The following is a 70335-nucleotide window of genomic DNA, read 5'->3' on the forward strand; positions in this document are numbered from 1 at the left end:
AGAATCGAGAAGGAAGCGGGAGTCTGGAGACTGCCCCAAGCGCCTCACCGCTTCACCCCCACCCAGCCCTCACTCCCCCTCCCCGCCGCTCCCTCCACCCTCTCCACCTCACCCCTGCAATGCAGGGTGACAGTTCCGGGCCTCCTCGCCGGCACTTAGGTCGGGCCTTTTGATGCTGCCACCCTGTCTGCGGTGTATGCTACGGTTTGAATTTGCACCTCCCTCGTGGCTGAAGAGGTTAGACACCTTCCCACGCGCTTCTCTGTCCGCCGCGTAGCTTCTTTGGTCCGTGTCTCTCTGAATCCTATGCTCCTTGGAAAGTCCCGCCTCGACTCCCGCTCCCAAACGCCGTTCCCGTTCGGACTCTCCCCCTCCCGTACTTCTGTTCTGATCCTCATTTCCTCTTCTCGGAACCCCCTGCCTGCCCCGCAGCCCCTCCCCTGCCCCCACTGCGACCCCAGAGCGATGGGGTCCTCCTGCGTCCTGCAGCAGCGGCCACGTGGGCACCTTCTTGCTCCGCTCCTCCTCCGTCTGTCTCATCCCGCCCCGCCCCCCAACGCCCCACTCCCTCTTCTCACTCTGTTGTCGCCCACACCGGCCTGGCCTAACCGGTGAGCCTCCTTGCTTCTCCACCCGTCTGGTCCTACAGGTCTGACTTGCGCCCAGGCTGTTTCTCCCAGAATCATACAAATACTGTCCTCTCTGAGCAGACTGGCGGGGCCCTCTGTCCTTTTAAGTTCCCATAATGCAAACATCAGGTTGTATTTTCATGGTACATGGGTCTCCACACCGGCCCACAGATCTCCTGAGGATGAAGCTGTATTTTGCCTTTGATCCACCTTGTGTCATGCAGAGCCCAGCACGGTGGGCCGCAGGCGGCTTCAGGGACCACAGACTGAGTGACCTGTCCCTGCCGTTCTCCCTTGGGCCCCAGGCCTCAGGGGATGTATATTTAACCTGTGAAACACCTCCCCACTCCCCTGCCCAACTCCCACCTCCCCAACTCCCCTGTTGAACCCCAAATTCTAACAACTAAGACAACAAAGCCATGTGGAAAACTCTGTCCGAGGGATACGGGGGCAGCCGCAGGCCTGCGTGGGGCTCTCCAGGGTCCTGCCTGCCTTGTTGCCCCACATCTCCATTCCGATATACATACCCTGGCTTCACTCTCCTCACTATCTGGGCTCCATGGCCCTTCTCTATGTTCTCTTTTTCAAAATTAAGAAATAAACAATACATAAAGCTACAAAGTATAACATCACCCCCAGTATAATAGTCACACCACATATCCCCCCAGTATAACTAGTCACATCACATAACCCTCCAGCATAACTAGTCACATCAGAAAAAGTAGATTTGATATATTTGCTTCGGATTTCTCAAACCAGCAGGAAAAATTGCCCATCACACAGCACTGCCGTCACCTAGACTCCCGCCTCAGCCCCCTCATCCTCGAAGATAATCACAGTCACGGGCTTAACGTGTGTCCGGTCCACATCTTCATACTTCTATTACACACATGCTCCCCACAGATAGTAAGTTTGTTTCGTTTCCTCTCAAACCGCTAACACTGTACTATTCCCTAGCGAACCACTCTGCCACTTGCTTCCTCCCTACACCAAAAGGGTACCCAGGTCTGGCGTTTCTTTGTCTCACGGGTCACTGTGAAGCAAACCTCCGATCAGCTTTTGTGGAGAAAGTGTCCAAAATCATCCCCATCACAGAAGTATGGAGAGAGCTTTTCTGTAACACCCACCGGCCAGACGTTGGACCTCTTAATTGATCTTGTGTTTTTTGGTTCCTGGCCTTCTGTTGTATTTTCTAGGATCGACTTGATTGTACCCTCTACCTCTTCTACCACGTTTTTGTTTTCTAATTTCCTAGATTCACCATTCTCGGGTAATTTTGTTTTCATGGCATCCTATTGCTGTACGGGTACGATAAACTCAGGTCTTTAAAACATTGAGGTGTGACGGACATTCAATGAGCTGCATATATTTACAGTATAATTTGAGGCAGACAGATGGGAAACCATCCCACTAGCAAGATAATGAGCATCAACCCCAAATGTTTCCTCTGGCCCTTCTGTAAACTGCCCCCTTGCCCCCGCCCACAGGCAAACACCTTACAGGGTAGTCTGTGCTCTCTTCTGCCTCGCTTCTTTCAGCCGGCATGGCGCTCCGAGATGCTGTCACTTTGGTACTCCCGCTGAGTGTCCCTCTCACGGCGTATTCCACTGTATGGACACAACCGGCAGACGGTTAGTCATTCACCTGCTGAAGGACAGCTGGATTGTTTCCGGTTTTGGGCTGTTGCAAATAAAGCTGCTATGAGCATTCATGTAAAAGTCTTTAATTAGATACCTGCTTTCACTTCTCCCGGGTAACTAATTACCTAGGAGTGACATACTTGCGTCCTATAGCAAGGGTGCGTTTCACTTTCCAAGAAACTGCCAGAATGCTTTCACCGCGGCGCTTCCCAGTGGCAGCGTGCGTGTCTCAGAGCCTCTGCGTCCTCGCCAAGCCTCTGTTGGTCATTTTCTTCAGCGGAAGTTATTCCGAGAGAGAGAGAGAGAGAGAGAGAGAGAGAGAGAGATAGCGGTGTCTCCCTGCGGTTTGATTGGCGCTTCCCTCATGACCAAACATGGCAAGCAGCTGCCTGTGCTTACTTGCCGTGTGTGTGTATTCTGTGCGGAAGGATCTGTTCCAATCTTTTGTCTGTTGAAAAGATTGTTTTAAAATTTTTATTGTGGGAATTTGAGAATTCCTTATGTATTCGGATGCAATTCGTCCATCTTATGAGGGGTCCGTTCCTGCCCATTGCGGAGTCCTGTTCTGGGGCACATGATGCTCTGTCCACGCACCTCCTGATGCCCAAGCTCCCCTATTTTTTTCCTAAAATATTTCCCTTTTGCTTCGGGAGTGATGTTTCTCCAGGGGCCTATGCTCTCCTTTCATGACGTAGACTTCACTACCTGGTGGTCCTTGCTCGTCAGTCCCGTATTTGAAAAGGCTCCAGGACAGCTGGGCGGAAACCTGTACCTGAGGAGACTCTGCCTCCCCGGGCCCTGGTGCGACATGAGGCAGAAGGGGACCAGCTCCTATACCGGTGGCTCCCCAGGAGCCAAATGTGGGGAATGTTTCTTTCTGGGATGCCAACTTTGGTTCTCCTCAAATAGCTCATTTTTTATTTATGAAAGGACCTGGCTCCCGCTGTGTGTTTCCCAGAAGTGGGTGTGTACATAGCTTCTGGGTTTTCTGCTGTTTCTGGGGTGCTTGAGTGGAGGGGGCGCTGTTGTCTGCTCTGACGATGAAGTCCAGCTGGCTTTCATCTTGGTCTGCGCGACACCTCCCTCTTCCATCAGCCCTGGCATTAGGACCTGCCATTTCCCCAGGGCACACTGTGGGCCGCTGTCGCCACGGCCCCTTCCCCGCCTGATCAGCGCCAGCCCTGTGCCCCTCAGTTCCCTCACAGTGATTCTAGCCGGTCGGGATCAGGAGGGGGAGTTCATCATAATGAATTGGGGACTTTTAAGTGTACTTCTAAAAAACATAAAAATCATTCCTAATGTGGCTTTTTTTAAAGAAAATACCTATCTAAATCACTGTAGAAAATGTAAAAAAGAAAGGAAGTTGCAAACAAATAATAAAAACAGAAAATATGATAAAAGGCATCTCAGAATACCAGTTAGTGGGAGAATTCAAGCCAGCATATTCAATGGCAAAGTCTGCTTATCGTGCTGTTAAAGATAACCACACAAATGACATCTGAAGGCTTGGAAGGGCCAGTAAATGCTGGATGAATTTGCCAATAAGAGCAGCAGAGTGGTAGTTCCCACATGAAAGCCGGATCCCAGGCAAGCAGCAGTCAGCAGGAAGATCACCTTACACTGTTAGCAGGGAGAGACAGAGAGTTTTGCAGAATGCCCGCATCAAAACACAAAGCACTGGGTGTTACACGCAACTGAGGAATTACTGAACACTACAGCTGAAACTACTGATGTACACTATGTAGGCTAATTGGATTTATTTATTTTTTTTTAAGATTTTATTTTATTTATTTGAGAGACAGGGATCACAAGTAGGCAGAGAGGCAGGCAGAGAGAGAGAGGAGAAAGCAGGCTCCCTGCGAAGCGGAGAGCCTGATGTGGGGCTCGAGCCCAGGACCCTGGGACCATGACCTGAGCCAAAGGCAGAGGCTTTAACCCCCGGAGCCACCCAGGTGCCCCTAGGCTAATTGGATTTAAATTAAAAAAAAATCAATAAGAGAGAAGAACCACATGGTCCTTTCAATTGATGCAGAAAAAGTATTTGACAAAATCCAGCATCCGTTCCTGGTTAAGACGCTTCAAAGTATAGGGATAGAGGGAACATTCCTGAACTTCATCAAATCTATCTATGAAAGACCCACAGCAAATATCATCCTCAATGGGAAAAAGCTTGCAGCCTTCCCGTTGAGATCAGGAACACGACAAGGATGCCCACTCTCACCACTCTTGTTCAACATAGTATTAGAAGTCCTAGCAACAGCAATCAGACAACAAAGAGAAATAAAAGGTATCCAAATTGGCAATGAAGAAGTCAAACTCTCTCTCTTCGCAGATGACATAATTCTTTATATGGAAAACCCAAAAGACTCCACCCCCAAACTTCTAGAACTCATACAGCAATTCAGTAACGTGGCAGGATACAAAGTCAATGTACAGAAATCAGTGGCTTTCTTATACACTAACAATGAAAATACAGAAAGGGAAATTAGAGAATCGATTCCATTTACTATAGGTCCAAGAACCATAAGATACCTCGGAATAAAACTAACCAAAGAGGTTAAGGATCTGTACTTGAGGAACTACAGAACACTCATGAAAGAAATTGAAGAAGACACAAAAAGATGGAAGACCATTCCATGCTCTCGGATCGGAAGAATAAACATTGTTAAAATGTCTATACTGCCTAGAGCAATCTATACTTTTAATGCCATTCCGATCAAAATTCCACCGGTATTTTTCAAAAAGCTGGAACAAATAATCCTAAAATTTGTATGGAATCAGAAGAGACCCCGAATTGCTAAGGAAATGTTGAAAAACAAAAACAAAACTGGCGGCATCATGTTACCTGATTTCAAGCTTTACTACAAAGCTGTGATCACCAAGACAGCGTGGTACTGGCATAAAAACAGACACATAGACCAGTGGAACAGAGTAGAGAGCCCAGATATGGACCCTCAACTCTATGGTCAAATAATCTTCGACAAAACAGGAAAAAATATCCAGTGGAAAAAAGACAGTCTCTTCAATAAATGGTGCTGGGAAAACTGGACAGCTATATGTAGAAAAATGAAACTCGACCATTCTCTTACACCATACACAAAGATAAACTCAAAATGGATAAAAGACCTCAACGTGAGACAGGAATCCATCAGAATCCTAGAGGAGAACATAGGCAGTAACCTCTTTGATATCAGCCACAGCAACTTCTTTCAAGATATGTCTCCAAAGGCGATGGAAACAAAAGCAAAAATGAACTTTTGGGATTTCATCAAGATCAAAAGCTTCTGCACAGCGAAAGAAACAGTCAACAAAACAAAGAGGCAACCCACGGAATGGGAGAAGATATTTGCAAATGACAGTACAGACAAAAGGTGATATCCAGGATCTATAAAGAACTCCTCAAACTCAACATACACAAAACAGACAATCATATTAAAAAATGGGCAGAAGATATGAACAGACACTTCTCCAATGAAGACATACAAATGGCTATCAGACACATGAAAAAATGTTCATCATCACTAGCCATCAGGGAGATTCAAATGAAAACCACATTGAGATACCACCTTACACCAGTTAGAATGGCCAAAATTAGCAAGACAACGTGTGTTGGAGAGGATGTGGAGAAAGGGGAACCCTCTTTCACTGTTGGTGGGAATGCACGTTGGTACAGCCACTTTGGAGAACAGTGTGGAGATTCCTCAAGAAATTAAAAATAGAGCTTCCCTATGACCCTGCAATTGCACTACTGGGTATTTACCCCAAGGATACAGATGTAGTGAAAAGAAGGGCCATCTGTACCCCAATGTTTATAGTAGTAATGGCCACGGTCGCCAAACTGTGGAAAGAACCAAAATGCCCTTCAACGGATGAATGGATAAGGAAGATGTGGTCCATATACACTATGGAGTATGATGCCTCCATCAGAAAGGACGAATACCCAACTTTTGTAGCAACATGGACGGGACTGGAAGAGATCATGCTGAGTGAAATAAGTCAAGCAGAGAGAGTCAAGTATCATATGGTTTCACTTATTTGTGGAGCATAACAAACAATATGGAGGACAAGGGTAGATGGAGGGGAGAAGGGAGTTGAGGGAAATTGGAAGGGGAGGTGAACCATGAGAGACTATGGACTCTGAAAAACAACCTGAGGGTTTCGAAGGGGCGGGGGGTGGGAGGTTGGGGGAACCAGGTGGTGGGTACTAGAGAGGGCACAGATTACATGGAGCACTGGGTGTGGTGAAAAAACAATGAATACTGTTATGCTGAAAAGAAATAAAACATTAAAAAAAACACAAAGCAAAAACTCTTAGAAATACAAGGAAAATCTGACACAGAAGAAAAATAAGGTTGCAGAGAATTTTAACAATATGATCAATATTCCTGAATGAACAAACTACAGAACAAACAGCAACAACTACAGAGAACGGCCTTGTTCTTGCTATAAAAGGCTCGAGGCTGCAAAAGGAAACCTAAGAATCTGCAAAGGAGAGACTTCATAGCAAACAATCTCTACCACATCCACAAGTGGGAAAAAGAACAAAGCCTTTCAATGAAATCTCCCACATGGCTGAAAAGAAAAAAAAACCACATCATTTCCAATAAACATTTCCTAGAAATACTGAGATCCAAGTAAACCTAGGAGGTAGAGCTGGAGACCGTTTAGGATCCTAATTCTAGGAAAATGTGGTTGGTGTCACTTCGCAAACACACAGGCTTCAAGGCTGAAAACATAGCGCTGGGAAAGCAGCTGAATGAGTCACTCGCCTAAGTAGTCACAAGCCCAATGACAAGAGAAAAGCAGATACGAAGTTAGGAGATACAGGGGAAATCACCATACCACAAATTAGTTTAGAGTAAAACAAGATAAACGGAGACTGACTCATGAAGAAAACCACCCACATATCAGTGTCCAAGTGGACATGTTCCCAGGTCTTGCCCCCTCACACCTGCTCGCAAGCCCTCCTCATTTCTGATCTACGGAGTACCTGTGAAAATCTCAAAAGAAAGCCCACAGATTTTTTAAGCAAAGAAATGATCCCATTGGCTAAAGTAGAAAACAGACCAATAAGTGTGCATGAAAATAAAAGAATGCTCCAAATAGTAATCTCAAAGAAAAACATTCCGTAAAATCACACGTGAATCCTAAAAAAAAAAAAAAAAAAAAAAAAAAAAAAAATCACACGTGAATCCTGATAATCCCCGCTTTTATTCAGTATTGTCTTCAAATGTCCTGCTACTGTAAGAAGCAGACAAGAAAAGCAACAGCTTCAAATACTCCCAAACAAGAACGCGACATGACTGCAAACGACATGACTACAAAGCGAGGGAACTGGGAGTAACCAAAGAAAATCGCCGGAACTCATAAAAAACTTCCAGCAGCATGGCTGGATGGGGCAAATATGCAACCGTTGATAGCTCCGACTTATCCTAGTTACAGAATGTATATGGGGATGCTCACAATGAACAAAACATCCAACACCTAGGAATGACCTTCCCAGAAATGCACGGGATTCACATGGAAACTGTCTGTTGCACAGGTCTGCCAAGGCCTGGGAGTACACGACACTGCGAAATTGTTAACATTAGTAGAAAGCAGGTTTCAGGGCTCAAGATGCTGTTCTTGTCTGAACTTCTAGAGTGCAGCCGTGTGGATACACTAGCGTCATACTGAAGACAAAATGACTCGACTTTATATAATTTTATTAATCTTCTTATTGTAATTAGCACAGCAATTGATGACAGTTTAGTAAGTTACAGTTTTTAGGAAATGGAGGGCAGGGAACCAAGATAGAACAGGGCACCTTCTTATTAATCGCAGACCCAGTGCGGGCTGGCGAAACCGGGAAGGGCGCACCAAATCCTGAGTGAACGCAGAGGTCCAGTGCCCCGGACTGCTCACATGAAGAAGGAACACTAATGGAAGCTTCCCAGCTCTCAGACCAGCATCTCGCTCCCGCCCCGGGCACCTTCCGGAACCTGATGTGCTCAGCATTTTGTGTTCCTGAGGAGATCCAGAATACTTATTGCTTCATGTTTTCAAGTAATTGGAAAATGGTCAGAAAAAGGAATGGTGTTCTTTTAATAACAAAAATTCTCTTCAAAAATGTGCTCTTTCCAGTGAAAACGAAGCACAGTGGCATTGGGCATCAGGCAAGTGAATTATGAAGCCACAAGAGACTCTAAAAATCACGAACCCCGAGAACACGGCTTCTACGTAAAACCTCATGAGGACAACGACCCTGGTTGGAAAGACCAGCCAGGAGAGGGTGCAGGGGGCCCAGCCCTCTGGGTGCTCGGGACACCCACTCCCGCAACCAGCGAACAGTGTCAGCGGGCCAGGGGGAACAGCCTGCTCCTTTCCCTGCTCTGCGGAGGTGGCCACCCCGGCACCGCTGTCCCAGGCCTGGAGGACACTACCGTGGGACCATCAGAGCTTCACAGAGTGTCTTCTAGGAGGTTTCTTTCTGGCAATGCGCAGTAAATATTATCACTGCCATTTATCTCCGTGGGCCTTTCAAGTACATCTAGAGTAAGAAATCCTGTTTCAAGGTACCATTTTGTAATATTGAGGGCACTTTAAAAAGAGTGCCTTATAACATCCTCATTCTACCCAGAAGGAAAAAAAATCATCTTAGACCACAGACTACTGATTGCCCCTCAGCATGAGGAGGAACATAATCACTGGGCCTCTAAGAAGTCATCTGAGTGGAGGACAGAGCGGCCTACCCCTTACGAGCACATCTGGCACTGTGCCCTGCAGTGCAGTCAGCTGGGGTGCCAGGCTGTAGAAAGTGCCAGATGCCTTTTGTTCAGGCATCAGCCATGTCTCCTGTGTCTCTTTCTCTGCCCCAAGTTCCCTGCCCAACAGCACGCACAGTGAGGGCCCAGGCATTTCCCTGGGTCTGTGACCCACCATGGGTGCCCCAGCCTCTCTGACCCAGCAGGATGAGAGGAACCAGAGAGGCAGTCCTGCCTCTATCAGGGGAGGGAGCAACGTCGCCTTTGGCCTTGAACTGATGGCTCGAATGGGTTGTATGAGGGGCAGTGATGGGTTTCAGCCCACAGAGGCCACCAGATATGGCTTGTCATTCTGGTCTTGTGCACACTGAGCTGTACGTAGTCAACAGGAGGCTCCGAAAGCAGATAAACGGTCCGCTGGGATGACCCGGAGTTCCGGATTCTCCACCTAGTAGGCAGCTCAGTCTGCTAACCTGCGTTTCAGTCCGATTAGTCTGTTATTAGGTAGCTTATAGACTCATAGGGAAAAATTCCTACAGCAAATCTTGAAAAAGATCCAGTAGAAGGAAAACGAGAGACATAATTCATTTATATAATCATGAAATGCTTCAAGTCAAAGATCATTCCACGGACAATGGACTTAAAACAAAAATGGGATTATAATTTTTCTGAACTTTGGATAATCTTCGAATTTCTCAAGATACCACCTAAAATAAGACAGAAAAGGAACAGTAAGAAAAAGAAATAATTTTGCTGCTTAAACATTTAATGGATGCTGACAAAACGGACAACACTTCATTATGCAAGAATACGGAGATTTTCGGGAGTAATACTAAAAACTGTGGCATTTCAGATATGTAGTTTGATTTTGTCTCTATGATGAATAACTAAATATATTTTATTCTAAAGCATGATTCATAGGAAGTAACCCATTTAATTCACTCAGGAGGAGTGTCTCGAAGGTCTTCTTCTCGACGTTTTCTGGTTTTCTGTAGTCCCCAGGAGAGCTATGGCTGCAGCCCCCGCTCTGTGGAACAGTCACCTAGTTGCGTGCCAGGGCGCTTCAGACAAATCTGGGAAGATGCGGCAGGGCCCGGCATTCAGAACAAACACACAGTTTCCACTTTGGTATAAATGACAAGTCCCCTCCATTCGTTTTGGGGTAGAGGCTAGCTGGGGAGGGAGGCAGCTACGTGGATGGAGTGAACACTTACATGACCTGACTAGATGGAGAAATAGCCAGAAACAAGGAGTTTCCGTCAGCACAGAAGATAAACAGACGAAACATCATGATGGGAAGCAACTACGAGCTCATATGGCAGAAACGCATCATGAAGGCAACCTGACAGGGAATTGACAAGATTTGTTGGTTTCCGCCGTGTTTCACCCTGCAGCTGGCAGACCCGACGGGGAACTGCAGCCCCTCAGATGGCCGCCGGTGCCTCCACGCACTGCCCTGTCCTGAGCCTCCAGAGAACCCACGCGCTGTCCTGCGCCCCCGGGGGGGCCACGCGCTCTGAAGCTGGGCTGCGGGCGTCCGGAGCAAGCGTCACTTCCGACGCGAGGCTGTTCTCTTCCAGACTGTGAGGAGCCCGGACACCGGAGCGCCCCCCTCGAGGTGGCTGCTGCACCAGCAGCGCGGAGCAGACTGGCAAGTGCCATACTCAGCTCCTCTCTGCTCACAGAAAGTTCTCGAAGGCCGGCCCTAGTGTTCCCCCTGCGTAACCGCCCCAGATTCCTAGGCTAAGAACTTGATGCCTGAGGCGGCGGCGCTAGGAGGCGAAGCTGCTGGGAGGGGACTGGGTCACGGAGCGAAGCCTTCGGGATGGCATCTGTGTCCCGATCCCCCAGAGCTCCACGGACCTTCATCGCTGAGGGCAGTGCGGGAGGGGACCGGACTGTACAGCCAGCAGGGGCTGTCACTGGAGCTCCACCACACTGGCCCCTGACCTCAGACCTCTGCCCGCCGCCCCCCATCTACAGTGTTTCTGTTACAGCCACCAGAAGGCACTCAGCCTGCTGGCACCGAGGACCTGGACGGCAAGCAGGTTTCTTGGAGGCCGGGCACCGGCCCGGAAGCCAGTGACACCTTCAGACCAGAAAGACCAGGCTGGTGATGCCCACACATGCCTCTGGGATGGTCAGAAGCAGCACGGGGCAGCACGGCTGGCCCCTCATGATGTCAGAGCGAGCCTGTATCAGATTGAAATGTTCTCACCCGATACAGAGATTTAACAAATACATTCGATTCATTTCACAGACACCATTCTATAGGAATAAAACTTACTTTGCTAAAATGATTAAACTACTTTTCTCATTCATGTACATCATGACGTTTGTGGATCCAGCTCAAGAAATCATATCTCAAAGTTTATAAATATGTGTGTGTATATTATACACACACACACACACACACATATTTTTAATAGGCAGGCAGCATATTTTTCTCACGTGTTGTTCTATCCCTAGAATCAAAGCTGTCACTTATGTGACACTGACCAGAGCTGGATACGGATTTTTTTTGTCTTGATTTTATCACTGTGGACCCCGAACTGAGGTCGAAACTAAGGAAACCTGTCACTGAAGGCTGCCCATGTCATTACACGCAGTTTAGGCTGAATCGGACAGAGTTCTTCGAATTCTTCTTCAAAGCACCAGTGGTCTTTCCGGCCCACGAGCAGGTTCAGTGCCCCGTGCTCCTCTCCTGCGAGTCTCGTTCCTTCCAAGCGCTCGCAGACCCTGCGCTCTGCTGTGAGAACAAGGACGTCCTTCACGGGCTCATTCTGGTGGGTCTTTATCTGTTTAGGTCACGACGCCATCTGTCATTGTGTCCTGAAGACACACGGACCTCAGTTTTCTAAGTGATATTACACACAATTTTTTATTTCAACAGAGCCCCTCCTCCAAGGCTGTCCCCGAAGGCTGGCCTCACCTGCGGGATCCTGGTGTGGACAAGCACGCACCTGGGCTCAGACAACCCCTCGGCCAGGTGCCGCAGGAGCACGTCCAAGCCAGGACAGGTCCCTTACGTGAGCACGCGACTCGGGGCTGGCAGGGGAGAGAACAGTCCAAAAACATTCCTCTTTCCCATTCCTTGACATTTTGCCCTCAAACCACTATATCTGTTAGCAACTTGGCACAGCTGACCTCATGTTTCTGACCTAGAGCTTCATTGTCAGTATAATTCTATACGAATTTAAACATTTCACATCCGATTATAGAAATAAACTCAGTATAATAAAACACTGGTTTGAGAACATCATAATACACCAAACAGAGGGCTAGGAATAGCCCCATGGATTGTTTTCTGTAATTGGCTGGGTTTGCGGGATTAGTTAAAAAAAAAAAAAAAGATAGCTTTTCCTTTGTCCTTAGCTGATAAATCAACATTTCCGAACATACTTCCACGAAGCTGCATTCATTAAATTTCCGGCAATTAAAATTGGTTTTGCAGTGACATCAGTATAAATAGCAAATGAATGAAAAAGAATCTTTTCAACTTGTGAAGCTTTCTGCAAAGAATACCTCTGGGTTTTCATTAACAGAGATGTTCATTCGGAAAATGAAATTATTTATTTCTATTTCCTGTTCAAATGATAGAATTTGAATATTTCCCATTAGAAATCTGAATATCTCCTATTCAAATGTTGAGAGAAATTTTCCATGCTCATTTGAGGAAGCGTCTTTACCACCGACTCGGCTCTTGTTCATCTTCCTGTGATCCAACTTCTTAGCTACCAGTACCGTCTCATTTCTCCATTATTAGAAACCAGCCAACATCCGCTTCCGACTCTCTCATGGAACTAACGCACAAGAGTAGCTTGTTCCTCAGAGGCGATGTGAGCGATGGGAAGGTGGTCTTGGTGGGGGGCCCTGCCTGGGGAGGAGGAGGGAAGGGAGGAGGGAAGGGAGAAATGGGGGCAGGAGGGGTCCCCAGGAACACAGGACTGCTGGGCTGGACCAACACTGGTATTGCTGTCACTGTTATTTTTCTCCAAAAGGCTTGGTTCCCACCTGGGCAGACGCATCCTGCAGCAGCACGAGCTCTGGGGACAGGCTGGCGTGGCGTCATCTGGCAGGAGGAAACGCAGGGCTCCAGAACTCACACACGTTGCCTCTGTCTTTCCTTACAGCCCAGTGGATTCTGGGTGGCTCAAAGGCTGGTGTCTTGGCTTCCTGGGGCTTCTGCAACAAAGGCCCACACACTAGGGGGCTTCCAAAGAGGCAGGAATTTATTCTCTCCCAGTTCCGGAGGTCAGAGGCCTGACCGCCTGACCGTGCCGCTTCCGAAGCTCTCAGCGAGGCTCCTTCTCTGCCTCTCTCAGCTGCTGGCAGCCTCGGGGGCGTGTGGCAGCATCTCCACGCGGTCTGCCTCCACACTTAACACGGCTGTCTTTGTGTGTGTGTCTGCACGTGGTCTTCTCGTCCTGGTGTGCACGTGTGCAATTTCCCTCCTGAGAAAGTCACCAGTCCTGCTGGGTCAGAGGCTTGCTTACTCTAGTGTGACCTCCCTAACTAATTACATCTGTGATGACCCTTATTGCCAAATAAGGTCACATTCCCAGGGTCAAGACTGCAACATCTTTTTTGGGGGGTGGGGGGAGAATGCAAGTCAACCCATCATAGGAAATTATTCCGTTTCCTGTCACCTTTGACGCTGTAACCTGTTTCCTGAGCCTTTCTTGGTGTGAGCTTTCCTTACCTCTGTACCCCTCCGCAGCTCTGGCATAGGGACAGGTCCCAGCTCTCAGATCCCCCACTGTCTGGAGCACAGTTGGGCACCTCAAAGCACAGAGCGCTGGAGGGTTCCTCTCCTGTGATCTCAATAATCTCGGGTTTTCGGCATATAGTCCACAAAACCTAGCTAAGGAGGCCTTCAGCTCTGCCCGTTCTCCGCAGCGTCTCTGTTAATAATCTTCTGCATCTTTAAAAACATGGTGAGCCCAGAAAGAAACCTAGGAATTCTGACTCTGAAAAGTCTGCGTGCGTCCCACGACGCCATGACATCAGTCTGTCCTTCTGGGGGCTTCTCTCTGCCCCATTTCAAGAGATGGCAGGCGCCATGGAGTCAGACGATGCTCTGTGTCTATGTATGCCTCCGAGAGTATGGGCGGCATCGGAGAGCTTCACGAAATGTGTTTGGGGCAATGAAGCCAGGGAAGGGGGGCAGCGCCCTTTCCAGCTCAGGGGACACAAACGATCCCCATGGGCACTGGCGTGAGCCGCCTACCCAGTTTCCATCATAGCTGTGGCCTCGGGGGACAGCCCGAGACCTCTCCCGTCTGAGCCTCAGTCCCTTCATGCGTCGGACTGGGAGGGCGCTATCCTAGGTTCGCTTCAGCTTTGACAGCCTTGGATTGGTTTTTATGAGTTTGTACTGGTCCCCGAGATCACAGGCTGTTTGGAGGATCTGACACAGGCTGGGGCCCCTCGCCTTGGGAAACAATGTGATTTCGACGGTGCGCACAGCCTCGGAGTCCAGACAGTGACCGCAGGTCTGCAGGGGTGCGGGGTGCTCACGTGCAGGGGCTGCGTGAGGGTCCAGCCGGGCTTCTTCCGCACATGGCGTGCGCCTCTGGGCCCAGCTGTGGGCACTCGGCATCCTGCAGATGGAGTGCTCCTGGCCAGACCGTGAGTCCCCGCCCGAAGCTTCGCTGGACCATGGGCTCCAGCCGCGAACGTCCGGAGGGGCTCGGACTCGGGCGCAGCCAATGACAACGCTGACGTGCCCCCGGCGATTCTCAGAGCGGGTTCTTCTCTGGAAGTCTGCGTGGTTGTGGACTCGGTTAGCTAACGCCCGGTGTACCCTGAGATCTGGCAGCTCCAACAAATGTGAACATGTCGAGAACGGAGCCTGAGAATGGTTATAATAAGGCCAGAGCACAGAGCCAACACGCGGAGAGTGTTTGCGAACTTACTGGTGATGCTGCTGGGCCCGAGTGAAGAGAATGCAGGCGGTGAAGATGGCGAAGGCCCCGCCCTGGACGGACCAGCTGGCCAGGCCGTAGCCGCACCACTCCACCACCTCCCCGAAGTAGTTGGCTGCCGTCACGTACTCAAACAAGCCTCCTGCAAGGAAACACAGGCAAGGGGTGCATTTCCTGCAGACGAAGCCCGGGAAAGCACTGACCGACGAGATAGCCGTGGGCGCTTACTTGGAGAGCACCAGCTCAACCCTGGGAAACACGACTGGTCCGGAATTGTAATCAATGAAACACACCCAACGGTACTAGTTCTACCATTTCATCTTATGATTTCTGGGAGCAACTACGTACTGTTCATCTGAATATAAAATGCTACAATTTTTGTGTACTTTGCTATGTCACTTGACTAATCAGTGAATCCCACAGATGGAACCCAAGTAGGGACAGAGACCACAGAGTAACAATGAAGGAACTAGCTGAATCAGACAGACCTGCACAGAGGCCTGGACCCAGATTGGAAGAAAGTAGTAATTTTCAAGGGCAGATTCATTCATTCAGTCATCCATTTTCACAGATCCTTCAAGTCCACATGACAGGTGAGGCCCAGCTCTAGGCACTGGGAGTGCACCGTGGACAACACCATGTCCCCTTCTGGAACACTAAACCCCGATGTAGCCTGTGAGGAAAGCACAGAGCCCAGCACGTGCTGGGGAGTGCTGTGGAGCACAGCATGTGAGAGGGGCGCAGAAGTAGGGCTGTGGGCGGAGGGAGGGCTGGTCATGGCCTGTGGCTGGAAGGGGCCTCGCTGGCAGGTGAGGTTTGGGGTTGGTGGTTGGGACCGGGGGTCTCCAAGCAGCAAAGGCTCTGAGGCTAGAAAGCAGAGGGGCACGCTCCAAGGACCACCTTAGAGCCACAGTTTAAACAACCTGAGATTTGTAGGCTTTTTCCCGTCCTTTGCTTGTCATGTTGTGTTTTCCCCTTGTAGGGTTCCCAGGAAGATAAGGATTCCACTCTAAGCCCAGCCATGTGATTTCCCGTTCCACTGATGTTTTAGCTCTACCCACTGGGTCTTAAATTTTTTTTTTGTTTGTTTTCTATCTTGCTTTCTATCTTACATCTATTTAGTTCTTTCTATAGTATGTTATTCTTCTTTTCATAATTTCATCCCTTTTAATTATTTAAACAATTAGATATTCACTTCATGATCTGTTTCTATTAACTCTAACATCTAAAATTTCCCAAGTTTAATTAGCTCTCACTCAAGGCACCATATGTCCTCGTGGGTTTTGTGGCTCTTATTTTGTGATGTGTGGCCCGCCAGGCTCTCAGAGGCCAGAGTTGAAGACAGGTCTCTTTGGGGATCTGGGTTTGTGCGGGCTGGATGCAGGAGGGCACCCCCTCCCTAGGACCACCCGGATCCTACCTCGTGACTTGAGGTTTCTGGACTGTCCACAGTGGGCAAACATTTGGGCTACAAAGCTGAGGGCATGAGGGCAGCTAGCGGTTACGGACTCTTACGAGTTGGGTCCTGGACTCAGGCATTCACCCAGCCTTTGCTCTCTGATGACTGACTTCATTTCTGGACATCACACAGATGCATTTTAAAAGATAAAACAACAACAACACGTACCCAACATTTTTAACTGTTTTCGACAGAGGACCAGTCGTCTATCGCTGCTATGGCCAGAAATGAGGTATCGGGCACCCCCGGTCCCGAGGAACAAGCCGGTACGAGTTGTTCCTCGTATTCTCTTTCCGAACAGATACAACTAGTTTCCTTTTTGCTTAATAGCCACTCGGTTAGCCAGAATCGGCTCTTCTGTCATTCTAAGAAAATAATAACCACAGTGATTGCTATCCTAATTGTGACTCACATCGAAAATTTGTGGCTGTGACTAGATAGTAGTTACTGGATCGGGTAAAATGGAAAGAGCAAGGCGTCCTGCAGAGAGGCCGGGATCAAGTCTCCCGTTTTCAGCACATACCCCTCGGTATCTTATAGCCAGTCTCCCCTGGTCTCCGGAGATTCCTCAGGATGTGGTCCGAATGGATGTTTACCAGCATGCCTATTAACCACAGGCAGAACCCTACAGAAAAGGCGATACAGAGCAGCATTAAGTCCATAAACCAGGAAACCCCCACGCCCAAGCCGGAAGGAGCGGGATGACCCTAATCCGCCCTATTATCATTACTAACGAGCCAGGTAGCCATGACTGATAGTGAAGATCATTGCAATAAATATAATGCTTCCCTCAGAAACGGCGGTGCTGCACTCAGGTCTGTGAAAGAGGGCTTTGTTTTTCTAATAATACCAGTAAATCAACTAGTCTGCTCCGAATGTTCTGACGGGATGACGGGTGTGCTCGGAAGTAGGACTTAAGGCTCGGCCCAGGCTCCTTTCCAGGAAGTGCTAAACCAAGAGCCAAAGAGCCACAGGACTCTCTGAAGCTCAGAAGAAACTTCCTCATCACCAGGAGCCTCGAGGGGGTGGTTTTTTTTTTTTTTTTATACTCTTGCATATATTTTTGACTACTGATGTTTTATTTTCATTTTTCCTCAGAACTTATAAGGCTTTAGTTAGAACTCAAAAATAATAAAGATTTTAAAAAATCAAAAACTTCACAAGACCTAATAGCTTCTGCAGGTTAGCATAATCAGGAAACTCTAATGGCCTTGTTGGAAGGTGACCCAGTCAGACTTTTTCTCATTTTCCATTAGGAACGGTGGGAGGTCTTAGATTACACGGTTAGTGGCAGAGCTCCTCAGTCTCCCTTTGTCGTCTGCTCTGCCTAAACCTGTTGCTACTCTGAGGTCTGCTTTAGGAACAGGTATTCACGCTTTCTGGGCCAAGTCGGGGGTGATGGCAGGCATGTGCGTCATCTGCTGCTGCTGGGGCCACATGCCTCTCCCTCCGGCGCTCGGCCTCCTGCCACGAGGCCTCCTCTCTCTCTCAAGGAGCGTGGGCTTTCTAACCAGGAACTGTGGGGACATGAAAACCCAGGTTCTGATGAGAACAACGGAGTGCATCCTCAGGGGGACACTCACCTACTAGAAATCGGGGATCTGTGACCCAGTCGTCAGCATACACGGCATACTGGCTCAGGTATCTGCTTTGCAAGTAGCCATTGTAGCCACAGAACATGAAGGCCAGTGCAAACGTGTACAAGGGCATGGGCTTTCCGCCTCGGATCAGGAATGGGAAAATCAAGGACCTGAGGAAACATGAAACGGAAACGCGTTTAAATAAGACACAGATCAATGATAAGGAATCTCATTTCTGCCATTCTATTTCAAGTCTTGGGGTTTTAATCTTGTTTCCTTGTCCAGAAATCATTCTCAGTAATGCTCGTACTGATAGACTCTGTTCAAAGCAGAATTTCTAGATAAAGAGTTAACCATGTTTCAGTAATGTTCACCACAGTGCATAAACTCAGGATTCTAATTGTATCGAACGTGAGACACCCATGGAGAGAAAACTAAAGGCTTCAAGAGGCTCTCAATATTATCCTCCCTCGCTCTCGTCTGAGCAACATGACGTGGGGGACACCGCATGCCATCCATCAGCATGGCAGCTGTGCTGGCTGAGCACTCCACACCCCACTTGGGGTACTTGGAGACACCCGCACAGGAAACCCCACGACACATGCGGGACAGAGCACGAGATGGACTCTATGTGGGTAAGCCATCTGCTCGCGGTCACAGAGCTAGTGCGTGGCTGAGCTTTGGTGTAAAACCCGGGTATCTCAAGGCTCACATTCTTCTGTTCCACCACACAAGTGAAAGTTTAGGGGGAGAAAACAGAAGGACAAGAAAGTGGATCTTATGAAGAAAAGAGGACGCGACCCTAAATTTCCTCTGTAAAATCAGTACATAATACGCTGAGAGAGGGCTATCGCTACGTAGCCTATGGGCTTTAAGGGGCTAGTAAGGAATCACCATCTACAACTTCATGCCAATAAATGTGACCCTCTGGAAAACATGAACAAAAGCCTTAAGACACAGGTGACCAAAACTGATCCACAAGGAAATCGACAACTCAAACAGCCCTCTATGAATAAAAGCTACTGAAGCGACTTTTAACGTTCTCGAGAAGCTGCGACTGGAGTTGGGGGAGGGAACTGGCTGCACAGAGGCACAGGGACATTTTAGGGGACGCAACCGTTCTGTATCTTGATTGTGGGGACGATTATATGCTGTAGGCAATCATCAACACTGACCAAACCACATTCTTAACAATGAGCATTTCATCCTCCGTAAGTTATATCCTAAAACAGGGAAAATATAAAAGCTTGTTGTTTGTTTCCATTCTGGCCATCTACTCAAGGGCAAAAACAGAACTGATCTTAGCAGCAGTAGTGAGAGCCTAACGCTGGCTACGTGTCCTCAAGGCATTCTCTTGTGACAGGCTCACTCAGGTCGTGGGAAGAATATTCTTGCAATCAAAGGCAGTCTTCAAGGTTCTCTCTTATCCAGGCCAGCTCCCCCGAAGTAGACTTCATGTGGGTTTAGGGCCAAGCACCAGCTGGATGTAAGCATGCGTCCAGCCCCGATGTGTGTCATCAGCGAGGTGAGTTGCTTGCCTGGAAACCAGTGTCGAGAAGCACTTCAAAGAGAACAGGGAATCGCAGCCATTTCCATTTCCATTTCCATTTCCATTTCACGGAAGCACGGCTCATGCCTGAGCAGAGCTGGGACAGTGAGCGGGCACCTGGGATACAGGCCCACTGTGCACGTCCGTACCACAAGAGGCGGATCTGGGTCTGACTGGGTAACTGTGTCTTGGACCAGTGGGGGTGCCTTTAGAAACAAGCAGAAATTTTGACTCACTGCCATCCAGCAGCGTGGTGATGGTGTTCGTTCCCCACCCCTACCCTGCTCCTTGGCAGGAGAGCCAGAAGCAAACAGTCAGTGCAGAAGACAACAGTCCTCACTCTTCCCGAGGGTCAAGGAAGCTGCCCCTTGTCCGTCGTCGGCTCAAGGGATGATTCTTTAGCCAGGGGAAAGCAAAAGGGCTAGAGGATGAAGAATTGAGAGAAAACCTCCTGGGAGTTACAGTCTCAGGGAATATTCCAGGGGGCAAACCATAGGACAAAGCTGACAAAGTGTCAGCTTCTAAGTTTGAAGAACTAGGGAAAAAAGAGCAGAAAGAACATGGGAGGCGCCAAGGCTGGACTCGGTTAGAAAGAAGCCTGTGAGAGCGTGGAGTGCTCAGCTCCCCAGAGCCCGAAACTGGGGACCCGAACAAATCCACATAAATTCAACGCAGGGTAATAGGGATCCAGGGTCAGGAAGGGGAAAGGACGAAGTGTGGAAGCTTGAAACACACAGAATCGTTACTGAAGGACAGTGGTGTGGGAAAATGTCTGGGCGAGATGTCACAAATGTCTACATCATAGATGGAAGAAACCTTCTAGAAGCAACACTGAGCAAACCAGTCTGCAAACGTGGTAGACGTTTCCCTCCAGAATGTACAAAAAAAAAAAGTTGTAGACTTTCCACATGAGAATCATGCCCAGCAAACTTTTGATTCGTTTCTTCCAATTCAGTTTCAAGTTCAGGGCTGAATTGTGAACGACCGGCAAACAGGGGCTGCCACCTTCTCGAGGTAAAACCCAAACCTGTCCCATGTGGTGTTCACGCCCCCCTCCTCACCTGTCACCAATGTTCCTTCCATGCCTGTGATGGCAAAGGCATCTGGATCGGGTGTCAGCAAACATGGCCCCTGGCCCAGTTCCAGTTCACCACTGGAATTGTACTTTGTACCACATCATACAGCCTGAGAATAAGAACAGTTTTTACCTTTTCAAACAGTAGGGGACACGATCAAAAGGATATTGCAGGACGCATGGGAATCGCATGAAGTGCGAATGTCCGCGTCCACAAATAGAGCAGCGCTGTGACATGGCCCCGGTCACTCGTTTGGTCTGTTCTGTGGCTGCTCGGGAGCTGGGGCTGAGCCGCGCAGGAGTGACACGGCACGTGGTGTGGCAGTCTCATGAGTCCACGTCCCTGCCCGGTGTGCACACATCCGCGGCAAGCAGCATTCTGAGCGCACGTCACTTTGTTCTCTCATCAGCGCACACCTGTCCCGTGAAGACGGGGAAAGTGGGCTCCGTGTGCTCCGCAGACCCAGTGGGGTGTGGCTCACTGTGCTACCACGGCAGGTGGCTCAGCACTCTGGGACGCAAGGTCACCGTGGCTATGTCGCAAGACGAGGCTAGAGGTCGGCGTTACCAGACGAGCCGTTCTTGCGAGGTCGTCCCCCACTTGCAGGTCAGGGCAAAGCAAGAATTTAAACAGAATCCAGTTCTAGAATTTTACAAAAGGAAGGAAAAGAAGGCTACGACCACCGGAAGTTCCTGGGGGCCGCCTCCCGTTACACCCGGCAAGGAGGGCCACCTGCCCACGGCGAGCTCACTCCCTGCAGCAAAGACACACGTCCAGAGGACAGAAGCTCGTGGAACACGATGAGCCCCTGGGGGAGGACGGCCGCTTGTGGAGTCAGGATGCCGAAAGCGAGGCCCGCGGACAGGTGAAAACTGGGGCCAGCGTCTGGGTGAGCAGCCTTCTGGGCTCCTGGGGCGCCCCCGACGTCGCTGACATGGAACTGAGCTGGGACCGAGTTTCAAGTGGCAGAGAAATCAGGCTCCAACGGGTCCTCCCACAACAACCAGCGGTGACAGCGTGTGCACAGAAGCTGAGGAAACACTAATGCAGTACAACCCGAGGAGAGACCCGCTAAGATGGTGTAAATGCTGGTGGTAAACACACACACATGACAGATTTACAAAGCCTGTGAAAACAGAAGGTGTTTAAAGCTATTCTCCATACGGCAGGTACTTTGCCAAAAAACAAAACAAAACAAAACAAAACAAACAAAACCACACCACCAAATTGATTATTGCCTGTGACTGAACCGTGTCAACAGTGAACTTGACCTTCAGTCCATGGACTTAACCACTGTTCTGAGTTCAAAGCCAAGACTGAAATTTTTCTTTATAAGAAAAAGTGCCTCAACCACTATTACTGAGGTTTAAAGGCTCTGGAAGTTAGCTTTTGCTGCAGACTTGATAATGTTTCTCAGTGAATTCAACCTAAAATTATAAGGCAAAAATATCTCCTATGTGCAAAACATACCCGGCGTTAGCCCCCTCAGCAACAAGTGACATTGTCAGAACCACAAGTCACATCAAACTCCTTCCCTGGCTTTCCGTGCCCTTACAATCAAGAGCAGCAGTGAGATCTGCCTTTTCACTGGTACGATTTCTAAGCTCCAGATGGAGTTCCTCCAGTGGTGTTTGAACTGTTCAAGACCTATTTAACTGTAACTGAGGAGCCGCCACCTGTCAACCAGGAGACACTCATCTACACTGCGGGAACATACTAAAGGACAAATACCAACAGGAGAATCCAACAGAATTCCATAAATGTCTTCCAAGCAATGAACATGTTAAACTACAATCAGAAACTTGTGGACTGAAACCAAAATCTGGCAGTACCAATGCATATGAAAAGACACTTTCAAAGAGAAAATCTTGATGTGCCTGGGGGCTCAGTCGGTGAATATCTGCCTTCCGCTGAGGTCATGATCCAAGAGTGCTGGGTTTGAGTCCCACCTCCGGCCCCCGGCTCAGCGGGGAGTCTGCTTCTTTTCCCCCACTCTGCCCCCCACCCCCTTGCTTATGCCCCCCCCATATAAATAAAATCTTTAAAATTAAAAAAAAAAAGAGAGAGAGAAAATCTCATTGACCATCAATCAGCATCAAGGGGTGAACACTTGCCATGGATATTGGTCATGGGGAATACTGACTCTAAAGCCCCATTAAGTGAATGCTATCCCCACCAAATAAAGAATTCCACTCTTCTTGTTACACCTGTTACAGAAATTAAGTTATTATAATTAGAATTTTCTCAATAGAAATCTTTGTGAAATATCTCTTTCACTACATCGCTAATTTCATCCCTTGGACCACAAAGCTTAAAAGAAGCACTATATGGCCCTTTCCAAAACGTTTTGACCCTTGACCTAGGTTAAAATAGGAGTTACAATCTGGAAACCTCATTGTGACTTTCTTAGCAAATGCCCTTGCTCAAGGCCCCAGTACTTAGGTTGCAGGCAGCCTCTTTGGACAGGGGTGCACCTGGTTTGCCGGATGGGGTCTGTGCATCTGGGTCCTCAGCTACGCAACGGAACAGAGAGTCACACTGATCTGCTCCAGGGTATGCCGTACGAGAGCCTGGAAAAGACATGCCTAGAGGAGCCGTGAAAAGATTCACTTCTGGCTGGCCTCACATGAATGTCAAGTGAGGCAAGGACTGGAAACAGGGCTTTAGAAAGGTTGATGCAGATCTCTTTTGTTCCTTTCTTATCTCTACCCCTGAAAGGACAGCAATGCCCCCGATGTCCACAGGCCGAGCCATGAAGTCACCGAGGGCAGGAGGGGAACAAGCTGGCTCAGGCAAAGTCACTTACGACTTTAGACCCTGACGAGGGCTCCTGGGGGAGTCCTTATTCCCCAGCGTCTCCTTCCCCACAGGCTGAGGGCACCGATATGAACCAAGCCCTCCTGGCTCTGGGGTCTTCAGCAAGCCAGATGGCCGGATGCAATGCACCTCTTCCAGAGGGGAGCACTCTGCTCCCTTTTCGCTATTTTGGGGATCGCCTTTCTTCTTTTAAGTTATTCCCTTCAGCTGTACTTCTTTTCCTTGGAAGTCCATGCAACAGTTGCTGGAAAGGGTTTCCTTTGAATCGGGCCAATTAGGAACCAAAATGGGGCAGATGGGGCTTCTGGGCATGACTTTCATCTGAGCCTTCGTCTAGACCCTAGAGGGACAAGGGACACCAAGGGTTACAGTGGACCCCAGGCTGCTTATGGTGAAAGATCTACTTCAAGACATGAGGCCAGGCTCTGTGAGGAAGGTAGACTCGGCTGCTGGACCCACACAGCGCTAGTCCCGACCTGGGGGACCCAGGCCATCTCAGTTCAAAAGCCTTTCTCACGTGGTGTCTCATCTGCACTGACGAACACCCTTCCACATGGGAACTGTGGGAAATGGGCATTATCCCTCTTTGAGAAAACGTATGAAGCTGGAAGTTGAATATCCCTTAACGTGGAAATCATCTATAAGGTAAATCGTGACGAGCTTGCATTTAAAAATACCTTATTTAGGTCATGTGTTATATAAATCTATGCTCGGTTCTGATAATGAGCTAGAGGACATTGAACTGTCACGTCCCAGGCAACTACAAAGGGATTCTGTTTTCTACCTCCTCAGATGGAGTGTGGGACTGAATTTGACACTTTGTTTCCTACCATGTTACAATATGCCATTTTCCCCTCTTCGCTTCCACTTAAAGAAACAGAACTTACTTTTCACCAAGTTGTTACTACCGGTGGAAACTTGCCAATCTCTGTGGCTGTGAGGCACCCAGGACTGTGGGACACACTGATGAGGGGCTGAACTGAGAGCTTTCAGAACCTGAATCTCTGGGACTTTCCATGGCCGGGTAGCCTGCTGTCTGCCTCCTGCATGCATCAGTGTACAACCCTGGGGACGGTGTGAGTGTTTCTTACAGTTCCTGATGTAATGTGTCCAGTAATTCCTAATCCGATATAACATGTCTTTTTTTTTTTTTCTTTTTTTTAACATTTCACAACTGTTACTATTAACCTATGTAACAATGGGGACCGGAGGCTCAGAGGAGCCTGGTGATAGAGGCTCAGAAGTGGCAGCTTCAGGGCCATGTCCTCATCCCACAGGTTCTCCCAACAAACTGGAACAACATCCAGTTATTTTGCAATGAGAAACTGCATATTCATTCAACAAATGATTTGGCAGTCAAAATAAAACCAATTGGACATTGAGTCCCAGGTACAATGAAACATCCAATTTGGTGATTTGGCAGCAAATCTAACAGTAGAGTTAATCATTTTTAAATGTTTAAAACTGAAAGTGGCTGTTATAATTTTAATAACTATATTACTTTTTCTCAACAATTTGACATCTTTGGAATCTATAGCACTTCCAAGATGTTGATCAGTTCCTGTTACTTTTTTTCCCTTCTGAAATGCTCTTTTGCCACAAAAGGCACAGATTATTATAAAGCCACACACTTACATAAGCTCTGTGTGTTTTTGAGGCAAGGTTACCAATGCAATGAATATTTCACTACCTGTCATTCTATACTTTTGAATGAAAGGTTTTTTTTTCCCCCCAAATTATTTGAGTCCACAAGGGTTTAGTGTGGCCTTCACCTTCTCCAGTTCCCTGATGTGTTTTAATATTACACGTGCCCTATGGCACATTTAAAAGTGGGGCTAGGGCAAGGCTCTCCCCATGGGACCACCACTAGAAGAGAGCAGGAGAAATGATGAATCCGGGCAGGTATGATTCTTTGAGGACCACCATCAGGGGTAACAACAGAACCAAGGTCCTGCGAGCTCAGGGAGCTGGCTGAGCCCTGCCCTTGGGGAGGGTGTTAGGAAGAGGAGGACCTGTGGGCCTGTCAAAGTCTGCATTCAGCACTCTCCCTCTGCCTCACGGTAAAGGTGGTCCCTGGGGCCTCGGTGCTAATTAGGACCATGTGCTTAAGGGGGACTTTGTAACAACTGCTAAATGGACAAGCAAACTGAACAAGCCCAGTGACTCATTCACTAACCTACCAAGTGGCAAGAGAAAATTCATGAGCAAAGGCAGCCTGAGCTCAGTGAATACTGAAAAAAAATTGGTTGGCAGGAGAGAAAGCAGCAGAACAGGAGGTCCGACTAGAGTTTAGGGGCCCATTAGAAGGGTCTCTGACACATGCAGAATGTCTCTGCACCGATGCTGGGGACCACAGGAAACTACCCCCACAGCTAGCGTGCACTTGCCCGAGGGAGGTCAGACGCTGCTCCAGGCACAGCAAAATCGAAGGTGGCAAGACAAAACACCCGAGTCCTCCAGAACTCAGAAGCCCTGTGATCAGCATGAGACACTTCAGTGCAGACAGGATTCGGGCAAACACTGTAACTGTCAAGGGCTGCGGAAGACTGTGTTGTTTGTCGTGGATTACAAACGTTCCTACAAATGTCCTTCACTACCTACGGGGGAGCCACCCGAGTCCCTGGGATGTTCTTTCCCATAGCTATCCCTTCTTCCCTTCCATGACAGCCATCCCTTCTTTATCAGACTCTTCTGCCAGAAAGATCCTGCACGTTTTTTGGTCTTGCACTTCTACACTCCTTAAGGGAGTGCCTTTTTTTGTTTTTTAAAAGATTTTCATTCATTTTACAGAGAGAGAGAGAGAGAGAGAATGCAGCGAGAAGAGCAGAGGGAGAGAGAAACTCAAGTAGACCGTGTAATAAATAAGCTATTTGGGTAGAATGGAAAATGTTTATCTCTTCTATATGGAAAACGTTGAGTCCCAAAACCACATAGGCCATATGTGTGGTCACAAGTACAACCTGAAACAGAATAGCCCAGCAGGTTGAAAAGCTACACCTGACCTGGCAAATCCTCTGGAGTATGTTTCTAAAGCCTCTGCTCTTGGAATCCGGGGTTTAGTCCCAACCACCCCATCGAATAGCCTTGGGTAAAACACCTGAATTCTGTGTCTCAGAGGCCTCCCCGATACGAACAGTCAAATTCTGGCACTCTCCAGGGGACTCTGGCCCAGGGGGTGCTGTATTCACCCAGTCTCCCCCTATGGTGAGTGGAAGAAATGAAACAGAATGTTTTAAGTTAAAAGGCTAAACTCAGGCTTTCTAAGCTCAGCAGATGTTCCCTTTACACATTTCCAATGCCACCAGTAAGAAGTTTCTTACTGGCACTTGAGACTGGCAGCAGTGTGTCAACTGCCTTCGGGGCACATATGTGGCTGTGCCCACCTGCACAGTGACGTGGAATGGTCTTGGTCATCATCTACTGAACATTTGGATTTGCCAGCCCTGTGCAAGCATTTTATGGAGTTATCTCTTTTTTTTTTTTTTTCAAATTTTATTTATTTGTCAGAGAGAGAGAGAGAGAGAGAGAGGCAGGCAGAGCAGGCAGAGGGACAAGCAGACTCTCTGCTGAGCAAGGAGTCTGAGGCGGGACTCGATCCCCTGCGATCATGACCTGAGCCCAATGCTTAACAGACTGAGCCACCCGGGCATCCCTGCAGTTGTCTTTTTTTAAATGCATGCTATCCTGTGGGCTGGCGCCACCACCGTGCCCATCCCACTGCTGTGGAAACATGCTGCAGAGCAGCCTAGTAACTGATCCCATGTCCTTAGTGACGTGGCTGGGATGACACCTAGCAGTCTGACTCCAGAGCTCGCTTTTGGCCATTAGAGAAACAGAGAGACACAGGTTCTAGCATATTTATGAAGAAATGTACACAGACATGAAAATTCTACTGACATTCAAATTACATTAATGCTTGAGCACATTACAAAATATAAAAACAAAAAACCAAAACCAGCAAAACCCTAGCAGCCTGACAACAATTTTGTTCACTGGAATAATCTTGAAGAGTCAGGAATACAGGATCCGGAAAACCTTTGTTGAACATTTGACTGGGCCTGTTTAATGTGCCTGCATACTGCTCCAAATGATTCTGTATTTTCTTTTTTAAGATTTTGTTTATTTTAGAAAGAAAGAGCACAAGAGCAGAGGGGGAAAGAAACTCAAGCAGAGTCTGCACTGAGCAGGGAGCCCTACTCAAGCCTCAGTCTCACAACCCAAGATCATGACCCGAGCCAAAATCAAGAGTCACACTTAACCCAGCCACCCAGGTGCCCCTGATTCTGTGTTCCCAGTGTCCCCTGTGCTCGAGTAGACTCTTGGCCCACATGCTAACCCTTTCACTGCTTGTCCTGGAGGCGTCCTGTGGGTTATTTGCTTCTCAGGGGCCAGTTCAAGTTTCATTCCAGTGAGGGCAGTCCCACATGTCCTGTAAAACACCTGGAATACTCAAACACAAACTATAGAGGCCCCAAGCCCTGGGTTAATTTATAAACTTAAAAAGTCATTAAAGTGAACTGTTACAGTTCCATATTTCAGATGATCAACTCTGAGGCACTGAGAGTTCTCACAACACAAGGGTTCTAAATGATCACTATAAAAAGGTGAATTTAACCAGCACTTTCTGACAACTTTTGAGATTTTGGTTATTCACGTGTATGATACTCTCTTTCCTTTCTGGATGCCCTTCGGTGGTCACAAGCCAAGAACACGTTTTTCATTAATCATGGGTTATAGCTTGGGTTTTCTTTCTACCATCAGTCATTTGGATTTTCAGCGGCCCCATCACAGAGGTACACAGCATACCCATTCTGAGTAGACTGAATGGCCAAATGCTAAAGTCAGTATTCAGCTGAGCTCAAGGGCAGACGTCACCATAGTAAAACACATTTCTGGGTTACAAGAATAAATCCACAATTTTCAGCCCCCCAAAACTGCACAGTGGTTCATCAGACATTTTAGTCAGATTGTCAAAGCTGCACATTCCTATGTAGGGAAGGCACTCAGGTGGTTACTGATCGCACGCCACTGTGCGGAGGTCACTAAGAAAGGAAATGTTTTTCTCGCTGCTGTACCTCTGACATCGCTGAGTGAGCGAGCCTTCGCATCATCAAGCTTCCTCTCCTCTGCAGTTGCCGGGTCATAGCTCAGCTCCTCCATGGCTATCTTTCCAGCCCTCTCTCACCTTCTCCCACCGCGCCCACGCCCCGCCCACTTTCCCAGACTGTGCTAAGCTAAACTCTCCTTCTAGGGGAGAAGGGGCAGGGGCCAGGTACAGAGCGAGAACAGCACGGGCGGAGGGAGCCCGGCGCCGCGAGACGACACCAGGGAAGGGTCAGCAGGGACAGGGCGCGAGGGCGGGTGTGCAGAGCCGGGCGGCTGGGAAGGGCAGCGGGAAAGAGGCTGCCAGGAGTAGGCACGGGAGCGGGGAAGGAGGAAGGCAGGCACGGGGACCGGGGAGGAGGGCGGTGGAGAGGGAGGCAGAGGTGCGGGCGAGGGCGCGGCGGCGGGCGCAGGCGGGGCGCTGGCGGGGGGGGGCAGGGGCGTGCGGGGAGGCGCGAGGCGGCCGGCCGTTACCGTTGCGCGTAGTGGACGAGGAACATGGCCAGGAGGATGCGGTTGGGGGCTCGGCGGAGGCGCTCGGCCGCCGTGACGGTGCACACCCACAGCGGCACGGCGAGCGAGGGCAGCTCCTGCAGCGCCCAGGCGGCCCGCGCCGGCACCCGAAAGGCGGAGCCCAGAGACGCGTAGCGCCCGTAGCACGAGCGCAGCAGCCGGAGCAGCACGGAGCCCATGAGGCCCATGGCGCACTGCAGGTAGGCGAGCGCGTCCAGCAGGAACCTCTCGGCCGGCTCCATGGCGGGAGACTGCAGACGCGCCCCATGGTCTGGCGACCGCGGCGGGCCACTTATAGGGAGGTGGCGGCCCCGGAGTGGGGGCGGGGGGCGCGGCTACCTGAGGCGGACGCCCGCAGCCGACGCCGGGGCCCGAGCCGCACCCCTTCCCTCCTCCCCGGGCGCCCGAGGCGCGAGCGCACGGGCCCAGCAGGTTGGACCGGAGGCGGTCCGGCCCCGCCCCCGAGGCCGGAGCCCCGCCCCCGCCGCTCTGCGCACGCGCGACCGCGGGCTGTCCGCGGAGCTGCCGGAGCCCGCGCGGGCTACCTCGGGGCTGCTGCCCAGGGGCCCCTCCCCGCCAGGGCTGCCGGCGCAGCCCCTCGCTCGCTGCTCTGCGGGAGCACGGGTCGCGGCGCTCTGGGCGGCTTCCACGCAGCGCGCCCGGGAGCGGCGCAGGCGCGGAGCCCGCGGGGCCTCGCGCGCCAGCCCGGAAGTCCGCGCGGCCGGCGGTGGCGGGGCGCGGTGTGCGGGCGGCGTGCGCGGCCGCGTGGGCCATGGGGCGGCGGGCGCGGGGCCGGCGGCTCCAGCAGCAGCAGCAGCAGCGGCCGCCGCGCGCGGAGGACGGCGCCGAGGGTGTTGGCAAGCGTCAGGAGGCGGTAGGATCCGGGGCGCGGGCGGGCAGGGCCCCCGTCCGTCTCCGGGCTGCCGCGGCCTGCGGGACGGCGCGGAGCGGCTCCTCCGGCCCGGGGTGGACGCGTGTCTCGTTCCTCAGGGCTGGGAAGGCGGGTACCCCGAGATCGTCAAGGAGAACAAGCTCTTCGAGCACTACTACCAGGAGCTCAAGATCGTGCCCGAGGGCGAGTGGGACCAGTTCATGGAAGCGCTCCGGGAGCCCCTCCCGGCCACTTTGCGAATTACTGGCTACAAAAGGTAGGGGGCTTCGCGGAGCCTTGATTGCCTAGAGTTGGGGTCAGCTCAGGAGGAGGGCACCCCTCCGGCCCCGCCTGGCCTCCGAAGAGTGTTAGGGGGCTGGCGAGCGGCTGCTTACCGGCGCTGTGGCTTCCCGCGTCTGCAAGCACGGAGGAGGGAGCTCACGGTCCAACGGGCAGGCTGGGGAGGTGCGGCAGGTCGGGAGGCTGGAGGACGCCGAAATGAGATCTGAGACAGACTCGGGACTTCTGGGCATTCGGGAGCTGAGGATGCCTCCCCTTTGGAACGCGGGAGAATTTGTGATATTACAGAGTTTGTGCGAAACTCCGGTTCTCTTGTCTTTTTAAATCTTTGCGGTTCCATCCTTCTGAGATGAGTTGCAAGTAAACAGGAACCGTAGGAATATTTAGGGGCGAGGGAATGCAGTAGTAATTCGCTTAGCTTCATCTTTTAGCGATGAAGCAAGGACAGTTGTTTAAACTTTGAAGGGATAGGGTAGAAGGACGGCCATGAAAGGTCTGCGTTCAGTGCAAAGGTGGTTTTAGTTTTAAGACACTTGCATCTTAAGTTCAAAAGAGATAAAATGTATATGAGTCTTTCAGAGTGGATCAAAACTTACTTATTTTTTCATAGTCATGCGAAGGAGATTCTCCATTGCTTAAAGAACAAGTATTTCAAGGAATTGGAAGACCTGGAAGTGGACGGTCAGAAAGTTGAAGTTCCACAGCCCCTGAGTTGGTAGGTAAAGCAAGTCTTCATCCTGTTGGAGGTTTTTTTGGGATTTTAATCTTTGTCATCTGACAGCGTGTTTCTTCGGCAAAGTGTTTTCTGTTAGCGGAGGAGAATCTGAATGTACTTCACAGGATGTCCTTGTGTGCTCTTAACCCAGTGCTTTTTACCCATATGACTTTATACCGGTGTGCCGTTTTTAACGCAAGGTTTGCAACTAAGAGTTATTTGGTTCAGTTAATTTTTGCAAGTTGATCATCCTGTTTCCACCCCATTTCCATTTAAACCCCTTGTTTCCTTATGTTGAAACTGTTGCTGCATGGCTCTCCTACCTTTAGCAGGACAGACTCAGCCTGAGAAAGGTTGTCACAAACCATTCCAACTGATTCTGCATTTCTTCTTCTTCTTCTTTTTTTTGGTTAAGATTTTATTTATTTTAGAGAGAGCACACACAAGGAGCAGAGGGGGAAGGAGAGGGTGAGGGAAAGAAGCTCAAGCAGAGTCTGCACTGAGCAGGGAGCCCTACTCAAGCCTCAGTCTCACAACCCAAGATCATGACCCGAGCCAAAATCAAGAGTCACACTTAACCCAGCCACCCAGGTGCCCCTGATTCTGTGTTCCCAGTGTCCCCTGTGCTCAAGTAGACTCTTGGCCCACATGCTAACCCTTTCACTGCTTGTCCTGGAGGCATCCTGTGGGTTATTTGCTTCTCAGGGGCCAGTTCAAGTTTCATTCCAGTGAGGGCAGTCCCACATGTCCTGTAAAACACCTGGAATACTCAAACACAAACTATAGAGGCCCCAAGCCCTGGGTTAATTTATAAACTTAAAAAGTCATTAAAGTGAACTGTTACAGTTCCATATTTCAGATGATCAACTCTGAGGCACTGAGAGTTCTCACAACACAAGGGTTCTAAATGATCACTATAAAAAGGTGAATTTAACCAGCACTTTCTGACAACTTTTGAGATTTTGGTTATTCACGTGTATGATACTCTCTTTCCTTTCTGGATGCCCTTCGGTGGTCACAAGCCAAGAACACGTTTTTCATTAATCATGGGTTATAGCTTGGGTTTTCTTTCTACCATCAGTCATTTGGATTTTCAGCGGCCCCATCACAGAGGTACACAGCATACCCATTCTGAGTAGACTGAATGGCCAAATGCTAAAGTCAGTATTCAGCTGAGCTCAAGGGCAGACGTCACCATAGTAAAACACATTTCTGGGTTACAAGAATAAATCCACAATTTTCAGCCCCCCAAAATTGCCCAGTGGTTCATCAGACACTTTAGTCAGATTGTCAAAGCCGCACATTCCGATGTAGGGAAGGCACTCAGGTGGTTACTGATCGCACGCCATTGTGCGGAGGTCACTAAGAAAGGAAATGTTTTTCTCGCTGCTGTACCTCTGACATCGCTGAGTGAGCGAGCCTTCGCATCATCAAGCTTACTCTCCTCTCACAGTTGCTACTTAACTGGTGGTTTGGAGATTGACTGGTGGTACTGGTGTCTGAAGCAGGGGCCATCTGATACTTTCAAAAGAATTGGGCTTAAGGTCGCCTTTGTGCACATTTCAAATTGTCTTGCATGTTGGCTGCTTCATATAATCACCAGAAAACTTTGTTCCTTAAACCTTGTGTTTAGAAATGCAGCTTTTCAGGTGAGGAAGTCTGACAGGCCAATAGAGAGCTGAAAAGCATGCATCCTATGGGAAAGAAGTGCCTCTGGGTGGGTCATTGTGGGCATTTTTTTCTGCAGGTTCCAATAGATGAGAATTTCTTGTTCTTTGCAAACTGCACTTAAACTTCTGTTAGACCTTATAACATTTAACAGGTGCTTTTCCATCTTGATTGTTGAATAGTGGCAAGGGGTCCATGAATAGGCAATTCTCCAGCATCTGAGAAAGGCCCTGCGGGTTGTCTGGTTGTAGAAGTAATAGGAGTCAGTCTCTAGTAACTACTGGTGATTCTCCCATTGCTGTTTGTTGGAACTTTCTGAGCACAACTGAAGGGTTTGAACAATGTGCTGTGTGATTTGGGTTCCTAACACTTGGTTTTTACATCATCAGGGACAGTTGCCTAACGGATTTTATCGTACCAGCATTCAGTCCAATTTGCGGGTCAGGTGTGGGCTACCTGTAAGTCTCTTCATAAACAAGCAGAGCAGAAACTTCCCAAATCTTGGGGTGGTTTTCTGTATTGTTCAAAAAACAGAGATAAATTGTGTAATATTCTTAACCTTTTGGTACATGGTGGAATTAAATTTAGAAAAGTGTTTTTGGGAACCATGTTTTATAGAAGGAATATTAAGTGTAGGACTCATAGCTTGGGCAGCTTTTTTTTTTTTTCCTTTTTGTAGGCTCAGAACTGTAAGGCGTTATCCCAAAGCATTCTTATAAAAGCCTCGTTTTGACACTTGGTTGTGGAGAGTGTACTTTATTGTCATTCTGTTGATGTTCTTTTTAACACATGGATTGAAGATGACTTATCATAAATGAGTATTCATGTGTTTTTTTCCTGTGAGAATTTTTGAGGTATAAAGATGACAGTGGTGCTTTTAATTCATCCTCAGAAAACATGACAGGTTTCCAAGTAGGACTTTAAAGACCCAAGAGCTACATTCGAATTACACAACTAAAAATTAAATTTAGTTTTTCAAGATAATCTTATTTGATATTAAAAGCTATAAAGATTTTAATAAACATTTGTTGTCTCCACCGAAAAAAATGGTTCCTAAGCTGTAGAGGACTCATACTTTTTCATTTTATTTTATTTATTTGACAGATAGAGATCACAAGTAGGCAGAGAGGCAGGCAGAAAGAGAGGGGAAAGCAGGCTCCCTGCTGAGCAGAGAGCCGGATGCGGGGCTTGATCCCAGAACCCTGGGATCATGACCTGAGCTGAAGGCAGAGGCTTTAACCCACTGAGCCACCCAGGCACCCCTATTTTTTTATTTTATTTTATTTTATTTTATTTTATTTTATTTTATTTTACTGTTTATCAAAGGGAGCGAATGAGTGGGAGTACAAGCGGGGGGAGCAGCAGGGTGAGGAAGAAGCAGACTCCCTGCTGAGCAGGGAGCTGGATGCAGGACTTGATCCCAAGACCCCAGGATCATGACCCAAGCTAAAGGCAGACGCCTAACGTCTGAGCCACCCAGGCGTCCCACTTTTTCATTTTAACTGTCAGTTTTTGTAGTTAATGATTTGAAAGTTAAGTATTTTTTTCAAAAGATTAATAGCTTTCACAATCTTAAGTACTTGCCATAGCATTTTCATCCTAGTAAATTTATATTTTTTAAATGGAAATTCAGTCTGAAAGGTGCATAAGGAAGTATTTGCTCAGATTATATCTAGGCTGCTTATCTTTATTTGAAAATGAAAACTCATCTATTAATGGTTGAGAGCTCAGTTGAGCAGTTCATGGTTGATTGCATGCCTGAGGCGTTCAGCTTCATGATGTTTTGGTGATTTGGCGAGGTGGTAACTTGGCATAATTCACTGTCATCGATCACATACAGTTCAGGGTTAGAAGGAGTTTTGTAAAAGCCATTGATCACATACAGTTCAGGTTTGTAAGAAATTTCGAAAAGTAGGTGTTGCAGGGCTCGCACTGAAACAGCAGATTTTGCCAAATATTGCAGATGAAGGCAAATCCGAGTGTGTTCTGTTTTAGCTTTAAGGAGGCCACAGGAAATATTTAAGATTAAACTCTTTTTTAATGGCCTTATAAGTATGGTTGTGTTTTGATTTAGGTTTTTGAGTCAGGTTAAATACTGAAGAAGGCACTGGGCATAGGGAGTAGAGACGGTGCGGGGACAGCTGGAGGGCGGCTGTGAACAGATTTAGCCAGCTTCATATTTTTGGTAGAAAGTGCTTCCCAGATATATCTCGTAATAATATCATAGTAAAGTGTTGTCTTGAAATCTCAAGACCTGAGTTTGTTTCAACTAATCACTCTTTCAAAGCAGTCATGAATATCCTGCAACAGTTCTGGTTTCATTTTCATGGCTGTCACCTTAGCTACAATCTGATGCTCGGAGATACTGAGGAACACGTCCTAAGTCTGCAGTGAGACTTACCACTGAGTACCAAGCAGTGCGTCACTTGGCGCTGGGTCACTTGGCGTTTGAGTGTGGCTCTGTGTCGTAGCAGTGCACCGACTGGAGCCGTTGGAGCTCAGGGATCCGTGTGAGCCACATTTAAAGAGACCTGTTTCCTCATCAGTGATGTCATCGTTCTAGAAAGCTTAAATACAGAAATGACAGGAGACGCTTCTTCATTCTTAGGTGTGTATAAGTAACAGCCTAGGCGTGCAGGCCAATGCCGCTGTGATCCCAGGGGTTTTGGTGTGTAATGTATTTCAGTACATTATCGGGCTGTTTGTTTTAGACATACTGAAAAATATCATTAAGAAGATTGCAGTTAAATGTCAGACATTTTGACAGCTCTTCAGGTGTGTTATTTTGATTGATCTACATTTCTTTAATTTGTTATGTCTTTTTCTTTCTTCCTTTTTTTTTTTTTTTTTAATTTATTTGAGAGAGAATGTGGGGAAGGGCGGAGGGAGAGGGAGAACCTCAAGCAGACTGCCCTCTGAGTGCAGAGCCCAGCTTGGGGCTTGATCCCTGATCCTGAGCCTGTGACCTGGGCCAAAATCAACAGTCAGATGCTTAAGTGACTTTTTCTGATTGTCTGTGTCCCATCGTTAGCACACATGGGGAAGAGCACCTGAGTCCCCATTTTCTCATCTATTCTTCAGCACTCATCATTGCAGTTTCATGGTAGCATCATAAGTATATCTCTTCAAGCCGCGTGGCTCTCCTGTTTCTGCCTGGGCTGTGATACAGTTAGACATCCCGCAGTGTTGGCGGAGTGTGCGAAGAGGGTCATGGATGTGAGCAAGTAGACGAAGATTGGATGTGTCATTGGTGTATGGTCTGTAAAAGCAGGAAGTTGTTAAGAGGGCACTTTAATATATATAATCCGTGGATGCTTTATTTTCTTTTTGGTCAGGTACCCTGAAGAACTTGCCTGGCACACAAATTTAAGTCGAAAAATCTTGAGAAAGTCTCCACAGTTGGAAAAGTTTCACCAGTTTCTGGTTAGCGAAACCGAATCTGTGAGTAGATTTCTTTGGATTTGTTGCTTCCCTTGAAGCTTGAAATGCGCATTAGTATCTTGGTTGTATTTTGTCCACACCCATCAGAGACTGGGTAGAGACGGCATACGGACAAGTGTGTCTATCCCCTTTAATTTCTGAGGACTCCCACAGCTGCCCTCTTCTTTGGCGCGTCCCGCCCAGGTGTGGAATTCGGGGAGGATCTCAGCCACAGTTGTCCCCTGGATGTGTCATTTCCTTGCCCCTCCTGGGTCTGGCTGGCCAGGGCGCTGGGGAGAGCCGCGCACTGCGCGATGAGACATCCCGCGGCGACTCCCGCCTTCTTGTGCTTCAGCCTGTTTTTTCTGGGCTCCTTCTAGTCCACCTTTGCCACACAGAAACAGCAAAACCTGAATCTGACAGCTTTGGTTCTGCACGACCGTGTGTCTTCACCCTGTCTCGTCGCCATCCCATGTTCCCCAGTGCGGTTCCGTCCCTGAGCGGCTTAGCTTTCGCCTGGCGCCTCCTCTCAGCGCCCTTCCCTCCTGCCTCACTCGGTGAAACCAGGTGCCCACGGATTTCACTGGTGACCTTTTGGTTTTTTTTGGAATTGTCACTCGTGTTTAAAATCTGAGTTCCCCTTTCCTGTTCTCTAGTCTCCTTTTCTAGCCAAGGAAACCTTTGTGTTTGCCCAGATGGCGCTCGCCTCTTGTCATCCTGAGCTCCTGGGCGGGCTTACAGGATCCCCGCGGTTCCCGGGCGTCTCCCCTCAAGGCCCTCAGCCCTGCCCCGTTCTCTGCTGCCGTGGGGGCGCTCTGTCCCTTTAGGTGACCCGGTAAATGACGTCCTCCGGCCGGCTCCCCGCCCCCCCCAAGGGAGAAGCGGAGCCAGCTGCTGCCCCACTCCTCATTCTGTCTGGGCGTCAGGACGAGAAGGGGCAGAAGGGGCTCCGGTGCGCTGCCTTCCGTCCGGCGGGAGGTCGGGTGAGGGTGGACCGTGAGCCGTGGACGTTTGACCTTGAGCGGAGCAGAGGGTCTGCGGGGAGCGAGTCCCGCGTTGCTGGGCGGCGGGTCGAGCTGGGTTTCTGTGGAGGAGCCGGGCGGTGGGCGTCGGTAGCCGGCGTTGCGGGGCCTCGCGCGATGGGCGTCGGCGGGGGAGGTGCCGCGCGGGGAGGTGCCGTGCGGGTGCTGGAAGCGGACTGCGAAGCCCCTCCGGCTCGTGCGTGTGAAGGAAGCGACTGCCGTCCGCTTGTCCGGTCAGGGACCCCCGGCCCGAGCAGCTCGGAGGCTTTGATCAAACACTTGGGTGACGGCGGGAGGCGGGCTTTTCTGGATAATTACGTTACCCGGGAGCTCCGAGTCAGCGGGCCTGGGGAGTGGGTGCGGATTCAGCCGGGCTCCGCAGCCGGGCTCCGCAGACTCCTCGCCGGCCGGAGCCGGTGAGCTGCGCATGCGCCGGCGCGCCTGGGGCTCTGTCCGGTTCCCAGGGGCGCGGGTGTGCGCGGAGCGGCGGCTGCGGCGGGTCGAGTTCGGAAGAGCAGGCGGTCGCGCGGCGCAGTCTCCGCGGCTGACGGCCAGTAGCTCTTCCACTGCCGAGTGCTTCTCAGGCGTGCGGTCTTCCTGCTGCGGAACTCGAGCCGTGGTGGGGCGCGCGCTGGACCCCGTCCGGGGCACCGTGTCTGCGCCGGCGCGCGGGTCAGCAGAGCCCGAGCCGCTGCTGGCTGCGCGGGGCTGCGGACTCGTGGGAGCCGTGGCCGGGGTCTTCGTCTGGCGACGGGCAGTTCTCGGGAGGAGAAAGCAGGCCTGGGCTCTGCCTACAGACAGACGAGGGCTGAAATAGAAGTTTCAGTTCGGCCGAGCGGGGAGGCCTTGCGGGCCGCGGCTTTCTGTCCTGTGCTCGTGGCCGTCGCTCGCTGCCGCCCAGGCTCGGGCCGTGGCCGTGTCGGCCTCCGCGAGCTGCTCCGCCGGCTTCCGCCCCGTCTCGGGGCGAGCTGGGCGGCGAAAGCTCGCACCCCCCTTTCTTCTACAACATCCGGGATTATGCCTGCGTTTCGCATGTTCTGACGGTGGCTTTTGCCGTGAACGGTCATTCTTCCTTAGCCTTTTAGGTGGCAACCCTTTACCCGCTAGTATAAAAGCCTGTCGTGCGTACGTAGGTCTTGGGTGATAGTATTAACTGTCTTATGTGAGTATTAACTGTTTTGTGGGAGGATTATGTGGTCTTTTTCTGTTGCGTATGAAATAATGCCCAATATTATTGAAAATTTCTGCCTTTTTAAATATTGTTCCTGATTTCTTTTTTTTTTAAATTTTACTTTCTAAGGGAAATATCAGTCGTCAAGAAGCCGTTAGCATGATTCCACCGCTGTTACTCAACGCTCATCCTCACCATAAGGTATTAAACTGTGTATTAAACTGGGAGTGGCTTTGTTCGTTGACACCTTTTTTCTTAATATTATTCTTAGGGTTTTGTGTGTTTTTTTTTTCATGCTTTTGATAAAGAATGCTGTTTTTTTTAGTATTTGTGTATTTATTTATTTTTGAGAATGCTGTGTTTTATTTTAGGTTCTGTTTTTTGAATTTTTGTCTTATTTAAATTTTACAGCCTGTCACTGGGTTTCTTCTCTTTTCAAGTTTGCTCACTAATGTGTTTACCGCACAGATTATCCTCAGTGGTCTTGACTGGCTCAGATAGATTGAGAATCACGATGAGCACGTCCTGAGAACTTGTTACATGCCAAGCAGTGCTTTGTGCTCTTCTCGCACGTTAATGCATTTGGTTACCCACACAAGCCCGTGAGGGCAGATGCTGTCCCTTTCCCTGTTTTTCCAGATGAGGGAAGGGAGGCAAAGAAGACCAGAGGCAGCTCGCTTGGGGTTCGGGGCCAGCGAGTGGCTGTTCGAGGCCTGGGAGCAGGCTGCTTAGGGTGCCGCTCGCTGGTGGTGTCCTTGCTCGTCCTCCCCTGACCTGAGGGCTTCCCCTGGCCTTTGGGTCACTCTGTTCTTGTGGAGAGTTTGTCTCCTGAGCTTCCAGAACTTAAATCTATCACGTTGTAGATTTCTTCTGTAAAGAAATGTGTTTAGGTGTGCAGAACAAAATACCAGAATGACTCATAAAATTGTTTTAAATTAAGTGTCGAATGTTTGATTTCTGAAAACATCAAACATTTCTTGCTTTTTAATAGATCTTAGATATGTGTGCAGCGCCTGGATCAAAGACCACACAATTAATTGAAATGTTACATGCCGACATGAATGTCCCTTTCCCAGGTATGCGTTGGACTGCTCGGTGGAAGGCCAGAATGCCACTTGGCTGGGTGTAGATGACAAAGAGGTGGTGTCACTGCCCGTGGGTTGGGTCTCGAAGCCTTCTGCGACAAGCACTTGGGTTTCTGTCCCTGACAGTAGGACTGGGCATTTAGCATGCCACTGTGACTAGTTCCCAAACCAAGGTGTTTGTACGTCTCGGCGGGAGGGTGGCTTCATTTTAGAATTATGTGGGTCTTCTGTGAAAGCAGGTGGTGTTTATTAAACCAGAGTAGGTAGACTTCAGTTTGAATTTTCAGTAGTATCATTGTCAGGCTGGGTTTCTGTGTTGGTTGGTTCCGTGGTGACTCAGCCCACGCGAGAGGCAGTAGAGCATTCTGAGGAGCTGCTGGCAGGCCTGCCGGCTTCACGTCCCACCGCGGTGGTCGGCAGTATGGGGCGTCACCTATGAAATGGGCACCAGTCCTGGACTTACAGGTGTTCTGAGCTTGCAGAGGGCTCAGACCATGGCAGCGATCCAAGTGTCACTGGTGGTCCTTTCTGGGGGTTCTCTGAAAATGCCTGTCTGTGGTGGTCTTACTCTTTGAATGTTTTACCTGCGTCTGTTCCCCCTTCCTCCCTTCAAGCCACCTGCTCTCCTTCTGTTCTAATGGGCATGCTAGTAGCTTAGTTCTAAGCTGGGTTTTGGGGTTTTTTTGTGTGTGTGTGTGACAAATAGCTTCGTTTAAAAGCCTTCTTTATTCTTTCCTATTTTTAATTATTTTCCCCAAATCAGTGGTAAAGAGCCTCTTTTTATTTTCATTGTTTTGCATTTCATGTTTTTTTAAGAGCAGTCTTGACTGTAAAATGTTTTTAGGCCATATGATCCTTTTTGCTGGTGCTAGAACCAGAAGTGAGAAGGGGCGACACCCAGGTCTTAGCCAGAGGTGCAGACCAGAATCTTCCAGGCGGCCTTCAGAAGGAGCCTGGGCCCCACCCCAGAAACACGACTCCCAGAGTCGAGAATGGAGGCCCAGCCTACATGTGCTGTAGTTTAAACACTTGTCAGCGGATGCTGTTGTCTTCTACCCCTTTCTTTTTCCCCCTCAGTCTCCATTTTGTTACTAATAGAAAAGATGTTTTTGGCATAATAATTGTTACAAAGCGAATAATTCAGTTATTGAAAAAATAAGTCTTGTAGTTTTAAATTTTGTGTGATCATAAAAATCTGTGCTGAGCCATCTTTTTGGATTACTCAGCTTATTCTGGCTAATCTGATGCTTGGGTCTTAAGTTTGGTGGATTCCTGCTTCTCACCTGCCAACCAGGAGCTTATGTGTTTCAGAAAATTATTCTGCTTTTGCTGTGTTTCACCTGACGCTATAATTTTATGTTCTCAGAGGGGTTCGTCATCGCGAACGACGTGGACAACAAGCGTTGCTATCTGCTCGTTCATCAGGCCAAAAGGCTGAGCAGCCCCTGCATCATGGTGGTCAACCACGATGCGTCTAGCATACCTAGACTCAAAATAGATGTGGATGGGAGGAAAGAGATTCTCTTCTACGATCGCATCTTATGTGATGTCCCCTGCAGGTATTTATGTCATTCGGAGACAATCCGCTAAGGAAGTTAAATCAAATGTAGACTAATGTGAATTGGTGCGCATATACCCACGGAGTTGTACGCGTCGTTCTTGGCGGCAGCCGGTGTCAAGACACAGACTCTGTGACCTTAAATTAGGAGACAGATGCTCAGAACTTTAATGCCACCGAGCACAGCAGAACGAGGGTACGGCACAAAGAGATAAAAGGTGGGACGGTTCTGTAGTCTTCCCGAGGGTCAAGGAGATCCCCGAGAGGGTGGTAGTGTCATAAGCTCTTGATTGTAGTCATTCTAGGAGGAGGTGATTGTTGGGAACGATGGTTCCTGCCAAGCGCCCGCGTTCCTGATTCTGCCTCATTACAGAGTGGTGGGGAGGCACACTGGGTTTTCATGATGAGTCTCTGTTCCTCAGCGCTGTGCAGTTCAGGAGTTCAGACCTTTGAGAAACTCACTGTGCCTGTATTTCTACACATACATTTCTTCCGATTTTACGTGTAAGTATTAGGTTGTTAGTGTATACCTATAAGAGAATTTTATGGATTAAGTGAGTAATTTGAGTTTTTCTAAAAAGAAAAGGAGAAAACTTAAGACCTCACTAAGTTCCCAGAGGCAGTGATGTAGGCCATGGTCACCTTGTAAGCACATTAATTTGTCGAGCTCGGAGTGTAGAAATCACCATAAAACTCAGCACAGAATGCAGTGCTTAATGTGAGACGTCCAGTACCACACTCCATTGCATTTAAACTTTGTGTGAGAGCTGTAAGTCGTTAGTATGAATGGGATGGCGCTTTAAAATTCCTGCAGGAATGCCCTGTGAAATAAAACTTAAAATGGGTCATGAGCCACTGTTGTCTGGTTCTCCTTTAGATCAGATGTTTTCCCATTTCTGTGCTCCTTTGACCAGAAACCTGTAACTTCTCATGTCATCTTGGAGAATGCAGGAAACTTCTGAGCACGGAGCTGTAAGCTGAGGATATCCTAACCATTGTGGTAGAATTCTAAGCCACCACTGTACCAGCACAGGATGTCATTGAAAGCCATTGTATCTCATAGGGTATTTTCCTCCTGCAACCCCTTCTCCTCAAGACAGTTAACTAGACCACCCAGGGAGATTAAACACTACAGAAAGCCAGCAGATCCAGGAATTACCCCAGAAAAAAATGGGTAAAGTCAGACGTGGACAGAAAGATGAATCGGTCAAGTCCGTATTATAAAATTTACATGGAAATAATTTCCATTAAGTGAAAGTAGGAAATCAAGTGTTTAACTGATGCATAGAAAAATCTTGATAAAGAAGTTAAATTGGCTTAATTGAATTTGCTGTGGAAAATCCCTTATGAGTGTAAGTTTATCATTATTCACGTAAATCTGATTAAAATGCCACCGTTGATTAACCAAGTTGTTAAGTAACAGGATCCAAATGTCTTCACATTTCTGTGTCCTAGGTCTGAAAATTAGTTTTGCTGGTATTTCTCTCAAATGGAAGCAAATTGATACCTCTGTAATTCTTGAATGGGATTATCTGTTGAGTTCTGTTACTTCCTTATCTAATTGAAAATTAAAGTATAATTTAAAAGTTTAATGTCATTAGTGTCCCCAGAGCAGAAATAGAAAGATGATGGTAGTTTGTGAGAATTTAGATGGTGTCCTAATTAGCGTTTATAGTAATAAAAATACCCATTTTGTAATTAGCTTATATATGACATAATTGTTAAACTCTGATTGGTATACCTGGACAGAGTTTTTAAGTTCTGAAATACCTTACTTTCTAGTGGAGATGGCACTATGAGAAAGAACATTGATGTCTGGAAGAAGTGGACAACCTTGAATAGCTTGCAGCTGCATGGGTGAGTCGGGCTGGGTCTGGCAGGCTGTCCCACGTGGAGCAGGGGAGGGCGCTACATTTGGCGACAGCATTGGAGCCGGGGTTGTTAACGGTCACTGTGGAGAGAGTTTGCATATGTATCAGAAGGAGTTGTTTTTAGAACCTCTTTGGAGTGGTAAACTGAACATTGTGTACATTTCAGGTACACGTTAATTAAAAATGTCTTTTTTTTGACAGTTTCCTGTAACATTTCAGGATGTCTGTTTTCCATGAAATGACCACTTAACCTTTTACTGTCTTACTCATCTTTCTTCTCTTGTTTTCTGTTCTTTTGTGTTGACTTATTTTGCTTAACATTTTGACCTCAAATACTGTGTTTAAAGACAATTTGGAAAATTCTTAGAAGTAGAAGGAAAAGAAGATCTCGTAAATCAGATAACTTCTGTAATGTCAGGGGCGCTGTGGCTGGGTTTCTGTGCATCGGGACGGTAGCACACCAGTCTCGAGTGTGTGGTCTACACAGCTGTGGATTTTTTCATTTGACATCAATATTATGCATTCTTCATTACAGAATTGTGGGTGGTCTATACTGTACTCACGAATATTCACCGTAAACAACTGCAGCAGCAGATTTTGTTTTTCCGTTAAATACTTTTTAACTGTTTGTGAAATAGATACTAGGATTAGAATGTACGAAGGGACCTAAGTTGTTTATAGAATGAAAAGTCAAATATGTGTACAGGTGTGGGGGCTTTTTCATGGTGAGACTCACATAATACGTTGACTTCAGTCCCTAACCCGTTTTGTGCTTTGCTTGCCGGCTTGTTGGGAAGGACTGGTAGAACAGTAAATGTGGTGTTTACATCGACGCTGTTTTGGTCGATATGAGACACCTCATGTGGCTTTATTGTAACATCACTGAAGACCTTAAGGAGTTGTTTTAGTGGGAGTTGTTGATTTTGTATTTTATTGTAAGCGTGTCATAAGAACTTGCAGTAAGTGTGGCAGAATGGGTGCTGTGTGTGCTGCATGGGTGTGTTTGGTCTCGGGGTGACCAAGTGTCTGACCCTTAGCTTACAGCTGCGGATCGTGACGCGGGGTGCTGAGCAGCTGGTGGAAGGCGGTAGGATGGTGTATTCCACGTGTTCCCTCAACCCCATTGAGGACGAAGCTGTCATAGCCTCTCTGCTGGAAAAGAGTGAAGGTAAGCGTGTGGGACACATCGGGTATGAGTGCGTAAACACATCGTTTAATGCTGCGGTATATGTGCACGTAGACCTCTTCTGGGCACTTGCTAGTGTGATTAGCCTGTAAGCCCTGACCTGAGCTGCCCTTGCTTACGGCATGCTTACGCAGTGGGTTTGTCATAGTTAATGAATTACGAGGATTGCCTCCTTGGTATCTCTTATGTTTGAAAGATTAGGTCAGTCCTTATCACAGTGGTTTTTTGAAAAAAATCTTAGTTATAAAACACTTGTAACTTGAAGTTTACCGTTGTTTTATCTATTCTCAAATGTGCGTTTTGGGAGTGTTGAGAACACTCACATTGTCATGTAGCCAATCTCTAGAGCGCTTTATCTTGCCAAACTGAAATTATGGACCCATCACACAACTCCCCGTTTTCCCACCCCATTGTCCTCTTTTTTTTTTTAATTAATTTATTTTATTATTTATTTATTTATTTTTTAAGATTTTGTTTATTTGACACACAGAGAGAGAGATCACAAGTAGGCAGAGAAGCAGGCAGAGAGAGAGGGGGAAGCAGGCTCCCTGCTGAGCAGAGAGCCCGATGTGGGGCTCGATCCCACGACCCTGAGATCATGACCTGAGCCGAAGGCAGAGGCTTAACCCACTGAGCCACCCAGGTGCCCCCCCCCCCCATTGTCCTCTTTGCTGTCTCTGGAGTTTGATCACTCTAGGGACTCCACAGTTGGAATCAGAGCGTGTGTGTCTTTTTGTTGCCTGGCTTATTCCACTGAGCATCCTGTTCTGAAGGTTCCTCCGTGTTGAAGCCAGGGTCAGGATCTCCTTCCTCCAGCCCTAAGGGCTGAAAACGCCGGCTGTATGCATGCGCCACATTCTGTCTACCCACTCTTCTTTCCGTGGACACTCGAGGTGTTCCCCGTTTTAGTTCTCGTGACCAGTGCTGCGATGACTGCGGCTGCACAGGTAGCTGTTCAGGACCCTGCTTTCAGGTTTTGGGGTGTATATCTTGTGGAATTGTCAGTGATACGATAATTCTGTTTCATTTTTGAGGTTCCCCCATTTTACATTCCCAGAACCCAGGGGTTCCCACTTCTTCCCTTCCTTGCCAGCGGGGCCCTTGTTACCTTCTGCTTTCTTGAGAGTAGCCGTCCTAACGGGTGGGATGTCCTAGCGCATGGTTTCGTACGAGAAACTGGACAGATGGTATGAAATGTTTTTAAATGACAGTTTCCATAATGGTTTGATGTAAATTATTTCTTCTTACATAAATTTTCACTGACATGTTAACTTTTCCCATCATACTCCCCTTAAAGCCAATAACAAGGGATTTCAAACTAGGATTCCAGAGTAGAATGTTTCCACATTCGCTACACACGTGTGTATGAAGGAAGCTGAAACATAAACACCGAGACCAGCATCCCCAGCTGTCCCGGCTTCCAGTTACCTTGTTTGCAGTGCTGACTGACCTGTGCGGTGTAGTTTGCTCTCTAGTTGTTCTCACCCTCGGAGTCCTTGAGATCAGAATGGAGTAAGTTGTGTTTATTTTGTTTGGCTATGCTTAAGTTGGCCTGTGTAAAGGTGTGATTTCTAAATGGTGTTCTTTGCAGGGTCATAGTCTCTGTGTTTGTGGTGGGACTTCATTTCAGAGGCATGTGAAGAGAAGGCGGATGGCATTGAGTGGTGACTGAAACCGCAGGTGTCCTGTGCTGCATCATTTTCTTACCGGGCTGGTGGGGTTCCACTCTGGGTTTGCTGTGACAGCCATCAGGCCACAGTGTGGTCTCCATCTCCTTCGTCTCTCAGAGGCTTCACGTGTCAGCAGGGCTTCATGGCAGAGTAGTCCTTTGCCGAACCTTGCACTTGACGGTGACTGAGGATTTGGGAGCAGTGAGGTCCCTGCCTGAAGGAGCTCAGAGCTGTCTGCAGGAAGGGCGGCTGACGAGCATTCGGTCTGCACACGCTGGGCCAGCGTTGCATCTCCTGACCCCCACGCTGGCGGGGAGTCCGTCACTCCTGAGCCCTGCCTGGGCAGGGGGTGCGGGACAAAGCCAGCTTCTGCAAAACTGCGCTATTAGTGTTTGCTTTTAGAAGGAAGACAGTTCAGGTAGAATAGTGCAAGTCTGCACGATGCTTTTGTCAAAGATTTCTTAGGAGGACGCTTCTGCCTTGAGGGCTCTCTTGCGTTGTTGTTTTTTTTTTTTTTAAAGATTTTATTTATTGATATGACAGACAGATCACAAATAGGCAGAGAGGCAGGCAGAGAGAGAGAAGGGAGGAAGCAGGCTCTCCGCTGAGCAGAGAGCCCGATGCGGGGCTCAATCCCAGGACCCTGGGATCATGACCTGAACCGAAGGCAGAGGCTTTAACCCACTGAGCCACCCAGGCGCCCCTCTTGCGTCGTTTTTATACTCGTTTGAGCATCTCGTAGCTTCAGTGGGGCTTTGTTGGATTTTCCTCTTCCATGAGGCTGTCCGGTCTCTGATCTGCGGCTGGAGGTATGTGTAGAGGGTCCCACTGTGGCCCCACCTTGCAGTCTCTCGTGATGTTGTTACTGTGGACGCGTGTTTTTAAAGCTGGACTGTTGCCCTGCTGGACAAGTTTTGAAAACTTAACTTGAACTTGGAACAGAAGGCTTACAAGTTTTCACAGTTCGCTATAAATGTTACTATTTGGCTGTTTACTAGTTGGGAAACATGAAGACCCACGTCCTCTAACTGGCGTGTGTCTAGAAGCCAGGAGTGGGTGGAACGCTCGGATCCTCCTGCAGGGGCGGGGGCGGGGGGGGGCGCGGTGGCACGTGTGCCACTGCCCCAGGGCTCATGTCGGGCATGCCGCATGCCATGGGACTCCACAGCTGCTACGTGGCTCTGTGGCTTCGCTGGCAGTAACTCATGTGCCACAGTGTCACTTGTTTTAAGGGTACGACTAGTGACCTTTATGGAGTGTCTGTGCACAGCCGTCCCCCCCTGGCCTCGGTGTAGACCGTTTCTGACCCCCCACAAAGCACCTGTGTGTGCTCCTGGCCTGTGCCGTCCCTGCCCCAGGAACCAGTGCCTGCTTTCCGCTGTATGGAATTGCTCTCCCTGGGTATTTTGTAGAAATCAAGCTACATGGTATATGATCGTCCGCATCTGGTATTTTGCATTGGGCAAAATGTGGACTTTTTTTTTTTTTTTTTTTTGGTCCGTAGGTGCTTTGGAGCTTGCTGATGTGTCTTCTGAGTTGCCGGGACTGAAATGGATGCCTGGCATTGCACATTGGAAGGTAATCTTTCTGGGAGGACTCTGGCTCCTAAAAGCAGGTACAGCTGGCCAGGCTTGTCCGAGTCGTGAACATTTTAAAGCACCCACTTTGGGGTAACGTCAGTAAATACTACTGCTGGTTGTGCCGTCAGTTTGGCTCTAGTTAATTTCAAAATTCTATTGAATGACAAATGGTACGATTTGACAGATACTTTTCTCTGGTTTGGGAAAGTTTCCCTGCCTTTATTTTGCAATTAGAAATGAGCTTTGTGTATTTTCATCCTTATAAGTATAGCTGTGCTGTTTTTTTATTACTGGCTGGGATTCAAGCTTCATTTCCAATATGAAACAATTTACTTTTCAGTTTTAAACCAGAAACAACCTGAGACTTGTTTTTTAAAAAAAAATCCTACATGGAAAATGCTCTTTTACAAAATGACTGTTCTGTTGATAGAATACGGGATCATCTCACTTTTCGCTCCCCACACAGTCTCAGCTTTGGAGAGCAGTGAGAGTTGACATGTACCACGTCTGAGAGCCTTTACCTGTGATTTTCTTCTTCTTCAAGAGTGTGGTGATGCATTCTGCCCTCTCCTCTTGCAGGTCATGACGAAAGACGGACAGTGGTTTTCGGAGTGGGGAGATGTGCCTCACAGCAGACACACCCAGATCCGGCCCACCATGTTCCCACCAAAGGACCCGGAGAAGTTACAGGCAATGCACCTCGAGCGTTGGTGAGTCTGTGGGGCTCGCAGAAGTTTGGGAAGGCGGGGGGAGGGGCCCTCCAGCATTCCTGCAAGGCCTGGGCCCTGGGTGTGGCCAAGCTCAGGTGTGTGAACTTGCCAGAAAGAAAGAAGTTCACATTTCCTGTTTGCTGCTGGCACTGAGCGTTCACAAATACGGCAGGTGGGGAGGATCTAAAGACTTGAACTTCGCGTGCTCCCTTAACTGTGTGCACAGCATGCGCCGGCCATCCCGTGAGGCTTCCCTGAGTACTGATCAAAAGACAGAATGTCTCTGTCATAGGTCGTCTTGCCAGTTTTCATCTTAATACAAAAAGGATATATTTTGAATCAGTTAAAATGTGTGCATTGTGGGGGTTTTTTTGTTTTTTGTTTTTTTTTCCTCAGTCTTAGGATATTACCACATCATCAGAATACCGGAGGGTTCTTTGTGGCAGTGTTAGTGAAGAAGTCTTCAATGCCGTGGAATAAACGTCCTCCAAAGGTGAGCATCTTCTGATAATGTGGCGTATCACGTAAGCTTTCTGTGCGTTCGAGGCAGACACTGGCAGAAGTTGGCGGAACTGTTTTTGAGGGGTGGAGAGTAGCTGAGCATGAGCGTGCATGGCAGGGGCAGGGATTCATTTAAATTTTGAGTTTTCCAAAAAGCAGCAATGTCTTAAAGGGATAGATCCATGAAAAAGGCAGACTTGGGGGATCACGTTCCTTCTACATCTCAAGTCCAGTTCTTTAATAAAAATTGAAAAGACATAATGATGGCTGTGTGGCCCAGAGTCAGAGCCCCCATGCTGGCTTCTATGCTCTGTGCCCTGGGGCTCACTTGAGCCCATTGCAGATTGACAGAACTCCGCCAGCCTCAGGCCAGCCTGTCTTCCCCTTGGCCGTGAGGGACAGTGACAGGGACTTTTCCAGGCCTGGCCAAAAAGGAGGCATAGAAGACCCGAGCCGTCCTAATGGGTTGTTGTAGGAGGCCCTGGAGCAGGGAGGGTGGGTAGGAGGGCAGCCTTTGAGCCTTCCCACGTAATGTCTGCTGGCCGCCTCATTATCAGCATGACACTGATTTCGCTAGTTCGTACCTCAGCCTTTCCATAATGTCAGAACATGGCTGGGATCACAGTCTGAAGGTCAGTATTTCTTTCAGATGAATGCTCACAGAGGAGCACAAAGAGTGCTTAGACTTTGGAGAGGCAGAAAGGAAAGTGTTCCCAGGATCTGGCCAACCCACATGAACGTGTCCGTGTCCGGCCTCACAGCGGCCCAGGAGTGGACCCGGCACGTCTGCGCAGGCACCGTGCTGGTTGTGGGGGGCTGGAGAGGCATATACTGGGGAATGCCTCATCTGCTCTTTATGGGAGGAAGGTAGAAACTGTGCCGAGGACTTCCGCACATAACAGCAAATAGACTTAAGATATTTCTGGAACATTCCGTAGCCATCTATGTGTGAAATGCCGTAGAGAAATAGGGTGGGTTTTGTGTAGTGAGTGTTCATTTTTTTTGCAGCAGTGTGAAGTGGGTTGTGCTTGGAGTGTAGACACACTTGTCCCCTGTTGCAGATACAGGGTGAGCCGGTGGAGCCCAGAGAGCCCGTGCGGTCCAGCCCTGCACACCCCGCGGAAGGAGCAGCTGTGGACCCCGCCGAGCCAGAGAGTAAACCTGCCAGTGGGATGGATGACACAGACATCACAGAAAGATCTGAGAACGTAGAGAACAGCGGAAGTAAGAAGGACGGAGTGTGCGGGTAAGAGAAGGGTTCTGTGCACCCTCATGTCTTCCAGCCCCTTAGCTTGCAGGAACGTGGGGCCGTCCTGCAGCAGGTGGGTGCCGCTGTGTGCGGCGGGCTCGGATGCGTGTGGAGAGCCTGGGCCGAGCGGGGCTGAGCAGGAGGGCTGGCGGGTAGGGGGGGTGTGCCGCTGGCTTGTTGCCTTAGGACCGATTACAGTGCGTGTTTCTCGTCCTGATTCCCTCCTCAGTCCTCCTCCGTCTAAGAAAATGAAGTTGTTTGGATTTAAAGAAGATCCATTTGTATTTATTCCTGAAGATGATCCATTATTTCCACCTATCCAGTAAGGATTAATTCGTCGTACTAAATTGTTAAAATTTGCGTACCTGGTTGCATTTGGCCATATGTTTTTATTTAGTTGTGTATAGCATCTGCTTTCCATTTGTAATAGCTTGGTAGAGCTGGGTGACACTTTGGAGTATATGGTGAGCTGCCGGAGACTGTAAGGTGCTCGGGGTTGGGTTGGGGTGGTGGTGGGGGGCTCGAGAGTGGCCCCCGAATGTCAGTTCCCGGCGGAGCTTCTAGACCCATGGCCACAGCCACCTGCCCAGGTCCTGTTTGGGACTTGGAGAGTGGGTCTCGGTGGGAGGTTGGGGACCCCAACTGGAAACTTGTAGGTGGAGCAGAGGGAAAAGGTGCTTGAGTTAACAGGCTCCGACTTACTTCTTCCTGCTTAGTTAAGTTTCAGTACCCAGTTACCACGGTGGCACGTGTGCTGCCCTGTGACTCGTTACCTGTCTCAGTGGGCAGAGGGGTTGTCAGGTCACCAGAGTAACAGGTGAGAGAGCGGAGGCGTACTTGTCCGTGAAGGTCCCCGCTCTAGTTCCCGGGGAACTTGATCAAGTGTGGACGGTGGGCGTGTTCGGCAGAACGCGAGCGCCCTGAGCCACAGATGAGACACCAAGCTCTGTCCGGGGAGAGTCCGTGCCGGGGATGCCTGTCACGTTTGAACCCAACTCGTAAACAGCTCTGTCTCGTTCGTAGGAAGTTTTATGCGTTGGATCCTTCATTCCCAAAGATGAATTTGTTGACCAGGACTACAGAAGGGAAGAAGAGGCAGCTCTACATGGTCTCCAAGGAGCTGAGGAACGTGCTAGTGAACAACAGCGAGCGGATGAAGGTGTGCGCGGTGGGGCCGCGGGGGCGCAGGCATGCCCGGGCGCCGGCTCTGTGTTCGGAGCAGGCAGGGGACCCCGGCTCTCCTGGTCTGATGTCTGCCATGGGGATCATTAGCCCTCTTCGGCTACTCTAGGCCAGCCTCGGCCGAGAGCATCCGGGAGGCTGTGGGAACCCCTGCTTCGGTCAGACTTCTAAAGCTTTTTGTTTTCTTTTTCTTTCCTTCCCGGCTCACGGCTGTGCCTCCTTGGTGTAGAAGAGCTTATTTTAATTGATCATTCAGCTTTTATTTATATGTGTGTGTCCTCTTACTGTCTTACGTGCAGGTTATAAACACGGGGATAAAAGTGTGGTGTAGGAATAACAGCGGTGAAGAGTTTGATTGCGCTTTTCGGTTGGCACAGGAGGTAATTTGGGACGCGGACTTGGTAGCAGCAGCCGGTGGTGGATCCATGGGCGTGGGTGCCACGCAGCTGGGCTGGTGGCCGTGGGGAGGTGGGGGCTGGACGAGGTGTGTGCCAAGGCCTCGGGGACAGTGGGTGAGGGTTCTCACTCATAATGGTGGCCTCTCTTTATTCACACAGGGAATATACACGCTGTATCCATTTATTAATTCAAGAATCATCACTGTATCCATAGAAGATGTCAAAATTCTATTAACCCAGGAAAATCCATTTTTTAGAAAACTTAGCAGTGAGACCTACAGCCAAGCCAAGGACTTGGGTAAGCCGTTGGACTTGCATAGAGGCGTGACTACTCCTCGTAAAGACAATGAAGACGTGGCTGTGCAGGCTTCTTAGAGCCTCTCAGTCTTAGATTTTAATACGTCATGGCTTGCTTTCTGCTGAGCCTTGTCAGCTTTCGGAGGGCCTTGAGACAGAAGGCATATCGGCGTGTACCCAGGCACAGAGGCACCCCACGGGTTGCCCTCCTTCCCCAGGCCACGGTGGAGGGCTGTGCCGCCCACCAGCCTATGGGTGTCTGCAGGTGTTGGGCCCTGGCTGTCCCATGAACCAGAGCCTCGAGTGCCTGCGGCCAAGGGGACAGCCAGGGCAGGTCCCCGCAGGAATACAGGGCATGTCCTGGTGCTCGGGCTTGTCTACATCCAGTCACGAGGTGCAGGACACTGACTGACGCAGGCGTCATCTTCATTTGGCATTTCATCAGCTGGATTGAAGCCGGATGCGAGTGTTGCCGGCTCCTGCCACGGCTTGGCCAGCCCCCCAAAATAGATCCTTGGTCACGTAGTTGTTTACATGTTTTATAAACTTCCACTTCAAGTTATTCTAGTGATATTTTCACCTAAGAACAAAAGTAATTCCACCAAGAATTCTAATTTTGTTTTTTTTTTATTCTTGTTTATTTTTTATAACTTTATTCACTGTTTCTGACTCAGCTGGTCCAAAAACTGCACAAATCAAGTTACTGCAATTACGGGGTTGTACGTTTTATCCTGAAACCGAATGATACAAAACGTGCTGGGTGGGATCTGGCTCCTGGTGGCTCAGGCAGGAGCTGCATTTAAAGTAGATTAGTTTGCACTTGCCTTCTTCTTTGTCTTAATCCCGCATTGAGATGATTGTGGTATAATTTTTGTCAGTTTTTATGTGTGTTTCATGTTGTTTTTGGAAGTTGGAGCAACTGTTTGTTTAATCTTCAATTTTGAGAATTAACTAGTAGTTAATCCCCCTCTCCCCACTGCTGGGAGAGACTTTCTGAGCCGCTCCACTGACACCCCCGAGCGGTCTCACGCCGTCCTGCCACGTGGCAGGGACCGCCCGCTCGCTGGTGCTTCTGTGTTTTTAGAAAGAAAATCCTGTTCTCCATGGAGACTCTGCAGGCTGTTTGCTGCTTTCTCCACAATGCTGGAGACGTGGGCAGCATTGATGACCGGCAAGCTTTGCCAACACGTGTCTGTTTCTCTTCCAGCCAAGGGGAGCATCGTCCTGAAGTACGAGCCAGACCCTGCGTAAGTGTGGGCGCCCCTGCCGGTGGGGGAACTGGGGTTGGTCGTGGGAGCCTTTGACGAACGTTGTCTTAAACGTAGTGTCGTAGAAATTTTAGGACGAATGTTACTGTTTATCTTCACCAGAGTACTTTCTTCTAGGACACTCAGCTCAGACCAAACGTGTTTTCACTGAGATAAAAGGATGTGCAGTACTTCTCTGTGGCTGAGGAATCTGGTTCTGATTTCTGTCTTAAACAGAATGAATGGAAAGGTTGAACAGTTGAGAGAGGTCAAGGCTTTCTGTCTTTACCATGGGTTCAGCCCCGGTTACTCATGGTCAGGCAGTGTTGTTCCAGTGTGGGGTGTGGGGGTTCCCTCCTGCCTGACCGCCGTCCGTGGTGCTCACATGCAGCCCTCAGGAGTCTGCGGAGAGTAGGCGCTGAGGGTCAGCGCTGTCCAGAGCGCGGCGAAGAGCTCGGGCGGCGTGCCCAGCATGCCTTAGCTAGGGAGTGCCAGCGGCAGGATTGCACCTGGGACGTCTCACATGTCACAGCCACCTCTTTCTAAAGTAAAATACCACTTCCAAGGGGAGGAAGGAAAATGGGGCACAGGGCTGGAGAGGGATTCAGGGGAGAATTTAGGTGGAGCTATGGGCGGTTCTGTGGGAGGTGGGGTTTGGCCAGACTCTGAATGGCAAAAGGGAAGCAGAGAAGCACCAGCCCTGAGGAAGGAATGAGCTCGAAGGCAGCCTGGGTAGAGCTGGCAGAGGAGGGCAGGCCCAAGCCCCCTGCATGGTCTACACGGCCTCCAGCTGCAGTGAAGACAGTAGCCCGGGTGTGGTCCTGAGTGTGCTTGTGGGAGGCAAGGTGCACAGCAAGAGGGGGCAGCATGGGAGGTGGGGGGCGGGTGCCAGGGGCCAAGTGTTGGAGAGAGAGGTGCACGTGGGGTCCGGCGGGACTGCGTTTGCAGGTCACGCAGACCAGGGGGGCTGTGAGTGCTCAGGGTTGGCTTCTGGGTTTGAGCTGCACAGGTATCCTCCAGTAAAGGGAAAGGTGGGGGAGAACAGATATACTGAACTCGAAAATGCAGGACTAGACCGTGGGAGACGGGCAGGCCGCTCTACGGAAGTGTTGGGAATTGAGGGGCGAGGTCATTCCAGGTGTGGACCTTCAGGGTTCGTGAGTGTGTCAGTGCTGCGTCAGCCACAGGCTTGATGCCAGAGCTCCTGAGGGCGGTGTAGATGGGAACCAGGGTTTGTAGGCTCTCGTGCCAGTATCGGGGTCCAGATCTGCGAGATGGGAGCAGCTAAGGAGGGGGGACAAGGCAGGAGAGAGAACACAGAGAAGAGCGGGGGAGACGGCCAGTATCTGAGCTGGGAGAGTGGGTGTGGACGGTGCCTGCCAGGCATCTGTGGGGTGCAACAGCGAATGGGGCTTTCCTGGGCCAGTGGCTGGGTCAGAGGAGGTCTTAAGTGGGGGAGCCCTCAGCCTGCTTCTGTACACATGAAAAACCCAAGAAAAGGAAAACGGGCTGTGGGTTGCCGGGAATGAGGGGCGGTGTCACAGAAGCATTTAGACCAGGACCCAGAAGTGGGTTTGGAAGGTCTGGATACCGTGTGCTCTTCCATGGTCCCTAGTTCTGTGAGCTGGTGCTCACCAGCACAGGCAGGTGCCAGAGCCCTGAGATCGAGCAACAGCAAGGGTTGGGCGGTGGGGACTCTTGTCTTTTCCTGTCCTCGTGTCTTCTCAATGTACCATTCAGGCTTTACCCAGGGAGTATGGAAAGGTACTGAGGTGTTTCCCTCTGTGTCGTGGTTTATTTCTCTCATTGGTTCAGCCCCTTCTTTTTTGCTGGGTATATATTTTTTAAATCTGATGGGTACCCTCCTGTGTTAGTTCCTTCCTCTGCCCGTGACCCTGATGCCTGGCATTGAGCGGCATAGAACGGGGCGTAGAGTTAATTGGATGGGGCTCTAGGGGCCAGAATGCTAGAGCGGAGTCACTCCTGAAGGAAAACGATGATTTGCATGGTCCTCGAGAGGGGGCACGTGAGTTACATGGTAACTGGCGTCTCATCCAAGGGAAGGGGACTTGAAGCCGTCTGGTGAGCAGGTGGGCATGTCTGTGTGGCAGGATTGAGCAGACTCAGGGAGGTAGAGGTGCTGTGGGCCCCAGTAACACTGCATGCTGGAAACGGGCGAGCACAGTGTGCCAGGGCCTGTCTTGTCATGTGGTTGGGTAACCGAGAGGAGTTGGGGTCGTCCGGTCGGAAGGCACGGAAGCACGGAGTGTGGACAGCGTGGGCGGTCTGGCTCGCGGACGGCTCTGCAGAGCTGAGGCCTCCCAGCTGGGTCTTCACCTTTGAGAAGGTGGAGGTGTTTGGAAATTCTCATGCTGAAAGTGTGTATAAACCCTGGATGTGGAGGTTACTCCATCAGGAGCTTTTAGAAAGAAAAACTGGCCAACGTGAGCATGTCGAGAATATTTAGGACTTGATGCGGGAGCCGATCTTCATTTGAGGAAACTCCGTAGGATCAGAGAGCGAGATGGCCCCCAGTGCTCTGGGCGTACTGTTTTCGGAAGGTCGCCCTTTTATCCTTCAGTGGCTAGGAGGGCACTTGATACTCACACACAACCACTTTTTTGTAGGAAACCAGACACCCTTCAGTGTCCCATTGTGTTATGTGGATGGCGGGGAAAGGCCTCCATTCGGACTTTTGTGCCCAAGAACGAACGGCTTCATTATCTCAGGATGATGGGGCTGGAGGGGTTGGCAGAAAAGAAGGAGGAAGGGGCGGTCGTGGCTCAGGAGAGCGCCGACAGCCCTGGGCTGCCGGAGGACGAGGTGAGTGCCGAGCACGGAGCGCAGCAGGCCGCCAGCGCAGACGCCAGCGAGGACGCCAGCGCCAGCGAGGACGCCGGTGCCGACGCCAGCGTGGACCCTGCCTTGGATCCCTCAGGCCCTACCCCTGGGGAGGCCGCCCTGCCCCGGTGAGGAGGTCCCTGCGAGGAGGCCCCGGGACTGTCTGTGTGGGCAGCCCAGGGGTCCTCCGTGGTGTCCCAGGCCAGACCCAGAACTTCTGACCTGTAAAGTACAGGGTTTTGAAGGCTGGAGACGGATGGAATGGTGGGAGAGTTGCAAATGATCTCAGTACTGCTTTCATATATTTTTTTAGCTTTGTTAGAAGTTGCTCATTTTACTGTTTCTTTTGCAAAACTGGGTCCGTTGTGTCTGTGGCCGGCGGTAGACTGTTGCTGTTAGTCTTACTCTTAAGAAACAAAACTGCCCCTGCCCTGCGGGAATGTTCAGGTTCCTTTTGTTACGCCTTTATTGGTCTGCGGTCTGGTGTTTCTTTTAATTATTATTTATAGAGAGAATCTATAACTCACTGTGGGCCGTTGGAAGACATCCCGTAAACGTTAACAATTGTGTGAAGTTGCACATTAGTGGTGCGACATTAACACGCGGTGGGTTAGCATCTGAGGTCTCAGATGGCTTCTGTGCCTTTGTAACAAAAGGTAAAATAAACTCTTTTTTCTCAGAGTAAGAACTGTCTTGTGATAGTGACTGTGAGGTTTTGTGTCCTTTTATTGAATGGAGTGCTTTGCGATTCTAGTTTTTAAATGGGGTTGGGATCCTTGGAACATTGAAATAAATTATTAATGATGTGTGTGTGTGTGTGTGTGTGTGTGTGTGTGTGTGTGTGTGTTTACTCTCTGTGAGGTGGAAAGAACAAACTTATTTTTGGAAAAATGGAAATGTTAGTTTCCCAGCATTCTCGGCTCCTAAGAGGAATATTAATGTAAAGGTTGCTCTCGAGGGAGTAGACTGGACGTGCAGCCCTTCTCCTGGGCCCCCCTGTTGTTCCGCGGATGGCAGCGCTCACGCCCCTGCTGCCGGGAGGGTCGGTGGATGCGGGCCCGATGGGCCGGGTGAGAAGTGTCCGCAGCCCTGGCGGGGCTCCCTCAGGCGCCGTTGTTGGGGACCCGGAGGGGGTGCTATTCAGGCAGGGGCTGCAGAGCAGCGTCCCTGCATCACTTACAGAGTCCTTGCTGGGTGCCAGGCAGGGTCCCAGGGGCCAGGGACACGGCTCATCGTCAAAGCCAGTTTCGGCGGCGTCAGGAGAGAGTGGCGTGGTGAACCTGTGTGTCCCCGTCCCCTGCTGCCGGCACAGTTGCTGGCAGTCGTGTTTTATCTCTGAAATCCTTGGGAGTAGGCTGGGCCCCTGGAGCTCCAGCTCCCTTTCATGGAGCCCGGTGGTTAGAAACTCAGATTTGGAGTCACGTGTGTTCATTGCTACGAGGTGTCATTTCTTACAGACCAGACAGAACCAGGAATTAAGTGTCTCTGAGCACACACACAGCGAACATAGAAACACGTGCCTGTTAGTTTGTCGTCTAAACCCCGTCACAGCCAGACATCTGATTCCGGCCCGTGCCCTGGGTTCTGCTGTCACTTCTCCATCTGTACAGGTCACTCCCTTCTGTAGCCGATGGCCCCGATTTTCCCCACTGCATTGACCTATCTGTCTGGCCTTTGCATTTGTTCCCCCGTTTGGCTGGCTGTGGAACACAGGTCCAGACCCTCCCGCGCCCCACGGCTCTGGCAAGGCCACACCGGACCATCCTTCATCCGCTTCCCTGGAGACCGTGACTGATCGGGGCCCGCGTGGCCTTCAGCCCCAGCTAAAGGGACGGGCAGTCTCTGCGCCCCCCTGCAGTTTCCCCTCCAGAGCTCCGGGGCGCTCTGGCCCTACTTCGTAGAGATTCTCCTGCGTGTGGCTGCGTGGAGTCTAGACCCCATGTGGTTGTGCTGTGGCCAGGTCCAGGGACCCCGGTTTGAGTAACTAGCTCATCTACCAAGTGGTTCTCGAACGAAAGATTAGAACGACTGGGGTTTTCTTCGCGGTAAAGGTGGCTAACGCTTGTCTGGTCGAGGTGCTCTACAGTCGTTCAGTGCCGTTCTACTCCATAGACGTGCTTGCATTGTTGACCAAATGCCGCGTGACAGAGCCACGGTGGGAGGCCAACTACGTCTGCACTGCCTCCTGATGGCCATGGCCTCATTGGGACAATAGACACAGATCTCTTTCCACTTTGTCATATACACAAATGGAGGCTTAGGTGGTGACAGCCATCTGACAGGACAGTGCCTGGCCGTCACAGATACAATCTAGGTGGTCTGCTTTCAGGAGGAGCCACAGTGGTTCACACAGGGAAGATTCACTAGCGCTGCCAACGAATGGGTTGGAGTGTTGAGGGGTGGGCTGATAAAAAGCGGATGCCGAGCAGTAGAGGATGGACAGGTGGAGCAGCTGTTGGGCCAGGGGAGACCGCGCCTCTCGAGCCTGCCACCCTCCCAGGGCTTGTTGGGAGGGCTGGATAGCGGAGAAGTTGCTGCTGCTCCGTATCAGACGAGTTTGCTAGAAATCTGCCATCTAGGCTGCTAGGGAAATCCTTTTCGACGGAGGCGCCTTGCTAGAGAGCATGGTGGCTCTGGGGACAGCGGGTGGGCGCTGTGCACTGTGGGAGCCAGGCTCGGGGAAGCCACGGGCGTGAGCACCTCGGGGATCCAGGGCTCCGTGGCCAAGCAGCAGGAAACCTGCTTCCTGGAGTGTCTCTCTGGGGCCCCTGCAGACAGCGGCACGTGGCGCCAGCTGGCCAAACACATTTTAAGGGGCCCAGAGCCGTTGAGATAGAGGTGATGGCTGGTGACTGTGGAGGCCTGAGGTGGTCGGCTGATGACCTGTGACTCATTCAGTCCAGCAACCTCAGAGGCGGAGGGAGGGGTGTTGCCATCCTGTGCACAGATAAAAAAATCCAGCGATAATCTGTCACAGAGTAAGTGACAAAGCCAGGGGCCCAGTTTTTAAAAAAAAGTCTTGACCAGCAGGAGCAGAGCCGGCTCATTTGTATCTGGGGGTCCCCGGCCCAGAGTGATCCCCTTCCATGGACGGGCCCCGCAGCTGCTCTGACGTCATCTATTTTCAAGGTTTTAGCAGCTTTCCAAATTGGCCACAAATAAATGAAACTACAGAGGGATAAAGATCATATTTAAGTGGATGTCTCTTTTCTTTTCTTTTTTTTTTTTTTTAATTAAGGTTACTTAAAATCTCTAAGCTCTTTTGTCAAATGTAAACTTGAACTTTTACCAAAGCCGAAGATAATTAGGGTTGGCCTGGGTTGGGATATGAATTGAATCCACACATAGAATTTTACTGCCTCCCAAACCCGAGTGACATTGCAGTCACAAAACTTGAACAAGAACAATGAAGGGGAGTACAGGCGCAGCCCAGTTCGGGAAGCTGGTAAGCAAATGGAAAGGCGGTCGTAGGGAAGCAAGAGAGCAAAGCCCCATCCTGCGGTGGGAACAGCTGAGAAGCTGTCCTTGTGCCCCACAGAATTCTTAAGTGTCAGACACGGCTGGGTTCACAGAGCAGGTGGTTCACTGCTGGCCTGGGGGTACTGGGCACAGTGGAGGGCAGGGCGGTTAGCGGCTGTCTGCTCATCTCCCTTCCCTCGGCTCCCGGAACGTGTGGGGCAGCCCAACCCCGGTCTCCCAGCGGGAGATCTTTGGGGGATACTTTTCTGGAACCTGCCCAGCTCTAGAGAAAAGCCTGAAAGATTGTGGCCTCAGTATTGCACCTCTCAAGTTAGAGCCTGTTGCATCCCCCTCAGAGAGGACAAGATGCTCCGACACGGTGCTTCCCGTCCCACGTGCCATGTCACCCCACACTGAATCAGGAGCAGACCACCGCCGGGATTAGCGACATCCGACGACAGCCACTGCCATCGAAGACAGGGATCAAAGCAAACAGGGAAAGGCAGCTAGGTGGAGGCGTAGACTACACAGGCAGCAGAAAGGTTTTTTTAAAATCCCTGTTAATTAAAAAATGAGCTAAACCAAGCCTTATGAGACCATTTACAAACCAAAAAAGAGGAAGTTGCTAACATGAACAATTACACTGGAAGTTTCTTCTCCAGTTTTAATCAATGTTTTGGCAAGGGGCTTCTCCAGAAAGAAGGCACCGCAGGTGGCATACTGGGCTGAAGAAGGTTCTTGTCCGTAGATGGACACGCGTGTATGTGCCTGGGCCGCTTCTGTTGTGGACCCGTGGGTCAGGAGACTGCCCTTGTTGCGGGTGGGCTAGAAGGGAGATATGTGTTCCACTTAGGACCCTCTGTGCCCTTTGAGCATTGAAATGCCTTTTGAGACTAAATAAATTTCCAGAAAGAATGACAAATGTGCATCACTTGGACCCAGTACGATGGCAGCAAACCAGAAGGACCCTGGTCCGTGCACGAGGAGCTCTGCTGAGCTGGATGAGCCGGAGCCACGCAGCGGAGCTCCTGGTGGACTTGACCCCGGGGATCGCCACGCAGTGGAAACGAGAAGGCAAGGTGCAGGGAGATGTGTTTGCCCAGCTGCCGTTTGTGTACACAGGGAGAAACACCTGCTTGTAAAAGTACACTAGGTAACCGAGGGAAGGGACGGAAGAGATTGGCAGTGCAGGTCGCCTACTGGGGGAGGCGATCTAGGTGGATTGAGGCCAAGGTCAGGGTGGAGAGTTTGAATGTCAGACCCATTCAAAAATTGAATCCCCACCGGGGTGCTCTCCAGGGCATGGCTTCGGGCTGGACCTGGAAAGGGGTTCCCGAAGCATTGATATTCTAAGTTAAATTACCAGAGATGGTGAATTCTCTGTCTTGCTATAACTGTCAGTGAGTCAGGAGTCCCAACACCAACCCTAAAGTTGATGGTTCCCAGGGGGATTCAGAGGCTAGTCGGACTCACAGCCCTGACTGATTATGGGGAAGGATTGCAGACACAGAGGGAAAGGGGTGCAGGCTGACTCCGGCCGAGACCAGACTCGAGGTCGCAAGAGCCTGCTCCCAGTGGAGGCGTGTAGCCTGCACCTGGTTCACTCAGCAAGATGGGGCCATGTATGTGACATGTCGTCTGCTGGGGGAACTCAGAGGAGACTCGGCGCCCAGGACACACAGGCACCTTCTGAAGTCGCAGACCTCCACGAGGGAGGCAGGTGGTCAGTGTATCATTCCCATAAACAGTTCAGGCACAGTGAACTCTCCTTATCAATGGGGGGGGGGGCACTCCCAAAATCCAAGTTCCCAGGCGCCAGCCAACAGCCAGCCTCGTACTGGTGCCTTTCCGAGGACAGTGGTCTCAGCCCTGCTGTGATAACTTGCTCCCGGCGCCCCTCCACACCGGCACAGTCACTGAAGGGGTGAGCGCCGTGCTGGTGGAGCGGGGAGAGGTTGAGCCCCTCGTCCGACACCTCCCGTGGAAGCGAATCCCGCCAACAGCCGTGTATGTGAGCTCAGAAATGGGTCCTTCCCTAGTAGAGTCGTTTTTTTGAAGCTTTTTTTGAGTCTGGCTGACACACAGTTTCCATTAGTTTCAGCGGTACAACGTCATGACTTGGCAAGTTCATATGCTGTGTTGTGCCCACCATAAGTGTGGCCACAGTCTTCTTGAGAAGACTCGAACCTCTCGAGAGACCCACCTAAGCCTCACCCAGATTCCTGCCCCACAGAAGCCGAGAGACAAGAGATGTGTCAAGCCCCCAAGTTCTCCGGCGATTTGTTGGGTGGCCACAGATGACGGATACAGTGGGTCATTGACTGCGTGACCCTGGGCAGGTTTCTTGGCATCACCGGGCCTCTATTTGCTCACCTGTGAGATGGGTCTCATGACGGGGAGTGCTGGAAACTGAACTTGGGACTGTGGGACGCACTGAGGACAGCAGCTGGGATCCAGTGTTTCAAGGTGGATGCTGGGTTTTTAGGCTCAGGCTCAGACAAGGCATTCCTTGATAAGCACTTGGTGCTTTCTGGTATTAAGATTTGATCAGGAGAGACAGACCAGAGCGTGTGGGTGAAGTTTGTAACAGCTTAAGTTGTAGATTTTGCTCACAGACTGCTGCTGTGATGTCCTCAATCTTGACAGTGTGGTCAGTCACAGAAGTGAGGCCATTCAGACACCCCCCCCACTGCCGGTCCCTCCCATCCTTAAAGCCAAACTTTAATACTGATGATTATTTTAAATTAAAAACTTGTAAAAAGCAGAAAACATTGGCCCAAACATTGAAAGTATCCTAACATCTGGGAAATAATGCAAATATGTGTTCTGATTGGAGTTTTTGTATGATTGTTGTTGGTGTCTGGAGAAAGTCTGCATTTTTAAAAATAAGAATAAATATCTGTGGTTTATTTTTCTGGGTGGAGTTTGGTTGGAGCAAATGGCATTTCCCAATAACAGAATTTCTAAATAGCTCAACCAGTTTTAAAGCCTAAAAATCAGTTTTAAACACGAGCGGTATAAAGCGCCCAGAGCCCATGCTCAAGGGGCCTGTCCAGTGCAGGCGCACGGATAGGTTTTTCAATAACCGATCATCTCTTACTGACCACATCGGACCCATTTACGTTTTCGCAGGGCTCTTTGACACAGAGTAAATGTAAATGTAATGTAAATGCATAACAGTGCAGGGCTCCGTTGGTGGTGAGTGCGGGAAGTCAGGTCTGGGTAGAGGAGGGAAGGCCAAGGTCTGCTGAGGGACATCACAGTTTTCATGAGGCCGATGAAGCAATGTTTGTTTTCGTAGATTCCCTGGGGACAGGCTCCGGGCTGGAGATTGGCACATGGGGAGCTTGGCTTGGTCCCTTGGGGTTGGGTCCACATACACACAGGCAAGCCCCCCAGTGAGACTTGCTTGTCAAGTCCAGAGGCACTATGCCTTCTGAACCACTGAAGGAAGAAAGTCTCCAGATCGTATCCATCCCACCAAGGGAAGCAGAGGAAGGGGAAAAAAATAGAAATGAGGAAACATAATAAACACAAAACACAAATCGCTCAAAAACATGGAAACTGACAGTGGTCATGGGAGATGCAGGTGGGTTTTTGTTCGTTTTGGGTTTTTTTTTTTAAGATTTTATTTATTTATTTCACAGAGAGACATCACAAGTAAGCAGAGAGGCAGGCAGAGAGAGAGGGGGAAGCAGGCTCCCCGCTGAACACGGAGCCCGATGCGGGGCTCGATCCCAGGACCCTGAGATCATCACCTGAGCCGAAGGCAGAGGCTTAACCCACTGAGCCACCCAGGCGCCCCTGTTCGTTTGTTTTTAATTGTGGTTTGAAGAGTTCAACGTGCAGAGAGCTCAGTATTTGAGAGGGGAGCTGCCTCCCGGCCCCGTTCTCCTCCATGGGGCCGCCTGTGGGAGATCTGTCCGTCCTCCCAGGTGTCGTCCCCCCCACCCCAAACACAGATGCTGATGTCTATCCCGGATGTTCGGCTTCCAGCAACAGTTTTCGTTTGATAATACAGCATGGAGGTCATTTCCCGTGAGGAGTTCCATTCTTCCATAAGCCGCAGAGGAGCCCTGTATCCAGACCCCGGGGATGGATGCTGGGCTTGGTCCCAGTGTTTTGCTACTACCCAAAGCCTGTAGTGAATAAATTGTACCTTCCATTTCAAATGTTGCCCAGGCACATGGATGAGAAAAAATCCCCTAGAAGTACTAACTTACCTGTCAAGGAGTACGTGCATTTTATTTATTTTATTATTTTTTTAAGATTTTATTTATTTATTTGACAGAGAGAGATCAGAAGTAGGCAGAGAGAGAGAAGGGGGGAAGCAGTCTCCCTGCTGAGCAAGGAGCCCGATGCGGGACTCGATCCCAGGACCCTGAGATCATGACCTGAGCCGAAGGCAGAGGCTCAACCCACTGAGCCACCCAGGCGCCCCAAGTATGTGCATTTTAAATTATGATAGGTATTAGGTGTGTCAATATTAATATAAAGTAAAATGGAATTCATAGCATTATAGGAAAAACAGGGATACTGTATAGATTTTATAGTTATAAAATGTAGAACATATTTCGTAAGAACATACAACAGCTTTTACAGCAGCTTACAATAAAATATTGGAAGAGGAGAAATATTGCCAGTAGAAGAAATTGACAAACCTACCATTATATTAAGAAATTTTAATAACAGCATTGATCAGAAATTGACAAAGTAGGATAAAGTGGTCTGAGTTACCAATTAACAATTGCGAGTAAACACATAGTCATGAAATAGAGCCCATATTCAGGGTGATCAATAGTTTGAAAGCTTTTGGAAAGACCAATAAAATAAATCTTTCGTACATACTCAGGAAGAAAAATGAAAGCCGTTACACTACTGAAGAAATTCCCACTTGCTGGAACACCGCTTTGCCTTCCACGTCAACAATTTGAAAACAGAACTGAAGTGAAAATGCCTGGGGCAGCCTACATGACCAGCCTTCTTTCAAGGAGAGGAGGAAAACCGGGGTAGGAGAAAGAAAGTCAGTTGGAGGGTCCCCACTTCCATGACACCCCCCCTCCAAAGCAGGCATGGAGCCCAGGGAAGTTTCCAGACCAGCTTTGCTGCATTTTCAGGAAACATCTTATTTCCCCTGTTAAATTCATTTTGTAGAAACAGAACATTTCCCCTGTTATTCTGCACCAGCACACCCAGGGGGCCCTGCATGGACAAGGCTACCAAGCAGAAGAACCGCCATTCTACCAGCAGTTGCTACCACTCGAGTAGTGAGAATACCTGAGGATTAGTGGAACAGAACGGACGGGCGGAATGGGTTCAGCATGATCTATTCGTGGAGCAAGAGCAGTTATGCACTTTATATGATACAGAATCACATTTAATTACATAAATTACAATTACGTATTCTATTCCATGTATTACAGATAGTATGCAGTACATACCCATGTTACAAAATACGTTATATATGAATTTATATGTTGTAATATAATGATAGAGGAGTCATAAAGAATATTAACAATTCAAGGGAGACCAATTAATATCTTGATTTGCTAAAATTCGAGACCCATTTTAAAAAATAGCAATTAGCTGAGAATGGAAAGGAACTTATTTAACTTGATAAAGGATGTTTATCAGAAATCCTATGTCAAACAACCCGCTGAATGGTAAAAGAAACAGGAATCAGCTAGTCCCCACTGAAAATCCTTGCCAGCGCAAGAAGAGGTGAGATCAGGTGTAGTAGGAAGAAAGTGGAGACTAACCCTGCAATTATTTGCAGGTCAGATAATTATCCATGCATGAAAATCCAAGAGAAAAAACAGGAAAGGTGTACAAACTCATAATAGTTCAGTAGTTTGATAAAAATGAAAGATCATAAAGATTTTGACAAAGTGACACATTGGGAGAGAATATTCACCACCTGTATATAGTATATAGCACATAATGTCCGTACCATATGTAAATAGTATCCACAAATCAATAAGAAAAAAAGATGAGCAATTTACAAGTAGTCAAAGGATATAAATTGGTAATTTTCATAAGAAGACATACAATAGACAGCCCCATTCATGCTGAAAAATGAAAAATGACAGTATCAAAAAAAAATCCGTTTTTCTCTCATCAAAGTGACAAGAGTACTAATATCCAGTGATGATGACGGGGGAAATGGGCACTTTCTGTTGCCGGCCATCTTTTCAGAAGGTGGCCTTTCCCTGTGCTGCTGGTTTGATTCCGGGGGAGGCCGTGTTGCTGACACCCCCATCGTACCCTCGGGTTAAGAGAACGTCTGAGTACGTGGATCCCGGTTGCTCGGGGACTTGGGTCCCAGGAGCTGCAAAGAGCTGGGAGTCAGACGGGTGAGGACTTTCCTCTCAGCAGCCTCATCCTCCTGGGGTGTTTGTGCGGAGGATTTCGATCCTGTGACGCCTCTTGAGGTGACAGTCCCAGTGGAGCTCTTTGCTAGCGTGAGATCCACAAAGAAAACAGAAGCTGTAATGTTATTCTCAGGTGTCACCTCAAAGTCTGAGAGCTGAGGCGCTCCCCCCGCTCTTTCACCAGCTCAAGTTCAGAGTCGGGGCTCCTCCTGCTCAGGGCAGCTCGTCGTCAACCGTGAGAACGGCATTTGGACCGTCTCTTTGCGAGGCTCTGTATGGGCTGGCTTGCTTCGCTTCCTGTCGGCCTCCCACCCTCTCGACAGCAAGCTCCATGAAGACAGGCAAGTGGTCTGTGCCCGGGGCCTGGGCCCGGGCCCAGCGGGTTCTCTGCGAGCATCTGTTGAGTGAATGCTGGTGAACGGATCCCCAGCAGCAGGTGTCCTGTGTGATGGCGGCCTCTGGACGGGGACGCTGAAGTCTCTGTCGGGGCCTTGTGAGTCTCTCTGCCTCAGGGTTACAGTTTGAAAGGGAGGAAGTGGGGGGAGTCACCGCTTTGCAACCTATCACAGGACTCAGGGAGGGGCTTCAGACCAGGCCCCCCCCCCCGCCAGCTCCTGCTCACGTCGGGGAGCTGGCCCTTGTTGAGCAGTGCTTTGAGGTGCCTGCCTGGCCAGCAATCACTTGGATCCCCCATTCATCTGCTTGGCCAGCAAGTACGGGGGCCGCTCATCTCCGAGGTGGGCCTCGAGACCTCGCCTGGTTTAGGAGGAGGAAGCAAGAGGACACTTCCAGGGGGCCTTGTCTCCTGTCCCACGAGGGCAGCGCTGGGAGCGGACACTCCTTCGGCTTATGAATATGGACTTCACATTTGGAAGATGACACAAAGTGTTTTTAAAAAAATAGTAATTGCAGGAAATGAAACTCATTAGAATCCTCTTGGCCAGTGGAGCTACGTAGAAGATTCCCCTTCCAACCCCCGGCCACACCCCACCTCCGCACAGTGGACCAAATCTCGGGGCTGGGGTGGGGGCCACACACGAGGCTTCATCTGAAAGGGATGGTGGCCGTGGACCCGAAAGGCAGGGCGAGGCTGGTGAGCACGCGGGCTGGCTGCGCTCTGGTGGCCTTCAGGTGGCCGGTGTCCACGCCTGCCTCACACTTGGGCATCTGGAGGGGACGCCGCAAGCACATGCATCGGAGTCCCCATGGAGCTGTCTTTGCGCTGCTGGGGCTGCCCCCTGACTGGCCCGCATTGGGTCAGGGCATGTGTGCAGCTGAACTCGAGATCCCCCATCTCGGGAGCAAATGCACCAACACCAGCAGCTGCGGAAGGACGTGCAGCCACGGACCGTGGTGACCCGCCAGTGGCCCCTTGTTCCGGGATCCTGTCCTGAGACCTTGAGCTGGCCCTGGTGGTGGGGTGGCCTCACCTGTCCCCAGGGGTGCAGCTCTCAGACTGTCAGCTGAGAGGGACAGCAGAGGCAGCTTGGAGCCACAGACAGGTAGGCTGCCCTTGGAGGGGAGACTTAAGCGCCCAGCCGCCTCGGGATGGCCCATGGCAGGAGGGAGGGGGCAGGAGCTGGCTGGGTCCCCATACCGCATATTTGGGATGGTTTTGCCTGGCCTTAACCACAGTGGGGCTCTGGACACATCCTCTAAGCCCTGGGCCCCAGTGAGTTACGGTGTAGAGCGGAAGGTCACATGGACCTACTTGAGATCGTGTATCGGATGGTTAGACAGCATTGCTCTGACTTAGAGACGTTGGGAAGCTAATCGTCCCTGTGGGGTGGATAACGAATGACTTCATTTTATAGACAAGGAAAGAGAAGCATGCCAGCGAATCAGCCCCAGCCACCCCCTGGTCTGGGATCTCTCTTAGACCAAAGTAGGTGGCTGGTGGTCCGGATTTCACTGAGCTGCAAGCCAGCAATAATTAATAACTAATAATTAATCCTCAGCATGCTGCCCCCATTCTGCTCCACTCCCCACCCGCCACCTCCCAGAGGGGCTGGTCAGGCCCCCAAGGTGTCCTCCACTGGGTTCTCCCCAAGGGCTGCGTGTGTGGGCGCAGCGCGATCCCTCCGTCCTGAGCCCTTTATCCTGTGTGGTCACGTGTGACATTCTCCCAGGGAGAGCCGCAGCCCCAACAAGCTTTTTCAGGAACGTGTTTTTCTATTCCCCTGAAAAAGGACTGGCAGGAAAACGTATCTCCTCTTTACTCCCTGGTGTTGTATCTGTGTCTCCAAATTCTGGCCAAAGCATTATTTTAAACTCAATTGAATTTCACCCAGAAACCGAATGTGAAAGTTGTGAAGTGGGAGCCATTCTTCAGCACGTCTGCTGCTTCCTCCGTGAGGCCAGGCGTGGGCAGGATGGGGGGACGCTGAGGGGGTCCATTGTGCCCAGCCAGCCATGTGGCCCACTGGCTGTGTGACTTCAGGTGACAATCGTCACCTCAGTTCTGTCATTGCGAACATGGGGCTGGACATACGGATCTCTGTCCACCCCCCCCCACCATGCAGTCGAGTGTACGTTTCATACAGTGTGCGCGTGTGTGGAGGGGATTTAAAGTCAGCTGAGTTTTGCAACATTGGAGTGGGGGAGCCTTTTAAAAATCCTACGCTGAACCCAGACACATGAAAAAAGAATTCATGAATTCAAAGACGTAAAAATCTCCTCTATGGAAAAACAAAACCAAACATAACAAAAAACACACAACCCTGTAAGATCGTCAAGAAAAAAGACAAATTGAAAGGTGTTCCCAATCAGAGGCCTAATTTCTTTAATACACAGAGTGTCTCAAGTAGAAAGAAGACGGGAGTAGGCAAAATGTATAAATGCAAACGGCCAGTAGAGGCTCAGGCTCATGGGAGGACACACGGGCGATGAGATACGTGGTGCCTTTTGCTCTGCCGTACTGTGTCCGCAAGAGGCCCGCCCTCTCAGTCGCTCACACGGCTGGTTAAAGCTCTGGGAGCACTTTGACAACCGTCAGACGGAAAATTGCCTGTGCCCTTTGACGTGGGATTTACACTTCTGGGCACTTGGATAAGTGCCTAGGTATTGCTGTGGAGCTGTACTGTGGTCAAGGAGATTACCTTCCTGGTGTGGGTGGGTCTCGTCTAATCAGTCGAGGGCCTTAAGAGCACAACTGAGGATTCCTTGAGAAAGAAGAGATTCTGCCTCAAGACTGCAGCATCAGCCCCTGCCTGAGAGTCTCTAGCTGGCCCTTCCTGCTGTCCTGCCCTGCGGGTTCCACACGTGTAAGCCCTGTGACCGCGGGAGCTACTCCTTAACCTTTCTCTCCTGTCCCTCCCCTCCCTCTGCACCTTTTGGATGTATTCTGCTGGTTTTCTTCCTCTGTTTCTGTGCTGGGGCCCCGAGTGGTAGCGTCCTCCCAGACTGCGAGCTTCCGAATGTCACCTATAACTCGGGGTTCAGAGGGTTCATTTCAGACACGTACTTCCCCTCTAGATTGCCTTGGAATCACTTAGGTAGGAGATGAGAAGTACTGACAAGGGAATGTTTCTCCTTCTCACAGTTCTGTGAACCAGGAGCACATGGGGGAGGGAGTGACGGCGGGGAAAGAAATGGTATGAGAACCTTGAAGAGGGCCAGTGGGGCGAGGGAGAGGAGTTTGAGAACTTTCTTTTCTAGTGTCCGACGGCTGAGATCTCTGAACACCCAGTGCTTGTGAGAGTACTGCTGGGCTCTTCATGTTGACTAATGCTTTTGAGGGACGCACGACTTTGCTTCGAGGAGCTTTGAAATAGCCTCTCCCCACAGCTGGGGCTTGGGGCCCCCATCCACCTGCTTCGTTGTTTGGGGAGGGAGCCGGTACATGGGGTCCAGGCGCCTGAGCCATGAAGCCCCGGGGCTGACACTCGAGCTGGAAACCCAAGCTGGTGGACAAGCTTCCATGTAGGGTCTGGCTCCCAGGCTCCGTCTCCCGCCACTCGCCCCGTGCCCCAGCGCACCTTTTCTGTTTCCAGAAAATAGTGGTGGCATTTGAGGACCAAATGAATACCAGCCTGTAGACTAATCTTCATATCGGTGCTTTACCGGATGTGGGATTTTTTCCTAACATAGCTTGATTCGCAGCCTATATAATGCCTGGTAAACACAAGTGTGTCATCGTGAGGTCCAAGTATAATTTCAAAAATTTCAGAACATGATTCAGAGACAAGTATACGGTGAGCACGGATCAGCGACTCACGGACGACTGACTCGGGAGTGCGGGCAGCAGCATGGCCAAGACCTTTGAGGAGCAGAGTCTGAGAAGTCAACTAGACGAGAAGTACCTCAGAAGCTGGCTCTGGACCTGCAGAACTCGGGAGCGGCCACTGGGCAGTAACGGTGGGGCCTCTGAGGTCATCTTTTCTACCAGACAAATGTCATTTGCAGTTTAGTAAGCTAGTAGCCAGCATCTGGGAGAGTGGCTTGACTCATGGCCCAAGCGGGTGCGTCCCGAGGGCAGAAGGCAGCTGTTGGCAGGTGAGTTAAGCTCTCCCGCACTCTGCGGGATCTGCCTGCCCTTGTCCTCTCAGATCACAGCCTGGATGCATCAGGAGGCCAAAGGGAAGCTGTGTTCACTGTTAGCACTTGGTCTGTTGGGCAGGGTGGGCACCCAGTCTGATGACGTGGTCAGAGAGTGGGCTGAGCCCTGCTATGAGCTCAGTTTCCCCACCTGAACCGTGGGGAGACATGACCACATACTATTGTTTTGAGGATCAGATTCACGACACACATGTGACTGTGTGACTCTTGGGCAGTAGACAGGACCCCCTTCCCAGCTTTGGGGGAGTGCAGGCACGGTGGGGATCGTCTGCCGCAGCTCTGAGTGCACGTGCTCCGTGGGGCGTTAGGCACCCTGCCTCTCCTTCTTCCTTGGAAGTCTTGGGGGTAGCGGCTCTGCAGCTAGAGGCTA

At 49.8% G+C, this 70335-nt stretch overlaps 2 protein-coding genes across 2 annotated transcripts; one reads left to right on the forward strand and one right to left on the reverse strand.

The window, feature by feature from the left end:
* Nucleotides 1–7957: 7957 nt before the first annotated feature.
* On the reverse strand, nucleotides 7958–29498 carry SRD5A1 (steroid 5 alpha-reductase 1). The gene is made up of 5 exons (XM_080803326.1): nucleotides 28998–29498; nucleotides 17982–18148; nucleotides 16922–17023; nucleotides 14931–15081; nucleotides 7958–9719 (listed from the first exon to the last, which is right to left on the reverse strand). Exons 1-5 carry the CDS (start codon nucleotides 29276–29278, stop codon nucleotides 9653–9655), a joined length of 768 nt encoding a protein of 255 aa, XP_080659452.1. The 5' UTR covers nucleotides 29279–29498; the 3' UTR covers nucleotides 7958–9652.
* On the forward strand, nucleotides 29404–56382 carry NSUN2 (NOP2/Sun RNA methyltransferase 2). Its single transcript, XM_080803324.1, has 19 exons — nucleotides 29404–29910; nucleotides 30027–30184; nucleotides 30818–30922; nucleotides 35926–36031; nucleotides 38333–38404; nucleotides 39195–39279; nucleotides 40655–40847; nucleotides 42629–42703; nucleotides 43755–43885; nucleotides 47078–47151; nucleotides 47733–47863; nucleotides 48260–48356; nucleotides 49426–49610; nucleotides 49843–49935; nucleotides 50637–50772; nucleotides 51095–51175; nucleotides 51353–51491; nucleotides 52698–52737; nucleotides 55365–56382. The coding sequence occupies exons 1-19, from the start codon at nucleotides 29809–29811 to the stop codon at nucleotides 55708–55710; spliced, it is 2349 nt and encodes a 782-aa protein (XP_080659450.1). The 5' UTR covers nucleotides 29404–29808; the 3' UTR covers nucleotides 55711–56382.
* The last annotated feature ends 13953 nt before the right edge of the window (nucleotides 56383–70335 follow it).

Source organism: Martes martes (genome assembly GCF_963455335.1).
Source record: "Martes martes genome assembly, chromosome: 5".
Taxonomy (NCBI): domain Eukaryota; kingdom Metazoa; phylum Chordata; class Mammalia; order Carnivora; family Mustelidae; genus Martes; species Martes martes.

Excerpts from the sequence above, each read along its gene's own strand:
- SRD5A1 (XM_080803326.1), bottom strand. The coding sequence starts at position 29,278 with ATGGAGCCGGCCGAGAGGTTCCTGCTGGACGCGCTCGCCTACCTGCAG. Across the intron at positions 18,149-28,997 it reads CTCGTCCACTACGCGCAACG|GTCCTTGATTTTCCCATTCC; the intron begins GTAACGGCCGGC and ends ATGTTTCCTCAG. Across the intron at positions 17,024-17,981 it reads AGATCCCCGATTTCTAGTAG|GGTTCTGCCTGTGGTTAATA; the intron begins GTGAGTGTCCCC and ends CCTTTTCTGTAG.
- NSUN2 (XM_080803324.1), top strand. The coding sequence starts at position 29,809 with ATGGGGCGGCGGGCGCGGGGCCGGCGGCTCCAGCAGCAGCAGCAGCAG. Across the intron at positions 30,923-35,925 it reads GTTCCACAGCCCCTGAGTTG|GTACCCTGAAGAACTTGCCT; the intron begins GTAGGTAAAGCA and ends CTTTTTGGTCAG. Across the intron at positions 38,405-39,194 it reads ACGCTCATCCTCACCATAAG|ATCTTAGATATGTGTGCAGC; the intron begins GTATTAAACTGT and ends GCTTTTTAATAG.